Source organism: Notamacropus eugenii, chromosome Y (assembly GCF_028372415.1).
Source record: "Notamacropus eugenii isolate mMacEug1 chromosome Y, mMacEug1.pri_v2, whole genome shotgun sequence".
Lineage (NCBI taxonomy): Eukaryota > Metazoa > Chordata > Mammalia > Diprotodontia > Macropodidae > Notamacropus > Notamacropus eugenii.
Genome location: NC_092880.1, coordinates 1,252,112 through 1,324,200, shown reverse-complemented (window position 1 = coordinate 1,324,200; position 72,089 = coordinate 1,252,112). Strand labels below are relative to the sequence as shown.

The window sequence follows — 72,089 nt, the reverse complement described above, 5'->3', positions numbered from 1 at the left end:
CAGGATCCATTTTTCCCGGAGTCTTGGATCTTGACGGGGTCGGGGTAAGTGCTTCTATTTCCCAGCTTCCAGGGGACTCCCGTTATTTTGGTTGCAGTCCAAAATATTCTCTCTTAAAGATAACTCTGGGGGCGGAGACCAATTCGCGTTATGTCTCTCTGTACTAATTAGGTCTCCTCTGAGGATCGATCTAGGAAAGCTAGCTAGCCATGGGTCAGTCAAAAACTAAGATCAGAAATCCGGCCGACAAGACGCCTGCTTCTTATATGTCGAGTCGTTACCAATCTGATGATCACAAATATTGCCAGCGCTGGTATCAGTTAACTAAGGATAGCCCTAAATTATGTTGGCCACGATGGGGCTCTTTTGACCGGTCAAAGTTACTCTATCTTAAAACCCAATTGAGTTTAAAGGCCAACAAAACATCTAATCAGGAGTGGGAATGTTTTCATCGTTGGTTTGCTGAAATGGCTGAGCGAGAAAGGAAATCTGAGGCCTCTTCCTTTAAAGCTCGTAAAGCTGCTTCAGCACCACCCCCTCCTCCGTCAACCCCTGCTACCTCTCTCTATCCTTCTCTACCCTCTTCCCCGACAGCCCCAGTCTGTCCCTCTCCTCCCCCTGCCTCTCTTCCTTCCCTCCCGCCCCCTTATTCCCCGTCTCTTTCCCCTGAAAGCTCTGATTCTGGGAAAGACAAAAGCTCTTCGAGGTTGTTCTCTCTCTCCTCGCCTGCTCTTGCCTGCTCTAATCCCGAGGAAGGTGAGGGGGATAACTCTGCTCCACCATCGTTGCCCCCTTGCTCTCTCCCTCCCCTTAAAGACTCTAATCTTAGAGCGCAAGATTGTTCCGCGTCTGCAGGTCAGGAGTCTGTGTGTGACCCCGTTGGAGCCTATCCCCTTAAGGTGGTTACTAAGCAAAGCCCCCAAACTATGCCCATAACAGACAAAGAAGGCCAGGTGAAGCCAACTGTCACGCTCGTTTCCACCACTCAGTATAATTTTAAACCTTGGGAGCGGGACGAATTGCAGGCTATTAAGAAGGACTTCCCTGATCCTCGCCAGGACCCTATAGGTTTTGCTGATCGATTCGGGGTTACCCTCCAGTCTTATAGGCCGGGAATCCCTGACATTTGCCTTTTGGTAGTGATCCTGGTTGGGAAGGGTGAAGCCAGGAATTGGTGGAAAAAGGCAGAGATAAAGGCCACAATTGAGGAAATGCAAAAAACAGATTGGGTTGCTCATAAGAATCAGGAAGACCATTATCGGGAGGCTAAAGCCCTGGGTGAAGCCCTAATTGAAGCTATTCCAGCGGCCTTTCCCCGACTCGTAGACTTTTCTAAGATTAAGTGTGTTACGCAGAGATCTGATGAGACTGTGTTTCAATTTTATAATCGCCTAGCTGAAGTTTTTGATGCTAACTCTGGCTTAGTACATGATCGGGAAGGTGGGGGACAAACGCAGTTCCTCTCCTACTTTGTTAATAACCTGCAACCTTCCCTATCACGAAATATCAAAATCACCCAGCCGGAGTGGCAGTCTAAACATCCGCAGTTCATAGCTGAACTTGTCTCCCAGCTCGCTCAGACCTAAGCAACGCAGGCTGAGGAGGACTTAGAAGCAAAAAGGGAACTTCGAACTAAGAAGGATCAGGTTTATACAATGCAGCTTCAACAACTAACAGCTCCTGTTCCAACTTCACACTCTCCTCCCATTGCGACAACACGTCGCAAACGTGGCAATTGTCACTATTGTAAGAAACCAGGGCATTGGAAATCAGAATGCAGAACGCGTCTCAAGGTACTAGAACAACAGAAACGCCAGGGGCATTACAACCCCTCCCCCCAACGACCATAGGGTTGCTCCGAGCAAGGTATGCAGGGTCCAACTTTTATCTTCCCCTCTCTATCTCTTTCTCAACTGGGGGAACTGTCTGTAGTAGTACAAGGTCACCCCATTCTGGCCCTAGTTGACACCGGTGCTACTCTGTCAGTTTTGGATCCCTGCAAATTCCCCACTCCCCTTCCTCGGAGTAACGATAGTTTGTTGGTGGTGGGGGTTTCCAATAAGCCTCTTCGGGCTTTCCGAACTAATCCCCTCTCAGTCATTCTCGGCCAGGACCACTTCCAACACACCTTCCTCCTTGTCCCTGGGGCCCCTTGTCATCTCCTTGGTCGAGATATCCTATCTTTCCTTTCTGCTCTATTAAGCTTTACCCCAACGGGTTTTCAGCTAGAACACCGTTCCCCTTCCCCAGTGCTCGTCACAGCCCTATCCCTCCTACCTCAGTCTGATATACCTGCCCCCTCTGACGAGGAACTAGCTTTAGCCGAGGTTCCGCCCCAGTTATGGGCCACGGATCATACAGATATCGGGCGCATTTCCACCGCCGTCCCCATAGAGGTTCAGATTGACCGCTCTCGTCCTCTTCCGTGTCTCCGTCAGTATCCTCTCCCTCATGCCGCTATAGAAGGTGCTAGGCCTCTCCTCCAAGCGTTCCTTTCCAAAGGATTGATTGTCCCCTGTACATCTCCTTGCAACACTCCTATTTTCCCTATTAAGAAGCCTGGTAACCGAGGCTGGCGCCTCGTGCAGGACCTCCGTGCTGTTAATGCCATTGTTCTTCCTCGATCCCCGGTGGTTCCCAATCCCCATACTCTGTTGTCCCTTATTCCCCCGTCTGCTACTGTGTTCACTGCTGTGGATCTTTGTAGCGCCTTCTTTTCTATACCCGTGCACCCTTCCAGTCAATATCTTTTTGCTTTCACTTGGGAGGGACGGCAGTATACCTGGACAGTCCTTCCTCAGGGCTTCACTGAATCTCCCTCCTATTTCTGTCAAGCCCTGCATGACAATCTCGCCTCTCTGGTCCTACCCCACTGCTCTGTACTTCTCCAGTATGTTGAAGACCTATTATATTACTCTGCTCCCCTGACCTGACTTCAGGGAGAGATGATGCGATAACCCTTCTTACATTTCTGGCTTTAAATGGTCACAAGGCTTCCCGAGACAAGCTTCAGTTTTGCCGTGCCTCTGTAAAGTTCCTTGGTCATGTCATTTCTAAGGGCAGTGTTTCCCTAGATCCCTCCCGAATTCGGGCTATCCGTGATTTTCCTCTCCCAACATCCAAGAGGCAGCTTCGGGCCTTTTTGGGCCTGGCTGGATACTGCCGCTCTTGGATTCCCGAATTCTCTGTACTCTCCCGCCCTTTGTATGAAGCCCTGCGACACCAAAACCCTGATCCCCTTTGCTTATCCAAAGAACAGCACCTGGCTATTGAATCCATAAAAGCCTCCCTTTCTCAACCCCCAGCCTTGGGTCTTCCTAACTATTCCCTGCCTTTTGTACTTTTTGCTATGGACAAAGGAGGGAATGCAGTAGGAGTTTTAGCACAGAAACATGGGGAACGTTACAGACCAGTAGGATATTATAGCAAGCAACTGGATGCAGTAGCCAGGGCCCTACCACCCTGCCTGAGAAGTGTCATCGCTATAACTGAGATTTTTAAACAAAGTGAGGACATTATACTCGATTCGATTCGCGATTGGCCAGTGACGCTTTTTGTACCCCATGCGGTTGAGGCCCTCCTAAACTCACATCACACCCAACATCTATCAAGCAGCCGCCTGGCAAAAATCGAAACCCAGTTGATGACACGACCCCAGGTCACAATCAAAAGACTAAACATACTAAATCCTGCTGAGTTTCTAGAGACTATTCCCCGTTTTGAGATAGACCAGTTCGAGAATGATCATGAGCCTGACCCCTCCAATCACGACGGCATCACAATCCTGGATCACCTACTGACTCCAAGAGCCGACCTTCAGGAAACACCCATCCTAGATGCCGACCTCACAGTCTTTACTGATGGCTCCTGTCTGAGGAACTCCGAAGGGCAAGCAGTAGCCGGTTACGGTATCACTACGGTAACTGAGGTATTGGAGTTGGGCCCTCTCCCCTGGGCTAACTCTGTGCAGCAGGCAGAGTTAGAAGCTGTATCAAGGGCCTGTGAATTGGGGAGGGGGCTGAAGATTAACATCTATACAGATAGCAGATATGCTTTTGGGGTGCCTCATGATTTTGGAATGTTGTGGAAACAAAGGGGATTTTTAACCTCCACAGGACAGCCCATAAAGAACAGTAAGCAAGTCTCTAGGTTATTAGAATGCTTCCTACTCCCCAGGAAGGTGGCTGTTATCAAAACTACAGGCCATTCTAGTGAATCCACCCCTGAGGCTGAAGGGAATCAACTAGCTGATCAAGCAGCCAGGGAAGCAGCCCTCTTACCTCCGGTTCCTGTGATGATTTCCTGCACCCCCTTGCTTGCTCCCCCGCCTATTGATCTGGTAGCTTTAACTGAAGCCCAAGCTCTTATCTCTCCTGAAACAGCGCGTCAGTGGGAACTACAAGGATGCACTCGGGACTCTGAAACTGGACTTTGGAAACATGGACAGCAGGTTGTCCTACCTCCTCAACTGCATCGACCATTACTAAGTCACTTGCACCATCTGAGTCACTGGGGACCAGATAAACTTTATGAACTCGCCTCTCAGCACTGGTGGGGAATATCAAAGAAGGTGGTTGAAGAGGTGGTATCCGGATGCCAGTCTTGCCCTTTATATAATCCCTCCAAGTCCCTTAGACCTCCCCGGGGTTGCTTTCCTCTCCCCCTCTCACCCTTTGAGATCTGGCAAATTGACTTGATCCAGCTGCCTCCCTGCCGAGGATATAAGTTTGCCCTTGTTATGGTCTGTATGTTTTCCAGATGGGTAGAGGTTTTCCCATGTCAAGCAGCCACTTCAGGGATGGTAGGAAAAATCCTATGTGAACACATCATCCCTTATTGGGGAGTCCCCCGTGAAGTTCATAGTGATCGAGGAACTCATTTTACTGGCAAGGAACTCAGAACCATTCTGGAAGCTTGGGGAATTCATCAGCACTTGCATTGTGCTTATCACCCACAGTCTTCAGGGATAGTAGACAGAACCAATGGAGTATTGAAAGGGCTACTAGGAAAATTAACTTCAGATTTCCAGGCACCATGGATTAAGGTGCTACCTATTGCCCTCCTTGCCCTCCGGTCTCGACCTGTGGGCAAGACTAAACTCTCCCCCTATGAGATTGTCACTGGGAGACCAATGCCTCTCACCCCGGCAGACCTCTCCCCACTCGCTTCGCATTGTCTTCAGGAATATTGTGTCAAACTTGGTCAGCAGATTCATCAAGTTCAGGACCTTGTTTCTCAGTCTTATTCTTTAGGTCCACCGCCGGAAACCAGCTCCCTCATCTCCCCTGGAGACTGGGTATACTGGAAGCGCCATCTATGGAAACACTCTCTGGAACCACGGTGGAAGGGACCCTTTCAGGTGCTGCTCACAACCTCCACCGCTGCCAAGCTCCAAGGAATAGACTCCTGGATCCATTTGTCACATCTGAAATTAGCTCCTGCTCCTGCGTGGACATCTGAACCGATAGGAGACCTTGCCCTCCGACTTCGAAAGGGCCAGAAAAAGACGACATCTGGTGTAGACAGCTCTCCCAAGAGTCCAGACCAGGCCTGTGCGAAAAGCAACAGCTCCCTCCCCACTCTTGCTTAATCGATTTGTGTCCCACTATGTACCTCCCACTATCCACTTTGATTTCCTTTACAACTTACTCCTTCTGCTTAATTGTCATTGTCTTGCAATGGCTGCCTATCTCTGGGGATGATCAAGAATGGGGAGGAGGTGATTCCTTCTTCCCAATTTACCCCATGCGGAAGCTGAGCCAGGGGGCGGCCAGACTATTTAATCTGTCCAACTGTTGCTTGTGTCTTGACCCTCTAACACGCATTTCAGCACACCCTATATCAGCCTCTGATTGGGGGTCTGTCGAAGTGGAGTCCCAGGCTCACCCCATGGAGGGCATTAGGTTCTCGGAAGATGGGCATCCTGGAATGCCGATCTTGGTTCAAAAGGCAAATCAGGCACAGTCTACTGAGGAATATGACCTTCTCCTTAGTGCCCCCTATTTCCGAAAGCGTTTTAAGAAAACCAGAGTCCATTTAGCCTTAACTAGCCCTAAGGGTCCTGTCTTTTCAAAGGTAGCCTGGGCTTCCACGGCAGCCCCTGCTATTTTTTGCTACTTATCCAACCACACTTCTGGAACCCCTGTAGGGAACCTCGACCCTGCCCGGTGCAATCACATAATCTGGCTGCGCCCTGGTAGAATGCTCTCAACTACGGGAGAGAAATCAAGTGTTATCTTTGTAACCTTGCCCTCTGCCTGGATTCTAGGCACCAACACAACTCAAAAAGACTCTACTTCCACCTACTGTGCAGGGTGACCCAATGGTTATGTCTGTGGCAGTGACTGGTTTCTCCTCAATGCCACTTTCACCCCTGGATCCTGCCTAAAGCTGTGGCCTGATAAAACAGGAGATGAAACAGTTTACTGGGACCACTATCGGGGTTACTTGTGGGCAGAAAAAGGGTATGGCCCTGTTTCCAACGGAATGACCAACAACCCCTGCCTAAACCCTTCTATGGGCCTCATTCTTTCTCAGTCACGCTTTTTGTACAACGATACTAGAACTTACTTTTACCGAGGATCTAGAAATAGTATTAGACCGTTCCCGGGTTCCCTTACTATTTCCCTTACACTACCATCTTCCTTAGGAATGTTCTTCCTGTGTGGTACATCCCTTTATCAGACCCTTCCTCCTCAGTGGACAGGACTCTGTACCATTGTTCGAGTAGTGCCAGACCTCCGATATATCCCAGGCTCAACTCCGATACCCATGCCACTTCAAGACCTAATTATTGCTGACCCCAACTCCCCTGCCAAGCCTCTCCGCTTCAGGCGTGCCATCCAATTCCTGCCCCTCATCATAGGAGGTAGTATCCTGGCAACCACAGGAGTAGGAATAGTAGGGCTAGCCGCTACAAATGAAGTTTATAAGGATCTATCTCACGAAATTGCAGACCTGATTGACAATTTGACCCAGGTGGTGGGAGACTTGCAGACTGAACTTGGCTCTTTGGCCGGAGTGGTCTTACAAAATCGAAGAGCACTTAATGCCCTCCTTGCGGCTCAGGGGGGTGTCTGTGTCTTTCTCCGAGAAGAATGTTGCTTTTATGTTAACAAATCCCAACAGATACAGGATAGCATAGATGTGTTTCGTTCTCATGCCACTCAGCTACGGAAAAGGGCTGAAGCACCCCAGTGGTATGATATGTTTAGTTCCCTTTCCCCAAGAGTGGGTGGCTTACTCAGATCCATCCTCCTTTCTGCTGCGGGAGTACTTGCTATTCTGGTCCTTATTTTCCCAGGTATCCGAATAGGATTAGCCTTGGTCCACAAATGTTCCACCACTTTGGTGAACAAAATAATGCTGACCAAGATCATTTTCCCCCAACCTACTCCAGATGCACAGAATAGTGCATCTCCCTGTTCCATTAAGGAAGAATTTCTAGAACTCCCATTCCCATTTCCTGAAGAAATGTGAAGCTTTCCTTGGTCTACAGGCGAAGCCTTCGGCTTGCCTTTGACCAAAAGGAGGGAATGATAATGTTTGATATAAAATTTTGAAATAATCTCTTTGTTCTCTCTGAAGCAAACTCAGAGAATGCCTCCTCCTATGTCAGCAAAAGCCAACCAAAGCTGACTCTGCATTCCTTGGAGACCTTTAACCTATGACATATCTTGAATAATGGGTCTTTCCTTTGTATCTTATTATCTATAGACACATACTATGTTATGGCATATTAATGGTAAAAAAATATAAACGTCTTAGGTCATAATTTCTATTGAATATTGTTTGCCCCTTCCTGTGTCAATTATCTGTGGTGGGATTTCCTTCCTTGTCACCAAAACATATGTTTACCCAGCTTGGAATCTCAACATTTGATTGACATTGCTTTGTTAATTGTCTTGTCTTACTGAATTTCTGATTTGGGTAGTTAAGAGAGTTTCCTCCTCATGGCAAAATGTATTTAAGACAGATGATTTCTGTACTAGGTATCTTTAAGAGGGAATCAATTAATTAATAAATAACGCATGCCTTTAGTCTAATGTCTTTTCTTTAACCAAGTTTTCAGGTTAACACTATATACATACATAGTTACCTGAGAGAGAAGCATCAGCTTCTCAGTTTTAAAAGTGTGCATATGCATGGGGCTCCCTAGCAGCTACCCAGAGTCTTGTCTGGCCAAACACTTCCAGTGAGTAAGCCCCAAAACAAAGCCTCACCTCAGAGTATATATACATTTTGCAAAGCCAGAGGGCACAACCCTTGAGAACCAGTGCCTCGTTAGAAATTAACAAAAGGTGTGGGCCTTCCGATGAATTTCTCCTAATCAAGCTTCTCTTAATGTGTAGGGAAGATCTTTAACTCTCATTGACATAATTAACATGACAAGAGCTTATCATCAGTATAAATATTTTGGACGGACTTTGCAAAGGAATCATGAGATCGTCCCTAAGGTGAACTGGAGAAGGACGGCAGAATGGATTGCCTTCATGGTTCTTTTAATGACTTCAAATTTCTTGAAAGAAAGGCTTATCTTTTTAGCACCAATATTCTTCCAGTGATTCTACATAGCTGCAAGTCATGGAATGCCACTTTCTAAGAAGCTGAAGGTGGCAGATAGTGGGTGTGAGTTAGCAACATTATACATTACACATGAGGAACTTATAGGATAAAGGATGTAAAGGATTACATCAGAAAATTGTATGACCCCACAAAAAGTCTTGGATGAGAGTTAGAGATGTCTAATGGAAAGTCCATATACTCAACTGGCATTCCTGCAATATCTAGAAATCTAAAGGAAAAGCTTAATGGACAAAAGTTGCAGAGTATGAAAGGACATGGATGGGTTGAGACCTGCACCATTGCAGGGAATACCCACATGTGACAAATGAAAATATTCTTCAAAAAGTTTAAAAATTTCTGGTCAAACTAAAAAGGCTATAGAATTTAGGTGATCCATGTTGTTTGTGTACTATGATCTTAGTTCTTTCAACTGAAGCACTCTTACAAAATATCTTGATTATAATAGAGCTCTCACCAAATAAAAAGTGTGAAGACTATACAAATTTACTCTAATTCCATAACTGCTGGGATTTTTCTTTTAAAACTATTCATATCTGGTTATTTCAAAGGTTATAATGAAATTTGGGTTATCTTTGGAATTTTTATCTTTGATGACTATTGGAAAATGTATTGCAAAACATCTTGTCTCCCCCTCCCTCATTAACTTTGTTTCCTACCATTCTGTAAAGATTAGTCCAGTTATCACAAATTAAGCCAGATGGAAAGATGTCCTTGGACTGTGAGCAGCGTCCATTCGATGTGATTGAGGAGCTGAGTTAATGAGTATTATAAGAAAAAGTGAAGTTTGCTTTGCAGCAAAAGAATGTTTCTAGAGATTGTGCAATAAGTAAGAGAAGCTCATCTCAGAACAGTACTGACATTTTAAAGTGTGATAATGTTTAATATAAAATTTTGGAATAATCTCTTTGTTCTCTCTGAAGTAAACTCAGAGAGTGCCTCTTCCTATGTCAGCAAAAGCCAGCCAAGGCCGACTCTACACTCCTTAAGGAGACCTTTAACCTAAGACACTATATCTTGAATAATAAGACTTTCCTTTGATGAATAATGAGACTTTCCTTTGATGAATCTTATTATCTATAGACACATACTATGTTATGAATAATGGGACTTTCCTTTGATCTATAGACACATACTATGTTACGGCGTATTGGTGATAAAGAAAATATAGACATCTTAGATCATAATTTCTATTGAACATTGTTTACCCTTTCCTATGTCAATTATCTGTTTAAGGGAGGAAGCCTGCCACTTAGTAGTGGTGGGGTTTCTTTCCTTATCACCGAGACATATGCTTACCCAGCTTGGAATCTCAAGGCCTGACTAACATTGCTTTGTTAATTGTCCTGTCTTACTGAATTTATGATTTGCTTAATTAGGAGAGTTTCTTTCTCATGGCAAAATGTACTTAAGACAGATGATTTCTGTACTAGATAGTCAGAGTCACCTCTGACTCCATAGCGCTATGTAACTTTTCTTTATAGGGAATTGATCAATTAATTAATTAAATCATAAAATGTATGCATTCAGCCATGTTGCCTTTTCTCTAACCAAGTTTTCAGGTCAACAAGTGCAACTTTTGAGCACTGTTGCCTAATATACATAGCACAGCTGTGGAATGCTGGGGAACAACAGGAGTTGATAGATCAGCTAGAAATGTGACTGTCTTTTTTAGCAAGAAGAAAATTGATAGAGTTCTAATACCCAAACTGGCAGTAAACTGCAAAAATAAATTGTACCTTTCTCTCAGACAAACAAGATTATAGTTAATGAGATTGTCATTACAGATCAGGATTGGACGATACAAATGGATGAAATAACTCTGCTGGACAGTGACCAAAGCCCAGATAAGCAGACGGTGCTCTTGCTGCAGCTGGCTGTACCCTTCTTTCCAAATCACCCATACTGAACCGCTTTCTATTTCTTTGAACGTATTCGCTTCTGATTATTCTGTATATGCTTATATATGTACTTGCTGTCTTCTCCATTAAAATGGAAGCTCTTTTTGAATAGAGATGGTTTTTTGTACTTGGTACTTGTATCCCCAAAGCCTCGCAAGTGTGCCTGGAACACAGGTCCTTGACAAATGTCTGTCCATGAACTGTAATTGACTGAAAGAACTGTATGGGAAAGTTACTGTTGCAACTCCCTGACCAATGAAGGGTCAGGGTGGGAGAGATAATGGATGCTGTTGACCTGAAAACTTGGTTAGAGAAAAGGCAACAGGCTAAATGCACACATTTTAGGATTTAATTAATTCATCGATCAATTCCCCATAAAGAAAACGGTTACATAGCGCTATGGAGCCAGGATCAGAACTGGCTGACTTAGTACAGAAATCGACTGTCTGAAGTACATTTTGCCATGAGAAAGGCATTCTCTTAGATGGACACATTGTAAACAAAAGTGGCGTCAGTTGGGTTTTATGATCCCAAACTATGGGCATCTTCATTCTGTAGCATATCTCTGTGATTTAAGATAAGGAAAAGGTCCCATCACCCAGATAACAGGTATCCTGTCCTAAACAGGCCTTAACAGAGTTTGACAAAAGCTGAAGTTACAAGCCCAGGTATCTGTGTTTTCCTCTAAACAAAGGAGACTATTAGGTCCAGACTCTTCTTAATTCCAACTTTGGCCCTTATTAAAGTCTACAATTTATACTGAATATTAACAATGCCAATAGAAGGGACTCCTCCCTAACTCCCTAGTGGATTTTGGAGGGCATTCTTCCAGAAGAAAAGAGAATATTATTCCTTTCTTCCCCTATGGCTACGGTGCTAAAATGTCTGACCAAAGTCTATTCAATCAGCATTTCTGGAGTGCCTGTTTTGTACCAACTTCTGAGGACACACAAAAAGAAGTAAGACACGAACCTTGCCTCACGGAGTGTGCATGTTCAGAATTATGCAATAACGCAGAATACGCCCTAACAGAAGGACAAAGTCTTCCCTACGGTAGCTTAGAGAAGGGAGGGATTACTTCGGGCTCAGGGAATTCGGGAAGGTGTCTCACCCAGCCTTTTCCCTTGGTGCTGTTTTGTTACGGGTTGGTTTTTGCCATGTTCACTCCACCAGGCTCTTGTTGGGGAGGGGAGGGGAGGGAGAAGTCTCTCTCAGTGAGAGTGGCTGTTTGGTCGGGTCAGCCATCACACATTTATTAAGCACCTCTTGTATACCGGCGTCTAGGCTAAGCACCGCAGATACAAAGAAAGGAAAATAAAAGCTCCTGTCCTCAAGAAGCTCACCCTCCCATGGGGGAACAACTACGCTCCAAGAGCTAGGTACAAGCACGATGGAGACGGGATCAATTGGGGATCCCAGGGGCGCAGGGGGCCCCCCAAGTCCTCCACCACAGTCTCTGGGACCGAGCTCACACAGGTCTGAGAACCACGCCAGTAAATGCGGACGGACGCTGAGGCGGAAGGGTTACGCCTAGGTGTTGAGTCGCGACAGGCATCGTGAGAGGCGCCCCAGGTATCGTGACAGTCGCGATAGGAGGCCCGGCCAACCTTAATTTTGCCATCTCCAGGAGCTCGTTAAACTGTAGAAGCCCGAAAAGGTTTTGATTTCTGTACCTTTTAAAATAGCGTGCTAGTATTTTTTTTTGGTAAAAAGCTGACTGAAGAAGCCCATTTTGAGGGCCGCTCCTCACTTTATGACTAAATAAAGCTTCGGTCAGGAAACTGGGAACACTTTGGGGAACTCTGGAGTTTGCTCTCCGCTGTTTAAAAAATCGTTCTTACTGAGGGTCATGTTGTTTTTAATTCTTCACAAGCCGGAGCTGTTCGTTGCCCTGGCGCCCTACTGACGAGGTGAAGCAGCGTCAATAAAAACACGTGAAGGGCGAAAAGAAAGCTCGAGTGAGATTGGATCGGCTTCGAACGGCAGCCGCTGCGCAGGCGCGTAGAACGCTCGGCGGCGCGCGCAGAGGCCCGGATGGACCGCCGCGCTCGAGAAGGTAGCTTGGGGTTGAGGGAGGTGTGCGCACGCGCAGATATCCCTGCGGCTTCCGGCGCGGGCCCTTGGAGGGGGAGGGGTGCGTGCTCGCTCCCGAGGCCCGGCTGCGCACCCGAAGACCCCATGCGGTTTTCGGCGCGGGCCCGCTCTGGGCTTCCCTCGGGGGCCTTAGCGCGCCGAGGGCCTTCTCCCCTCCCCCCAGAGCCCGGCCAGGGTCCGCGAAGCGGGGTCTGGAGTCCGAAACCGCCCTTCCAGGGCGGTAGGGCCCCGTTCCGCCGGGGGCGCGGGCCGTGGCCAGCACGGCCAGAAGCGCCCCTCAGCTCTGGAGCCGGAGGTGAGGCCGGAGCCGCGGGGGGCCTCGCCTGGCCTGGGGGTCGAGGGGCGCCCTCCCGGCGGACCCTCTTTTCTGGGGCTCCGCCACGTCTCCCTCGGACCAGGAGGGAGGGGGGCGAACGAAGGGGCGGGTCGGCGGCCACCGGCGGGAAAGGGAAAGGAAGAAGCGGACGGTGTTGAGGAGGGGGTCTTCGCATCCGGGGACAAAGGTAGCCGGAAGTCGGGGCCGGCGGGCCCCCGTGGGGGTGGGGGGCAGAGCAGGCGAACCGGGGCCGGTTCTTCGGCAAGTCGTCGGGCGAGGTCGGGGCCAGCCCGCGGCTTGACCGAGCTTTTCCTCTTCGGGGTGGTCATGTTCGGCCCCGTCAGGCGGCGGCCGTGCTGGGGAGCTAAGGCCCGACTTGGCCGCGGGCCGCGGGTATGGAAGCCGCCACCTGCCGGCCTCTGGGTTTCAGGAGCTGTCCTCCGGCGGACCTCGGCGAGCTCTTCCCGTGCTGACCCAGGTGAGGGGCGCGGGCTTCTCTGATCGGGTCTCTCGCTTCTTCTCACGCCTCGTCCACTTTGGGGCCTCGGGTGCCATGGCGTCGGTTTTCTCACGCTTGTGTCGTCTGTGCTTCTTTTCCCGATTTTAGGCAAGTGTGCAATACCAGAATGTCTTCCGATGCAGACGGTGCCTTAAGCACCTCACACATGCCAGCTTCGGAACAAGAGACCCTGGTTAGTCTGCTTGTCCCCAGCGCTCTGCCTCCCTGCGCCCCGTCATCCGTGGGGGTTTCAGCTACAAGTGACGAAGCCCCGCTTTCCTAGGGTTTTCCTCTTGTAAAGTGGACCCCGATCCGATTGTCCCCCTCAGGCCGAAAAGAGAAGTTCCAATCCGACCGTGTAGGCTTGTTCCTAACGGGAGCATTAGCAGAGTGAGGTTCCCCCCCCCTAAATCTAGCGAAGGCGCTGAAAGTTAGGCTTTAAGTCTTATTCTTTCTCTTTCTGTCCTGTTCTGAGCTGTCCTGAGAAGTCTTGAAGTTTTCAGGTTAGGATGACTGGTCAAGATGTGGTTTATGGAGTCTTTAGAGGGAAATTAAGGACCTTTGGGAGCACTTTTTCTTTCTAAGTTTACATTTTGAATAAGAGAAGTCTTTGTCTCCTCCTTACCTGAGAAGTCGGTCCTTGAACCTAGGGTACAGGGCCTCTTGCACGTAGTAGACACGAGCTAAAATGCTAACTGGCCGCCTGGCATAAAAAGAGTTGATAGGAAATTTCAGAGGTTTATGATTCTATCATTATTATTATGTGCTTTGTTTCTGGTAAAAAAAAAAAAGGTATTACAGATATCTTTTTACGAAAGTTTGTACTTACTCTGTTTTTATATTTTATTTTAAAGTTGATTTTTTCGGAATGAACATTTGCCATTTAGTTGAACATGGAATAGATATTTCCATAAGTACAGGTTTTTCGGGTTGGATCTCAAGCTGTTACCTCATCGTAGCTGCATAAATTGAGCAGTGTAATTGTTAGTATTTGAGTGGAAAAACCCCAGAAGCTCTCTGTTTAGAAGAGTGTACCTTTGTTTAATCGTGAACCAAAGGGTTGGTAAGAATTAGAACAACTTTTTTTTTTTTTTAAATTAGAACTACTTTCTGGTGAAGTATGAAGTATATTTCTTCAACAGACGTGGAGTACGTTCTGTTTGCAAGAGTCTTAGGTGCTGTGGGGGATACAAAATAGAAAAGAGAAGGTCTCAGCCCTCATAATTCACAATCTAGTAGACATTGACATGCTGAATGTTTGAGATAGGGGAGTCCTGAAGAAGTAATTTGAGGCCTTGAAGAACAACGTGAAAGTTATGTTTTGGGGGTTATTACATTAGCTTAAAATAAATCCACAAGGCTGTTTTTTTGGCTAAGTTTTTGACTTGGCAGTGGCAGGAGTTTAAGTCACACCCTTATGTAATTTTTTACATAGACTGATATCTCTGTAGCTGGAAAGGACCTTATAGGTCATCTAGTCTAACGTTTTCATTTTGGAGAGGAAGAAACTGAGTCACGGAAGTTGTGACATGCCCAAGGTCTAAGCTGATAGCAACTTGTAAAGCAGGGACTTGAGCTTAAGTCCTGTATTTCCCAGGTGTGGTCCTCTATGAAGTCAAGTGCCCAGGCCCTAAGGAAGCATTGTAGCATAATGGAAAGACCATTGATCTGGAGGAGAAGAGCTAGGTTCTAGCTCCAACTCTTACAGGCTCATAACTATGAGGACTGATTGCTTTACTGCTCTGGACCTCCTTTTCCTCATCTGTAAAATTAAGAGGATTGTTTTGTAAGATCTTAGGATTCTGGATACTGTGATTCTTTCATTCCTGCCTATTTTAGACTTCCATGACAGTCCATGATGTGGCTTGATCAAACTTAAATGTAGGTAATCTATAGTCTTGTGTAGATAATAGATTAAGGACTGATAGGGACCTTAGAGGCCATCTAGTCCCTACTCCCTCATTTTACAGATGAAGAAGCTGAGACCCAGGAAGAGGTTTTGAACCTGAGCCCTATGATTCCAAATCTAGCACTGCCACACCACACTTTATGATTTCATGTATTTGATTATTTTAGGTGGTTACATACTAAGAAACTCTTGGTTGTAGAAAGATTTTCTAAGTGTTATAGATGATGTTTGTACTTTATAGGTTGGACCAAAACCATTGCTCTTGAAGTTGTTGAAGTTTGCTGGTGCACAGAAAGAAACATTCACATTGAAGGAGGTAAGGTATATTCGGAAATTATGAAAGAAATACATTGTATTTTGAGATGAAATACAATTAAATTTTTTTTGTTCAGCATAATATAACTTACAGTCATGGTGAAATAGTTACATTGTGGAGGAATTTGTTCAGCTGCTAGGGAGATGAGATACTAGAAGGAATTTGACTCTTTTTGTAGGTGCGTAACACTACTTTAATATACTGATGCTACTACTCAGTGGAAAATACTAGCATCAGGTTTCAAGTGGAAGAGACAGGGAGGTCACAGAGAAGATAATGTATGTACTTGGAGTACTATTGAGCTAGCTTACCTATAGGCACTTTGTATAATGTGAACTATGTTTTAACTCATGATTTATCCTTTATAAATAAAATAGAAAGCATTATATTGGAAGCATTTCAACTCTGCCTACAGTGGTATTATATGCAAAGTTGTGGCCTTACTTCTTCCCAAATCCTTCTCTGCTCTAGAATTCTTTTCCTTTTCCTAAGTCAGCATTTTTATTCTCATCATGTTATTTAAAGTAATTTGGCACTAATGTGATCATTACACTATTCTCCTTCCCAGAGTAATTTAATTTAAAAAAAAAAAGATCTTTTTAGTCCAAAAGGATGTCTTTTGGGATGTTGATGGGTAGAAGAGAGGGAATGAGACTTTTTTGCTGAGGCCCTTCCTTTTACTCTATGCCTATTATAGGTTTCACTATTCTCTGACAAAGAGAAAGGATGATCATATCAGTTGGTTGAGCGTGGGTTAGGGTGCTTCTTTTGCTTCAAGGCCAGTTTTGAAGTGAAGAGTTGCTTCTTAGCTTTTGTTCTCTAGGAAGAGGAAAGAAGAGGGTAGAAACTTAGAATATTTTTACCATTTTTACCTCCCCAACTAGGGGAATTGTTCAGCAGTGTGTACTTCCAGCCTGCGTGCTTCTTTTTAAGCTTCAAGTTAAATGGTATTGTTCGGGACCAATAATGTGAGTTTTACTTTTTTTTTCCCATTTCATATTCTGCCTCCAAGGGAATTTTAGTTTTCAGTTCATTGCACATTTCTTAAACATGCAAAGTTTTGAGGTTTCAGAGACAGTGAAAATAATCCTTGATGTTGAAGAAAGTGCTTTCTTTTGAGAGATTGGAAATACCCTATTTAATTAACTAATTGCAAAAGTAATTAGGAAAAGTGGAAAGGCTTTCAGAAAGAGGTGGCACTTAGGATGTACCTGGAAGGAGTCTAAGGCTTCTGGGCTTTAGCTAAGTTTAGAGAACCAGAATTAGACCAGTTTAACTGGAAGAGAGATGGGGAAGTAGGAACTGGAAAGGGTTTTGATTCCCAGGATTGAGGAGTTCATCTACCTGGAGGACTTAGCACAGGAATGATATGGCTAGACTTTTGCTGGAAGATTATTTTGGTAGTTACCTGGAGGATGGTTTGGAAAGGGGAGAAATTGGAATAAAGGAAACCATTTAGGAAGTTACTGGAATAGTCCAGGTAATAGGTGATAAGGGTCTGAAATAAGGTGCTGACTATGTGTGTCTGAAAGAAGGGAATGACATAAGAGACTTTATGGAGGTAGAATTGACAAAACTTGACAACTGATTGGATGTGGAATGTGATGAGAATCAAAGATATCTAAGATTGTGAATCTGGCTGACTGTAAGGAGGATGGAGCTCTCAACGGAAAGAGAAATTTGGATGAAGGACAGATTGGAGAGAAAAGATGAGTTTCTCTTCTGTATGTTTGGACATCATTCAGTTGGAAATGGTGTATGGAATCCAAGAGACTATTTCTGATGATGTTGATTTTGTAGTCATCTGCACAGAGATAACTGAATCCATGGGAGATTATGAGATGACTGAAAGAGGTCAAAGGGAGAAGAGAGGAGCACTCAGGACAGAATTTCGGGGACTTTATCATGTTAGTGGGTGATGATCCTGCAAAGAAAATTGAGGAAGATTATTTAGACTGGCAGGAGAACCGTAAAAGAGCAGGAACAGAAGGACAGAGAGGAGATTACATAAGAGGAGGGGGCATCAGCAGCTGTAAGTAAAAAACATGGAGGGAAGAAATGTAGCTGGGCTAGTGAGACTGTAGATCATAGGGTGTTTATTCACAGCTATAGCCTTGCAGGTGGAGAGGGAGAGCTCATACTTAGGAATTTAAGTAATTGTGGGAATCCAGGAAAGCAGTGAATTCTTTAGACATGTCTGTCCTGTGGTAACTGGAGTGAGAAGATAGGGACGTTAGAAGTCCGTGGTCAAGTTTTTAGTTTAGCCATCTTTGTCAGAACAAAATTCAATTCTCAGAACATGAATGTTTTGATGACTCATGAGAATATCAGTTTTTGTACTCTTAAGGCCCCCTTGGATGTGGGTAGAGTTTAACTTGCCCTGTCTCTGGGATCTCCTGGGGTTGTTCTCTGTTGTTGTTAGTGAGCAGATGATTTGTCTCGTGGTAGTGTGTTCGTAGGCTCTCGAGCTTTGTGATTGCAAAGGAACAGAAACTGACTACCACAGGAGAAAGATGCTAAGTCATCGTAGTTTAGAAAGCTCTTGTAATTTAGTTACTTTTGATGGCGGTATCACAGACATGAATCCAGAAGATCTATCAGCTTTAACTACACATCATTCTGGAACAGTTCTCTGAAAAACACGTTTTTATAGAAAGATTAAAATCTCACCACTCTTAACCTTGTCAGACCTTACTTAGTGAATTGGATTCTTAGTAATTTTTGAAGAAGGATGGTGATAAGCTTGAGAGTATTCAGGAGGAGGGCAGTCAGGAAGAAGAGTTTTGAGTCCATGACTGCTGAGGTTTGGTGGAAAGAACTGGATGTGTTTATCCAGAAGAAGCCACCTGAGGGATGTGACAGTGAAGTTCAAGCACTGTCACGTGGAGGAGGCACAGTCCTTAGTTTCATTGGACCACACAGGGCAGAACCAGGGACCGGCGGGCGGGGCGGGGGGAATTGCAAAGAGGCAAACTTAAGCTTTAAGAAAAAGTTTCTAACTGATCTCCCAGGGTGGAATGAGAGGTGGCAGACTCCCACTCCTAGGAGGTCTTCAGGCAGAGACTGAATGACTGCTTGTTGGGTATGTTACAGTTGGGATTCCTTTTGTCTCTAACTTGGACTAGAGAGCTGCCCTATTGCTCCCACTTCTCAAATTCTGTGTTAGGTGGCATCAAACCTATTCCTGAGAACTTCCTGGTAGATATGGTACAGAGGTTGATACTAATACTTTATAGCCTGTTTGCTATATACATATTTCAGATTGTGGCATTGATTTCTCTCTAGTCATAGATTTCATTTCTGTTTCAGGTTTTATTCTACCTTGGCCAGTATATTATGTCAAAACAATTATATGATAAAAAGCAACAGCACATTGTCTATTGTTCAGATGACCTTCTTGGAGATCTGTTTGGGGTACCAAGCTTTTCTGTGAAAGAGCATAGGTAAGCTGTTTCTGTTGACTTCGTTTAGAAATCCCGTTATGACTTCAGGTTTGTTTCTTTTTTTAACCTGTAGGATCATCTTTGTTTAGTGAAAGATTTTCTATAATTATATGTCATGCTAAACGTCATGAGATAGTCTTAGAAACTTGTATTCTTATGAAAACTCTTGAAATTTAATTCTTCAGCTCTGCATTTTTGTTTTCTCCAAATGCATTATCCTGTCTGTACCATAACAGGTTACTGATCACTAAGTCTGTAAATAGCTTACATCTCAACTACTTTTGAAAATGCCTATTTCCCGTTTTGACATGCTGCTGTGAAACTTTTGTTTTGACATCTAAATGTAACTTAGAGCCAGTGTTTTCTTGTAGAGTTGAAATTCATTATCTTGTTTGTACATGATTTCTGATATATTCATGTTAGGTAATGTTTGATGCTGTAGCTGCTGTTGTGTACAGTTCAATTTTTAAGTGATTTCTGACCAGAAGTTTCATATATAGAAGGAGGTTGAACATTCAAGAAAATTACTGATTAGGAAAATGGAAGTAAATAGAAACATTTTAGCAGGCAACTAGCTGGTAATGCTAATTTTCCTTCTCTTTTGGGAACTAGAAAATATGTAATAATGACATGCATGGTAGTCACCAACTGTTCTTTACATGTGCCTAGTTACTTAAGTGATCCTTGGTTCTTTTGTAGATGTTAAACTAATAAAACAAGAACATCAAGTGATTAGCCTAATGTGAATGATAAAATAGAAATGAATACAATTCCTTTGTAGGTTGGATTCTTCTCTGTGAGAAAGATTATGTTTTTTTCCTTGTTTTGACAAATCGAGAAGAAATAGTACTAAGAAGGATATAGTTCTCTAAATCCTTAGGACTCATAAAATTGTCTTCTTTGTTGGCTTACTTTAGTACTAATTAAGAGAGGTCAGTTCTTTATTAAGAGAGCATTGAACTCTGTCACTTGCGTGCTCTATCGGCCCTAATATGTTGATTCCGTTTGAAACTATTTAAATCTTGGATTATATTAATTTGAATTCAACCACTATGCAGATTTTTCATCACAGACATATTTTTTTATCTCTCTCCCACCCCCACCAGGAGATTGTATGCAATGATTTCTAGAAACTTGATAGTAGTCAATCAACAAGGTAAGTTGATTTTGAAAGAATTCCAAAGTATTTTTTGAATTGTTTACATTCTAGCATTTCATAACTAGTTTTCATTAAATGCAGAATTAATTATGTGGAGTAGTAGTTTTAATAATTTGATGGAATAATTTCATGGAACAGTACAAAGAAACTTTTTTTATGTAGTATTTTATAGCTTCCAAATCAGTTATGTGTAAATTTAAAATTAACCATGACCTTCTTTAAGTTGGAAATTATTGATTTATTTTGAAAGTTGAGTAATTTAGAAGTCCTTGGTTTGTAGAGGTAATCAATATAGCTAGAACTTAGAACACTGAAAAGTGGATTTTATGTCCTCATTAATAGTATAATAATCAGTGGTCCTGGATGAGACCATTGAATAAGTATGTATCTTTTTGGTATACTAACAGAGTACCACATAGATCATTGTGTCTGAGTAAATGATAACTTGCTTCTCTGTCCCCAGTGTGTGGTTCTATTTCAGCATAGCCTTGTTAATTCAGGATTTTCCTGGGAAATCAGATTGGTTTTTAGCACTGACTAGAAATTAGGAATCACTAAACCTGAATTTCTGCCTTATAGCTGCTCCCCAGCCTCTACCTGAAATTCCTATCTAGATGAAACCAAAGCTTCTTCCCAGGTCATCCCAAGACACAGCTGCAAGAGAAGACATATTCTATGTTCAATTAAAATGAACAAATATTAAGCACACTGTGTGAAAAAAAAAGGGCATTGGGAGAGGCTCTGAGAATACAAAGATGATAATAATAATTGAGATCTTTATATAATGCTTGAGATTAAAAAGCACTTTAAATATTGTTATCTCATTTAAACCTCACAGTAGCTCTGCATGTGCCTGGGTCTGTCTTTGGCCATGAAGTCTGACGGGTTAATGATTGCCCATGACCGCATTCTACTGAGTGGCAGAAACAGGATTTAAATTTAGGTCTTCCTGACTCCAGTTTCAGTGTACTTTCTGTTGTGCCATGCTGCCTGTGCCTTTGAAACTTATAAGTTGCTCAGGGATTACTTGTGACTGAATCTGCCCACTTCATTAGGGCTGGCCTGGAACTAGAGTTTTCCTGGGTTCGATTTTTGCATACATATTTGCCTGTGTGTTGTCCTTGCTCCCAGATTCTTTGTAGCTATAATATAGAAGCTACAGTGAACTCTCCAAATAGCTATTGGTGGCTTTATAACTATCAATTTCATTTTTCATCTCAGAAGGACATGTAGGTTAGAAGTGCTACCCTCGAGTGCTGTCATATTTGGCAGAAAAAGTTATGGAAGTTAAATAAAACCTTGGGCATATGGCATCTCTAGATGAGGGAATTTCCTGTTCCGTGAAACAAACAGAATTTAGACATAACTCCTTAAGTCTTGTATAAGGAGTGGAAATTACCTTGAAATCAATCTTAATTTGTAGGGCAAGGATGTTTTTTGGCCAGTGAAATTTGTGTGAGTCTCTTGTGTGTAAAATAGGGAGTTCCTAGGTACACAGCCAATCCAAAAACTAGGAGACAGGAATCTCTACATATACTCGAAGATCTCTATGAGGTATTTCCCTGACAAATCATCATGGCTCTCAAGAAGCAGGTTCATCAGCTTTTTCATTTGGAGAAATGCTGTCAGGGTCACTCTGGTTATATGCCAGTCCCAGTTAGGGTGGTAAAGATACCTTTTGTCTAAGAGGATCTTGTGAAAATAGTTATTATGCTGTAAGAGACCACTGAATAGTTTATCTCCAGCCTTCTCAGTGTCTGTCTTTAATCTACAGTGTATCCAACCTCCTTATAGAGTAGAGAGGAGGTAATAGTAACAATTTTACCTGAAGGACAAAATTGTATATTAATTTTTCCATTTAAATGTTCTTTTGACATCTCAAACTCAATATGCTCCAAACTAAACTCATATTCCTTTCTAAGTTCTGACTCCAAATTCTCCTATTTATGTTCAGGGTATGAACACAAGATTAAGAATATGAAATCTGACAGTTGCCTTCAGATTTCTGTACAATATCTTAAATAAGTGGGAATGAAATGCTGGCTGAAGATGGGAGTGCAATCTAAAAGGCTAGTCACACTGTATTTGCCTACTTTCATGCAAATCTAATAAAAAAGAATTCAAGTTTAAAAAAAAAAATAGGGAGTTCCTTTCAGTTTCAGATTCTTAAAAGCAGACTAGTTTTTAGGTCTAGACCTAGATTGTTTATGCAGTTCCATAGGGCTTAGAAATAGAGGAAGTAAGAAGACTACTTTCTTCTACGAGGATATAAGCTATCACCAAAAGCTCACTGAAGCTGTGATCATGGGATTGTATGCTTAGAACCAGAAGGGACCACAAAGGCATGGTAGATGCCTTTCATTTTACAGGAAACTCAGGCCCAAGGAAATGCAATAACTTACTTAGGGTCACAATAGCACAATCAGTATGTGTACCAAAGTCCTCTGACTTGAAACCTGGCCCTCTTCTCACTGTACCATACTACTTTATCTGTTAACCTCATTCCTTCCTTATAACACAGTCTTTTTACTTACATAGCTTTGAAAAACTTCAGTAAAATTGTCACTCAAAACAAACTTGATGGTTACATATGCTTGGGCCTAATCTTGTTTCTAAAATATCAGAAAATTTACTTTAAAATTAAAATTTGAGCTACTAAATTCATTTTGAATTTATATGAGTCTTAATCAGTGATTTCCTAAATGTTTACAGTTATATCTTCTCTTTGGTTTATTGTAAGTCAGAACCTGACTGTTACCTCCAAGTTCTTTCTGTGAAGCAACCTGGATCTCCAGCAGCCCCTATCTCCTTTTACCAGAGCTTCTACTGCTTTCCATCTTCCCAAACTTTTCTTCTTTGCAGCCTGAGCTTTCTCCCCATATCCTCTGATTACTGTCATGGCTGAGAGGTCCAGTATGGCCTGTATGTAGATAAAGTAGCCATCCATCTGTCCTCACGTTTCAATTATCTGAAAGAAAGTTACTCAGAATAGAGATTTGTGGTACTGTCTCCTAATACAGGAATTCAAAAATAATTATTACACTGTGTAATATAAATTTTAGAACTTTTCATCTGTCAAACCAAAATACATTTAATATGTTAATGCATTAAAAAACTTAGTATTTGGAATGATTTTTCTCTTGTTTTTATTTCTCTAATAATTTTTAAAGCCTTTGTAGGGAGCTATAGAGATTGTTGTCTTCAGATATTATTTTCTGAGTTCTTAAATATTCTTGTTTTCTCAAAGAAAAACATGTAAATTTATGCGAACATAGTGGGCTGTTTCACTTCATGTTTGTGTTAATAATAATAATGACTGACTCTTAAAATGTGTCTCATATTATCTCATTTAATCTTTCAACATTGTGAGGTAGGTACTTTACATCCTTTTATCCCCATTTAGTAGAAGAAACAAGTTTAGAGAGGTTAAATAACTTTTCCATGGTCATACAACCTCTGAAATTTAACTCAAAATCTTAATCGAATTTTTAATTTCTCAATTTTTAGGGGGGAAAATGCTATTTTAAAGAAATATATTTGTGCCAGCTCTTAGGAGCATATTTGACAAGAATTTCAACTTTGTAAGAGGTTCATGTTTTGCATTTCCCAATTCAATGTGTTTTCTAAACACCTAATTTATATATTTTTTCCTAAGAATTTGCTGGTCCAGATACATCAACAAATGAAGCCAGCTGTCAGCTTGAAATCGGAAGTGATCAAAAGGTGAGCTTTAACCTTTCATTTTCTACTACAGTAATTCATTTGCCCTGGAAATTGTTTGACTTCTAGCTGACTGGTATTCTTAAGCTTAGTATTTATTTTGCATCTGTGTTGAATACTTAGGAGTCTATTCAGGAGTTGCAGGAAGAGAAACCATCACCAAATCTGAATACTAGACCAACTACCTCATCCAGAAGGAGAACACATAGTGAAGCAGGTACATGGTGATATTTAACTTAGTTTCAAAATTTTGTTTCATTTCTCCCTTGAAATTAACTTTTGTATTGATGGTGGTTGCTTGAAGGATTTTTTTTCCTTTGTTAAGTGGATGGATCTCTGTTCTTTCTTTTCATTCTCTGTTGATATATGATATGGGCTCATTTATTTAAGGCTGGCTAATTATTTTCTTTACATTCTTTCTCATTTTTTTCTCATTAAAATGTTTTATTTTTACTGCAGTACATCTTAAGTATAGTTTTTCCCAGTGGCAGGTAACTTTTCATTTGAGAAAATGAAAAATGAAGATATCTTTGAGTAGAAAATGTAAAAGGAGAAAATTAGAAATGTGTTGAATCACAAATATGCTTATACAACACTTATGCTTTATTGATTTTGTACTTCTGTTATTGTACTTCTGTAAAAACATTTGAGTATATACCCTCAGTGTAGTACACTGTCATATAAATTGCTTACATGAAACTATTGCACTGATATGTTACATACGTTATAAAAACACAAAAATAGAAGTTAAAGTATGACAGGTAAAGGACAGTAGTTAAACTTTTTTTATTAATGGTACATAAAATTGCAATACTTAGAGTGAGAGCAGTTGAATATGTGCTTTATTATCTTTGAAAATCTTGATAATTCAAGGTAAAATATGAATGATAATGGATTGAGATCCATCTTTCAAAGATTACGAATAATTTCAAAGGATTTTGATTGATTTTCTGTCTTATTTAATTACAGTTCATTGTACTCTCATTTTTATTTTGTAATTTGGCTGATGAAGGAGTAAGAGAAATGACATCCCTGCCATATTCATGTTCATTTGTGCTCGCGCATTATTAATGTTATCCTCAATCCATAGTTTCTTTGCAGAAATCTTTTTAAATCACTTGTCTATTTTGCAAAGGTTAGTGTAGATAAACCTAGATAATACTGTAAATCCACTCAGCCAGGAAAACAAACTGCAATTTGTTGTAATAATGGGGAAAGCAAATCAGTGAATGAGGGCACTAATCTCAACCCTTCTGTGTGGTATATCTCTCACTGTTCCCTTAGAACACTTCACATATCGTGATATGTGACCCATCTGAGTGAGGATATTGGTACTAAGTTGTTTATTAAATGTTAATAAAGCTTAATTTTGCTTTTTTAAGGTATAAATAAATGTTAGTAATTTTAACATTTTTACATCTCAATGGTTTGTCTTGTGCGCACAAGTCATTGCAGTCATTGGCAACTCTCTTGGCCTGTTTTAAATCATGGAGGTAATCTTTTGTTTAAAAGTAGCTCTCACTTATATTGATATATCCTGCTGAAGAAATAGGATTCTGAAGAAGTTGAAATGATGAAAGCCACCTTAGCAATAATTTTTTTTTATTTTTTGAGATGCCAGTGATAAAAGTTCATATTCTAGAATACAATATTTATCAACATACAGAGGAGTTGAAAGAAGAAAATCTCTTTAGTGAATTTTATAAATCATTACTTGTGGAGATACAAGTCTGCAAAAATGATATGTTTGATAACCTTTTATAAGACTCATTTGGAGGTGTTTTGGTAGATGTTTCTTTTCAGACGTGTTTGTATGTTACTGTTACCTTTTAGTCCATATGTCTATAATTTTAACTTTTTGGTGAAAAAATTGTCAATGTAAAGGTACACAGAACACTTTCTAGAATTATTATAATTGTATAAATTAACAGTTTTTTCTTTTTTTCACCAAAAGAAGAAAATTCTGAAGAGTTGCCTGGTGAAAGACACAGAAAACGACATAAGTCAGATAGTATTTCCCTTACATTTGATGAAAGCTGTGCCCTGTGTGTCATAAGTGAGATATGCTGTGAACGAAGGGGTAGCAGTGACTCAACAGAAATCCCTTCAAGTCCGGTAATCATTACTTGTTAAAATAGATTAGCTATCTTGTCAGCAGAAATGTAGGTAAAGGGGGTTTGAAAGAAGCTCTTTTTCAAAGGACAGGAGTATGGGCTTCTGAATTTGTGATAAGATTTTCCCTTTAAGGGGAGCGACTGTGTAATAACATCCACTTAGATGTAGTCTGGGGATGGAGAGTTAGAGATTTGATGATAAAATTAATATTAAATGTGATGAAAGATACTTAAGAGAATCAAGATTATATGGTTTTAGAAACTTGTAGCAATTCTACTTTAGTGATTGTAAAAGTTAAAAAAGCCAGGGCAGAACCCCCCAAATTTCATTAACCTAGATATTTGTAGCTCTTCATATGAGTCTGAGCACCATGACTGGTATATTTCCTGGTTTCTTCAGTTACTAGAATTTGCATATTTTCTTGGAAAGCTTAATCATAATTTAAGGCAATGCCTATACGTTTCAGCCACCAGCAAGTATGTCATTGTCCATTATTTTCAACACCTACCACATAGGTGACGTGGTAGGTTTGGAAGTAAAAAAGGGCAGATTTAACTGGAAGGAAGGAAATACGGATGTGACATTATGTATGGTAGGACAGTATCAGTGTTGGTTTTTATTGAAATCTATCACATTTCATTAAGTACCTACTGTGTGTTGAGCATGGTGGGAGATATCAATCATGGCTTTGGTTTCCACTTTATCCAATTTATCCATCTAGCTGAAGGCCAGTGTCTTTTATCTTTGAAATTAGCTGTATTATTTTAACTGTTTTCCTGGCTATCTCAATGCGTAACTATAATAAATATCCTTGACACAGTCTTTTATACTATTTATCAGAGGACCATAGGCTGAGAGTTAAAAAATAATTTAGAGATCCTCTAATCTAACTCCTTTCCAAATCATGAATCCTGTTTCCAGTATGCCTAATCATTGATCATTTAGCCTAAGTGAAGATTTCCTCTGATAGAAAATCCATTAGTTTTTACGTTGGCCCATTTCACTTTTAAATATTCTCATTTTTAGGAGATTTTTTTTCCCTTAGTTTGTACTGAAATGACCTCTCTGTAATTTTTTATCAATTTGTCTTAGGTGGTCAAGCAAAACAATTATGATCTTGCATTCACATAACAATGCTTCATGTGTTTGAAGATTATCATATCCCCTATAAAATGTTATCTTTTCTAGGCTAAACATTCCTATTTCCTTTAATGAAAAATACAGTGATTTAGAGTACTCCTCCTGTTACAGTTCTACTCCTGGTTGAATATTAACTTTTCACCATTTCTTCAAAAAATGTCATACCCAGAGCTAGATATAGTAGTTCCAATATAGTCTGACATGTCTGTCATAGTATAGTGTAATTATCATCTCCTTGTGCCAGGACACTTGGGTCTTTTTTTTCTTTTTTGTAGACTTACCCTGTGATCTTATTGATGTAAAGTCCCAGGTGAGGAGGCTTCCTCTATTAATACAGATTAGCAACTGTTCTATAACTTAAAATCATATGGAATTGCTTGGGACACTGAGTTCTGAGACCAACTCTGTCTACTACTGATTCTTAAGCTGGTATTCATGGATAAATTTCAGGTTGTCCATGAGCTTAGATGGGGGAAGAATTACATATTTATTTTCACTAATTTCCAAATGAAATTTAGCATTTTCCTTAATTACTTAAAAACATTCTTTTGAGAAGGGGTCCATGGGTTTCAGTAGACTGCCAGGGTTTGGAGGGCATGATACAAAAAGGTTAAGAAGTTCCATGCTACCTCTCCTTGGATACTTTTCCTTTCACTGATAGTAGGAAGTTTTTATGACTTATTTTTCTGTTCTTCAACTGGTCTATTGGAACTCAGAGCCTTGATCAATCTGTTGGAATTTGGAGCCCTCATTGCTCCGTTCAAACTCAGGCTACCTTCATTGAACTATTAGAAGCTGGGCTCAAAATTTACCCATTCCGACTTGGATCCCAAAATTCTACCCTCGCTTCAAGAGGCAGGCCTTGTGAGAAAAAGGAAAGGGTTGTAGATTATTGGTGTATGCTGAGCCTGTCAAAGGTCCTTTTTACTCCTAGATTTAGGGGTTGGAGAGAATAAAGACAGGAGGAGTAGGGCAGCCTTCCTGGGTCAGAACTGAGAGAAGGGGGGGGGCTGATTTTTAGGGCAAATAGGGATTTAATCTAGGTATCTTCAAAACATTATTGGGGGAAAGAGACATGGGGGCTGTTTGGAGAAGGGGGATGGCAACTGAGGGAAGAATCCATTTTCACTAGTAAAGGGATAAACCAAATAAACCTTGACTTGAAGTACAGCTGAATTGTTTTGAATAATGACTTTTATGGATTTTTTATGTTTTTACATTGCCACCATTTCAGTTTATAGCTCCTCTTCCCTCCCAACATATATACAATGAGCCCTGCCTTGTAACAAAGAAAAATGGGTAAAGAAAACTACTGTCAGCAACTTTTTGACAGTAGTCTACATCATTCCAAACCCACAGTTCCTTATCTTCTCAGAGAAAGAAGAGAAATATATTTATTTTCTCCTTGGGAAGGGGAGGAGCCCATACTGATCATTAAATTTTTTGTGTTTGGCTTTATTTTAGTGTAGTTTCAATTTACGTTTTTTATCATTTTTATATATATTGCTTTTTGGGCAGCTAGGTGGCACAGTGGGTAGGGTGCCAGGCCTGGAGTTAGGAAGATTCGTCTTCCTGAGTTCAAATCTGACCCCAGACACTTACTAGGTGTGTGACCCTGGGCAAGTCATTTTAACCCTACTTGCCTCAGTTTCTTCCTGAACTGTAAAATGAGCTAGAGAAGAAAATGGCAAACCACTTCAGTATCTTTGCCAAGAAAACCCCAAATGGAGTCAGGAAGAAGAATAGGACACAACTGGACCACAGCAATTTATTATTCTCCTGTTTCTACTTATTTCATACTCTGCATTTCTTCATTATCTAGTGTTTTTTCTCTAAATTTCTCATATTTATTGTTTTTTATGCTACAATAATATATTATATGTTCATGCACCACAGTTTGTTCAACTGTTTCCTCAGCTAAATGGGTCCAGTTTTTGAAACCACAAAAAGTGTTGCTATGATTGTTTTTGTGTATGTGAGAGCTGTTTGTCTCCCTCTCCACCCCCCAGGACTATACTCTTAAGCATTGGGATCTCTGAATCAGAGATTATGAACAATTTAGGAGAATTTTTCTCCTACATTTTATTCCACATTGTTTTCCAGAATGGTTGGACCAGTTTGCAGGTCCATCAGCAGTGCTGTCTTCCTCATAGATCCTCCAGCATTGACTATTTTCATCTTTTGTTATGATGATTTGCTGAGTATGAGATGAAACTGCAGAATAGTTTTCTTTGCATTTCTGTTATTAATAGTGATTTGGAACATGTTTTTGTATGCTTGTTCACAGTTTGTAATTCTTTTGAAAACTTGATATTGACTGCTTAACTATTGGGTAACAGCTCTTTAGATAATTTGTGATTATGATGATAATAGCAGCTAGCATTTACATGGTGTTTTAAGTTTTGCAAAGCATCTTACAGACATCTCGTTTTTATGAACTATTGAATACAATGAATTTTCCCATTGATAACTTCCCTTCTTATGCATGATCATTGTTTTATGATTCAGAACCATTTGGTATCTGTGATTGATTGGTGTTAAAACAGGCTTTTGCATCATCAGGTAATTTAGAACTAATGAATACATGCTGTTGATTTCCAAATGTAACCCATCCCAGTCTCATCCCTACCCAATTCATGCCCAAGCTCATTCTCCATCTGGTACACCTATCCTACAAACATTGGCAAACTTATTTGATTTGCCGTCGGGCGTTATCTAGGCAATATTTTAATGCACTATTTTTTTCCAATTGTGGATTTTGAGACCAGCCTCACCATGCTGTGAGTTTATTTGAAGTTTTGTGTAGTGTTACAGGGGATGATGCAAAAAGTACAGTCATCTGATTAGAAGCATTTGGATAGGCTTGTAATTGATAAGGAATCCTTCATTCAGACTTGATGTAAAGTATATTTTTCATGATGTCTTGTTTGCTGTGAGTCTTATGTGATTTTGATATGTGCCTCCCAGATGCACATCTGAGGAGACTTCAAGTCTCCATTGTTTTGTTTTGTTTTTTGAGTCATATTCTTTTAAATCACTGAATAATAGCCAGGCATGATGATGCACATCTATAATCCTTGCTACTGGGGTAGGTTGATGGATCCCCTTGATTTCGGGAGTGCTGAGCTGCAGTGTGGCTGAAGCTAATGGTGTGTGCTAAGTGCAGCACCAACGTGGTCAGCCTTTGGGAGTGGAAGACCACCAGGCTGCCTAAGGAGGAGCAAAGTGGCGCAGGTCGTAGACGGAGCAGAGTGAAGCTTCCATAACAGTCGGTTTTGGATCAGGCTTGTTTAGTGGCTGCTGTATGTTCTCCGTCTTGGACTGGTTGAGGAGACCCATTCTCCAAAGAAGAAAATCAGTGAAAAATAAATAGTGGTGTATTGTGTTCTCTGTATCTTTGAGTCAATAGAGTTGACTGTAAAGTTGTGGTCTTTTGTAGAAAATTGTCTAAGAAAATAACGCTTAAATGGTTTTTGTTGAGGTTACTGTTGATGTGAGCATGGACTGTTGTGACCATTTGAATAAATGGGGTGCTAGTTGCTGCTGTTTTCTCAATTCCCTCCTTTCCTTTCTCCCCTACCCATTTTTGCTTTTTGTTTTTTGGGAGCAGGGTAAGAGCAAAATCCGTGACTTTTTCAGTTTTTAGGAATCTTCACCTCTTTTGATTATCTGCTAATTGATCCTTGAGTGCTTCAGGAATTGTTTCCTGTAGCATGGATTTTTTCTGTGTCTAATTGGCCATTTCTAATGGCTCCCAACTTGTGGCTTAAGTACAATTGTCACTTCTTCACAAAGCCTGAATTGAATATGATGATTTCATATCTTTTTCATGGGAATGATATACTACCATAAAAAATCCTCACAATTCTGCTATTTTACTTGTGTTTGATTCCATCTGGTTTTATCTGCAAATTCATTCAGGATGAACTGGCTTAATCTGGATCTCACAACATCTTTGTTGGATTGTTTTCTTAACAACTTTTCATTGTTTTGAGGTAATACTGCTTGTAGTTTTCCAACATTTTTCTGTAGTTTTACAGTTGAGTTTGTATTCAACTTGTATTGCCCTTGGCTGCCATTTGAGGTAGTATATACCTGCCAATGAGGTAGTATTTGCTGGTTGAAATACTTTATGGGCTTTTTTTCCCCACTCTTTTGTTGTGATGACTGTTGTACAGGAGTTGAAATTTTAAGAAATGTGATTAATGAACTTCTGTGAAGATGGAGGAGTAAAAGATCCATGGAGAACCTTCTCAGTATCCCAAATGAGCCAAAAATTGTGTCAATAAATGCCTGAAAGAGTGAAAAACACTATCATTTTTCAAGAGAAAAATTTTGGGGGGAAAAATTCAAGGCTTAATAAACATGAGAAAAGGTTCTGATACAATCAAAATGAATATAAGAGTAGAGACATAAACACCAGACAAATAGAATGTATAAAATACAAAACAGAAGCATTAATCTTTTTAGGACACAATGGATATTGGAACAGTGGATGTAGTAAAGGAATTTAAGGACGAAATGAATTTAAGAAAAATGCCATGGAGGAGCTGAAATAAAATGAAAAGAAACTGAATGAGAACTTTCCTGAGATTTCTGAAACAACAGCTTAGAAGTATCTGAAGAAAAAGGTAACATGTTTAAAATAGAATTATTTCCCTGGAGGACAAAATTGAAGAAACCAAGAAAGGGAAACATGCTCAAAAAATTTCACAACTGGACAAAGATTTAGAACAGTTGGATAAATTGTATCTGGAAGCCAGAACAAGGCAAAAGAATATCAGAATTCTCAGTTTCTGGAAGCTGAAGAAAACAAGATGACGTTCTGGGAAACTATATAGGGAAATCTGAGAATATATTGAAAATGAGGGACAGATTATAAGTTAATGGAACAATTAATCCTAAGGTAATCTTGCCTAGATACATCATTGTTAGACTTCACGACTGCCCTGATAAAGAGATGATTTTGCAAGTCACTGAGAAAAGCATCTCATACCAGAAAACATCAGTTTGAATTATATAACATTTCTAGCAAAACAAGAAAAAGGACAGAATCTGAAATAGTTTAGTTCTAAAAAATTAAAGCTATAAAATTTCATCCCAAATCCAGTTTAGTTTTCCATTTGTGCTAAGTTTCTAATAGAATCTTTTTGAAGACAAAAAAGGTGGTCATTTTGAGTCTACGGGGATTTCAAGGATTTGTGGAGGAGAGAGCCAGTCTTAAGGCAGCTTTGCAACAAGAAGGCAGATCATCGTCAAGGTATGAAAACCAAAGTGAGTTTTACAGTTTAACTCAATGTAATCACTCTAGGGAGATCATTTTAGGGGTGAGGGGTGAGGAGGAGGGAAGAAGAGAAATTGAGTATAAGCATCAAAGGTGAAGAAAATGGAGAACAAACAACAAAGAATAGGAAGAGAGGAGAAAGGGTAAGCACTCTTAATACTGATCTCAAAGGGGAGGAAGAGGGAACTGGAATTTTTAGAAAACTAATAGAACTTAAAGAGAGCCTGTTTGTTCAGTGCGATTGTTGTGTGTTAAGGTTGGAATAGGATTAAAATGAAATAAGGGCAATTTTATCCCTTTTACCTAAATGCTAATAAAATATAATTAAGGACAGACCAGAATTGAGATGAGAGATTGGGCTAGAAATGGTGATATCCAATTTCTTAAGTCTACTTTATATGTTCTGAATTTGTAGGAGCTACTGTAATTGTATGCCGTGTCTATACCTTTATCCTTTTTGGATGCTTACTTCAGCCTCTGCTCTATCTGGTCAACTGATTCCACAGACAGCTGATTTGATGTGATTTGTTTCCTGTCTGTTGAAAAATGGCAAATTTAAATTTTTAATGTTTCTTGCCCTGTTTAGTGCCTTTCCAGCTCTTCTAAACGACTGTACTTAAGATTTGTATGAGAATTTTTAGGAGTCTACTTTCACTTTGGCTTTTAAGTTTTTTGATCATAAGCCATATTTGCCAGTGTAGTTTTCACTTTCTACCCGTGTTCACTTGTGTATTGAAGTTGTTGAATTTCAAAGTCTATATTGATTTATCTTGAAGAACGTTGTCAAGTTCTTCAGTAGAATTTCTCTACTACTCTCTGTAGTAGATATTGCGACATGAGCTAGTTATCTTCATGGTGGTATATTTGCTTATGTTGATTTTGAGAATCTTTTGAAATAATTTGAGTATACAATGAAACCAAACACAGCCAGCGTTTTTATTCATAAGCTGCTCATCCATGTAGTTGTGACCTCTTTTATGTATTCTAGTCATATTTCATAGTTAGAATGTCAAAGTGGATGTTTTCAGTTTCTCCCACTGATGTCAATTTGTTGGGCATTAGACATAAAGCATAATTTTTTTCTTGCCAGATTGAGAGTCTGCCCTTTATGTCCTATGCCAAAAAAAGTCACATAGGCAGCATACTTCATTAGGAATAGGAAATGCCTACCAGCTTGCAAATAGATAGTGAATTGAATGCATGTCGTTTTGAATCTTTCCCTTTTAAAATGCTTTATAAATTCTAAAAGCTGAGTTGCAAAAGAATATTTGAGAAATAATACTCAGCTCAGTTATAAAACTGCAGAGATTAAAAAGGTATACACAGTTCTTCAGTGAACCATTGTTATCTTTTTAAAATCTCTGAATAAAAAGATATAAGGATGTTCTTTCCTTCTGGTTCTTTGTTACTAACTAAAAGCACTGTTGTCAATATTTTTGTATATATGAGACATTTGGAAACTGTTGATTCCTTTTAGTATGATTGACATATGTAGCACCCACCTTGTAGCTGAGATACAGCATTTCAGATAGCGTAGAAAATAATATATGGTTTTAAATTGACATCTAAGAATCACCTTACGATTCTGGCAATAATTGAAGTACAGTAATCCAGTTTCTAGCTTAACACATTTATGTATTACTTAAATGTTTTTCTTCCATTCCTTGGTAAGGTAGGTATCTAATTAGGCTGATCTATTAAGGTGGATGTTAGCTGGGGAGAATCAGCAAACTCATCCTACCTTGAGTTTGGTTACTCCTTTTTTCCTTTCACATGCGATCAGCTGTAAGTCCAATATGCAGGCCAGTCTCCTGAGAAGCACTTCTTTAACATTTCTTAATTCCTGCTTTTTCTTAAAGAACTTAGGAAATAATAGCAAATGTTTTGCTGCCCATCTTCACCTTTACCCTCCAGTAAAATAATGAGATTAGAGCATAGCAGCATTCTTTCCTTGTTATGCATTTAAACCTTCATTTCTACTTCCAAAATTTGTAGTGTAGAAAAGGGGCTAGGATTAAATTGCCTAAAATATTTTATTCTCTTAACTAAGGGCTAAAATTCTCTCAATATGCAAGAAGTTTAAAAAGATTATTTCCTCAAACTCTCTTTATATGGCTACACACTCAAAATTTGTAACCTGGCTGGAATCCTTTTTGTCAGGGAAAAATTAGAAGTGAATTCTAACTCATCTGTATAACAGACAAATCATAGTGATTCAAAAGGGCAGGGGAGGGGAGAAGAGACAAGAAGGAAAGGCTTTCTTTGAGGGAGGGTTGGTAAATTCATTGGTTGGAATTCTCCCCCAAGCTAGGGAAATGTGACATCAGTCATGCTGGCTACTGAACTGGCTGTCCTCACCTGCTGCACTTAGGACTGGAGCTGTACAAACTTGGTACTATTTTCATAAGTGCCAGTGCTATATTATTGAATTGTATAGCTGCTGGTGCCATAATCAGACTGTGTTACAAATGAAGAATGTGGACTTCTAATAGCATATGGCCATGTAATTATAATCAAGCTTCTAGAGTCTCTCCGGCCACATCTGGATGATTGATTAAAGAAGTGGTATGCTGAAAACAATTACCCATTCCACCTCTGCCTTCTCTGGGATATGGCAGCATCTGCTAGGGACTGGCTGATCATCTCATTAAAGTATTTTCTTTAAGTGTGATCCTTGCATTTTCTGTGCAAAGATTCAAATTCCGTGGAAGCTGTGGTGGTTAATGAGTGTCATATAGTTTCCATTGATTTCTTCAAGAAGATGTTACTTGCATTTTTCATAGTTGATAGAATTGAGAAGCAAGAAGGGACCTTAGAAATATTTTAGTAGACCTCATAATCCAGATGAGGAGACTGAAACCTAAGCAGTTAAGTGATTGGCCTACAGTCACTCGGTTGTTAATGACTGACCTAAGATTCAAACTCAGTTTTTCTGACTTCCAATTCTTCACACTCAGCTATGTGACTAGATCTCATTCCACAGTAAGGGTCTTTGTCACACCTGCCTTGGTTAACAAATTTAATAGCTCTTTGGCTCAGAGTCCAAAAACTCATCTTTAAGCTGTACCTTGTATAAGGCACATAATACTGATGAACATTAGTTTCTCCTGATTTCTGAAATGTTCAGAGATAGCTGGGAAAGGCAGTTGTCTCAAAATTGAGAACCTTTAGCAGGATATTTTATAAATAGTCTCAAATTTAGACTATTTTACATAGCCAGTTATTTGTATTTTCTGGGCAAGCCCTCTGGTAAGTGCTAGAATTATGTGAATTGGACCATTCTTTTACCTCTCCAAATTCAACCTGTAATCCTATTTATTAAACTGTATAAAGTTTATGTTTCTAAGTCAACAGATTAAAGACCCAAGTGTGCACAAGTCATGTGCTAGTTCTGTGGGGGAGGCAAGAAAGTATAGAGGACAGTCTTTGTCCTCAAATACATAATCTTTTGGGACAATTAGATAGTACATCTGTAATTCAGTAATTCAAAGGAGACAAATAATTTTCAGATGTGTGATTGGGAAGGTTTTCCAGGAATATGGAACTTGAGCTGACCCTCAAGGACTGTGGAGGAGTGGGATGTGGTTGGGGAGGAGAAGAAGGAAACATTTCAAATAGGAGGAAAGGTTAAAGCAAAGGCTTGGAGGTAGGGACAGTCTGCCTGGAGAGGATGGTTCATTTTGAGGTTATCAAGTGTAAGAAGAGCTTTAAATATTAGCGTTTTTGAAGGCCTGGAATGTCAGGATAAGGAGTCTAGGTTTTGTCCAATTTTGTGTAAGGAAATGACAAAGTCTTTTTGGAAGAATTAGTTTGATGTGCTGATTGGATTTTAAGGTGGGGGCGGGATTGGACAAGTAAGGGAGAGCAGTTAGGAAATTGTGGATCGTTTTTTTTTTGCTTGAGTTAAAATTCCTTTTCTTTTGTTTAGGATATTGATACTGGTGTATTAAGTGAAAATTCAGATGATTCAGTTTCAGACCAATTCAGTGTTGAGTTTGAAGTTGAGTCTATTGATTCAGAAGATTATAGCCACAATGAAGAAGGACAAGAACTCACAGATGAAGATGATGAGGTGGGTTTTTTTTTTTTTAACATACCTGCTTAAGAAATAAGTGAAGTGTTTTCCTTGTTTTTAGTGCATTCTGTACAGCAAATTGAAATGTTAATCCCGATTTTTGAATGTATTGGTTCATTTAAAATTCCAGAAATTTCTTTATCTTTGTCTTCATCACCCTTCACGCATGAAAGAAAAGTCTGTTTACCTTGTAATTCTGAGAGGTAGCTAACACAAGCAGTATCATTCTCATTTTGTAGATAGAAGTTTAGAAAGGTGAAGTTACTTGCCCTTGGCAAGTTGCGGAGCCTGTCTGGGCTCTGCTCAGCTCCAGTGCTGTGCTTCTGTTTGCTTGTGGGTCAGCTCTTCATTTTCGAAACTCCACTTCTAGTAAATCTAGGGAACTTGTTTAGATAAAATGAAGTAATAGATTGGTATTAATGGAGTTGTTGGGCCTTGTTTTAGATATCCCAGGTAACCTTATATCAGGCAGAGGATAGTGACACTGACTCGTTTGATGAAGATCCTGAAATATCCTTAGCTGTAAGTATAAAATTCTGATTTCCTGCGATACAAAAGCAAATGACAGTGAGATGTGAATTTAGAGTAGGGTTAGAAAAGTATATCCACTTTGTAAGAAGTAAAAAAATTTGTGGAATTTACTTTATTTTTAACATTACAATATACATTAATGACTTAAGGCAGTCATCTTTTGCTACATATTTGTTTATTGGAATGTGATTAATATTTTTTTGTTAAATGCTCACATTTATGCCACACACTTAGGATTTCCTGTTCATTAATTAACTGATGTTGAGAAAGATTTTGTTAAACTATTCTTTTAGCTTCTTATTTGGTTAATATTGCTAGTTATTCTTTCCTTCTAAGAATAGATTAGTAGTAAAGTGTATTTTCGTATGCTAAAGAAGAGAAAAGATTATAAAATCAGGTATACACCATAGGGATATCTGTGTTTACCTGACTTTAAATACTCTCTTTGTATGTAGAATAAGAAAAAAGGTTAAAAAAAGTGGCCTGGGTGCTACATTTTGAGGACAGAGGATGGCAGGGGGATGACACAGCACTCAGTATCCTTGTGCCAAACAACTTCTAAGGAAGATTGTCCCCCCATGGTGAACTTAGGGAAGGATGTGGTGCAAGGCCTGGATGAGTTGTGATGTGCATTTCTGTTAGAGGGAATGTCCAAATCCTTGAGATCAAAGGTATTTGAGAATTGTAAGAACACCATAATACTGTGTGACTTGAAAAGAAAACTTTAAATTTCATTGTAATGTTGGAAGACAAAAGCTAGAAAATTAAAATGACTTCATAATATTGATATAGTTGAGGTCAAGTTGAGTAAGCTGTTTCATATAACATACTGTATATAAAAATTTTGAAGTACATAGTCACATAGTAGATCTAGCAATAGTTTTATCTCATCCTAACAGAAAGAGTAACATATACCGTTATGATTTTAAAAGAACTTAGTGAAAACTATTTTCTAACATTCTTTTATGACTTCCATTTTAATATTATAAGATAGCATTGTAGACACTGGGCATGCTTGGTTTTGTGAGATGATGTGCTTTAAAGTCCATTGGTGTCAGACTAAATATAGGGGCCACCGATTTCTTCATCAAGATCCCTGTGGGCTACTTATTGACTTATGTTACCTCTGTTTTATTGTATTTGTTTATTTTGTAACATTTCCCAGGCACATTTTATTCTGGTTCCAGGGAGTGCTTGGAAGTGTTGTGGTGCATCAGTGAACTCTGTGTTTGATGCCTCTCCTCTGGTCTTTAAGCCTGACTGGTCAAGAATTTTGCTTTCACCCATCAGTTATAACTGCATTTGACATTGTTTGCATCATTCTGCCCTTATCTCCAGCTTCTCTTCAGACTGAGCCTTATTGGTTTGTTAGTGACTCAGGGTTCAGGTTTTTTTTTTCTTTTAATTTACATTGTTGTAGTTGTATGTATGGTTCTACTTATCTGTTTGTATCATTTTATGCAGTTGTTCCTAAGTTATTCTCATAGTTACTATTTCTTATTGTGTAACACTATACTATTACATTCATGTACTGCAATTTAGTCATTGTCCGTTTGATGGACACTCTGCTTTACCATCACAAAAAGTGCTGAATATGAATCTATATGCTGATCACCCTACTTTTCTACCTGTACCTCATACTGTTTCCCTTCATGGACTCAATGCTCCAGCTAAACTGGATTATTTTGTATCTCTTGAATGTGTCTTGTACCTCATTGCCTTTGTTCAAGCCATTTTCTCTACCTAGCATGTCTATCTAGCTAAGTGACTCAGTGAATAGAGGGTTTACTAGAGTCAGGAGGAACTGAGTTCAAATCCATTCTCAAACACTTATTAGGTTTGTGTCCCTGGGTAAATCACCTAATCTTTGCTTGCCTCAGTCTTCCCCTACTCTAAAATAGGGATAACAAATAGCACCTACCTTGCAGAGTTGTTGTGAAGATCAAGTGAGATAATATTTGTAAAGTGCTTAGCACAGCCCCTGGCGTATTGTAGGTGCTGTATAAATGCTTATTCTCTTCCCTTCCCTTCCTCCTCACTTTTGACTTTCTACCTATCCTTTCCAATTCAGTTTAGAATGCTCATCATTCATAAAGATTTTTCTAATTTCCCCTCAATGACTTTCTCCCCTCAAATTTTACATAGCACTTGGTTATGAAATCTTTCCTTAATACACAAGTGTTTTATGTACTTTTTTGCATTCTAGTAGTATGTATGTCTTATGCCTCTACTAGAATAGCTCTGTGAGGGCTATGTTTTCTCTCAACTTCATACCTTCCTCAGGATCTTGCACAATGCTGTGTTCACTGTTAATACTTCACTTCTTAAATATTGTCTGTTGTGGAGGCCTTGGAATGGTGGGCTGAGGAGTCTGGACTTTTATGTTGTAGGTAGTGAAAACCATTGGATGCTTTTGAATAGGGAAATGACATGAGAAACACTGGCTCTAATGTGCAGGATGGATTGGTGGAAAGCTCGTTTAAATCATTTCATTACTCTAGATAATAAAGATCCTGAATGGCAATAAGAATGGGAAGAATTTTTGGATGTTGTGTTTCAGAGGAAGTATGAGGAGACTATAATGACTGAATTTGGGGGTAGAAGGAAATGGGGGGAGTCAGAGGTGGTTCCACTCCTTTGAGAGTTTGGTATTATTAGCAGAAACAAAAGAGTCAGGAGGGAAGGTTGATTTTTGTTTCTCTCTTGCTTCTCTCTTTGACCCCATCTCAACAAACACCAAACCTGCAGACAAAGCCTTTTACTGAAACTTGTTTTCTGTATTGTTTCTCATAAGATGGTAGTGAGGGACCTTCACTAAAATCCTAGCTTAATGTCTTGTTATATAATTCAGGTAATCCTGAATTTTCAAGTTATTCCAGTGAGACTCAGACTTTTTAGCAAATTTAGTAAATTCCTACCAAGGTGAGAAGTCTAGGCCAAGTGAAGCACTATTAGTCTGTTCTCTCAAGATCAACCCAAGATCTCTCAAGATCAGAGAAGTTTATCACCAGAAGTGATAAGTCGGAAACCCTGTGCTAAGGTGCAGCATATGTACGTCAATACAGTGAGAATATGCTCACATGAGTGAAATCATAGATCTTCGAGGCATAAGAAACAAGTAAAAGTTAGGCTTAGTGTTAAGAAGAGAGACTGCTGAATTACTATGGCTTCTTTCTCTAGTTTAGCTCTCTAGAGCTAAGCAGTTGACAAACTTAAAGATAACAGACTGTTTAGTAACCTCTGTACCCATTCCAAAATATTTTCTCTTCCAAACGTATGCTTACTAAATATTTTCATTTCACTTTGTCCCTGAAATGACTACCAGGGATTCGTTTGAATTTGCAAGCGTTTAGAAAAAACATGGAGCTATCACTCCTGGGAGGTTTGCTGAGGCTCAGAATTAATTTCTTTTAATTTAGGTTTTCTTCCTAACACAGCTTGATATTTGAAAGAAGAATTTTGTTTAGAGTGAAAGGATTATAGGTAATTTGGGGACATGAAGAACATTGGCGGGCACATATGAGTTGAGGATAATATAAGGAAATGCTAAGGGGGAATCACATTAGGATACATAGAGGGAGAAATGAGAGAAAGTACAATGGTAATGAAGATGTCAAAGACAGGTTTCATCTAGGGTTAACCTTCTCCACAGGGCAAGAGAACTAGAGGGGGATCCATTAGATGATTTTCATTCATAATTCCAGCCATCCTCTCAGCCTTTTCCACCTCTCCATTGTTCAGTGTTCTCAATATCTAGTATTATTAATTAGGCTGTATTATAAAGTAGACTTTTCTGAGTTTGGCCTGGGAACCTAACTTCTGTTTCTAGCAATATTTCTATGAAGACATTCATTTTCACTTTCAAGAAAACCTGATTTGTAAAATAACAAAAATCATTTGTAAGGTGGGAACTGGCTACAAATGTAAGTTGGCTAGTTTCCTATAAATTGCATTACTCTCTATTTTACAAAAAGGGGGAGGGGGGGGGCAATAGTTAAAACAGATTCTTCTGAATACTACCCAATCAAAATAGACATGGTAGCAGATGGTTCCTGACAGATACGGATAAGGATGGATTCCTATTAAAAAAAGGTCTACAACTAAGAGAAATAGAATGCCTCACGTCAGAATCTCCAAAAGGTGAAAAGACCACTTACCCACAATTTCAGGTTTCAGGAGAAGTTGCTAAGAGTTAAAGATGGGGTAGAATTTGAAATGTTTTACAAAATAAGCTACCAAATCTTTTTATTGCAAAACCTGATTTTTAACAAACAAGCTGAATATATTGGCATGACTAGCATTGTTATTTCTGGTTATTTAAGAACTATTGAAACTAGTTCTACTTCTTTTTTCATTGCAGGACTATTGGAAGTGTACTTCCTGTGATAAAATGAACCCTCCACTTCCACCACATTGCCATAGATGCTGGGCTTTGCGAGAGAATTGGCTTTCTGAGGGGAAAGGTGACGTGTCAGATAAAGGCAGACTAGAACGCCCCACGCAAGGGGAGGAAGAGGGCTTTGATGTTCCAGATTGTAAGAAAAATAAAATGAATGACTCTCAAGATTCATGTGTTGAGGAAAGTGATGAAAAAATAGTACAGATGTCAGACTCCCAAGAAAGTGAGGATTATTCTCAGCCATCGACATCTAAAAGTATCATCTGTAGTAGTCAGGAAGATGCTGGAGAATTTGAGAGGGAAGAAGTGCAAGACAAAGAAGCAAGTGTGGAATCCATTCTTCCCCCTAGTACAGTAGAGCCCTGTGTCATCTGTCAGAGCCGACCTAAAAATGCATGCATTGTTCATGGAAGGACAGGACATCTTATGGCATGTTTTACATGTGCTAAGAAGCTGAAAAAGAGAAATAAGCCTTGTCCAGTGTGTAGGCAGCCAATTCAGATGATTGTGTTAACTTATTTTCTCTAAATGTGATGTACTAAAAATGGAACCATATGTGAACCTTGTGTATGAAACTCTTAAAGAATGTTCACACGACTTGTGAACTTTATTTAAAATTTTATTTTTGTACGTTTTTTTCTGGGATGACTTCTAATCCATATTAGTTAAATCTCATGCAATTTACTTTTTGGAAGAATTTTTTTGTTCTCTTCCTTTGGGAAAAAACATTTTAATTACTATTTTTTCCATTTTTGCATTTTTATTAGTTTTCATTTGTATTATTTATAGAGGCAGCCAGGTATAGTGGATAGAGTGTGGGTGAGATACTGCATGGGACACTTACAGCTCGTTTGACCCCGGATGAATCATTGAACCTCTTTGTGCTTTAGTTGGTTCCCAAAACTTATGTGCCAAGTCAGATCATTTGAGAGTAAGTCATAAACACTCATACTGGGTTATATTGAAACTATAGATCCTTTACTGTTTGCATCTGTTAAGAATCACTAGTTATTTTGAAGATTGACTTTCTTTTTGTTAAGTAATTTCCTTATCTAGTTTGAGAGTGTGAAATTTTTTGAAAAAATTGTGTAAATAGTAAATTTAATAAATATTATTTAAGTTGAATACTGTTGGTGAAATGTGATGATGATTCATGAAAATGATTGTTTTTGAGTTGCAAATAAGTTCAGGTTTCTGATTCTTTGAAGTTTTATCTGTCCTTACTTCCAAGAATCTTAGGAAAAATCTCCTAGGAAAAACCTGATAGTTTTCATTTGTTATTTAGAGATCTTTTTATATTGCATAGATAAATACAAAAGAAAGGGTGGCTTTATCTTTTTTAGAGCCCATCATAGTTCTTTTATAAATTTTTAAAATTTATTTGTAGTTTACAACATTCAGTTCGACAAGCTTTTGAGTTTTAAATTTTCCCCTCTCCCCCAAGATGGCATGCAATCTGATATAAGTTATATATACATTCATATTAAACATTTTCACATTAGTCATGTGGTAAAGAAGAATTAGAATGAATGGAATGAGCCACGAGAAAGAAGAAACAAAACAGAACAAATACTATGCATTCAGACTCTAATTCCATCTCTGGATGTGGAGAGCATTTACCATCATGAGCCTTTTGGAGTTGTCTTAGAACCTTGCATTGCTGAGACTAGCCAAGTCTATCAAAGTTAGTCAAAATACAATATGACTGTAACTGTACATAGCATATTCTCCTGGTTCTGCTCCCTTCACTTAGCATCAGTTCATTTAAGTCCAGGTTTTCCTGAAGTTCCTGTGCTCATTTTTTTATAGCACAATAGTATTCCATTACTTTCATATACCACAGCTTGTTCAGCTGTTCCCCAATTGATGACAATCCCCTCAATTTCCAATTCTTTGCCACCACAAGAAGTTGCTGTAAATGTTTTTGTACATGTGGGTCCTTTTTCCATTTGTATGATCCCTTTGGCATACAGCCCTAAAAATGGTATCGTTGGGGCCATCATAATTCTTTCTATACTCCTTTGCCACCAGGACCATACCAGGCAGGTCTTTTTAAGGGCCTCAAGTACAATGTAGCAATGCCCCTTTGGATGAATGATAGCTTACCCCAGACCTTTTTCACACTTCAAATTAGGATTAGAATTGGGAAAATCTGTTTCTACCAAGTTGAACATAATTCAGATGTAACTCATTATGTTATCTTAACCTGGACATATGGCCCCAGGTAGGTGTCTTGGTTTCAACAACCAGGTCCACTTTTTTAAAAAATTCAGGAATTACACAAATGAAAGCATGTTCTTAAAGAATCTTTTGGTTTCTTTAGGCTGTCAAAATATTTACTAGATGTAGTTAAACCATTGGTACATGCTTGAATTTAATGTTTTAAAAGTTGGGGACATCAGTCACAATTACATAAAACTGATATTAACATGAATTTCTGCTCTTCCATGCAAATGAAGGTGATCCATTTTTAAGATTTTGCATAGGGGCACCTCCAAAGCAAATAGATTATGATTTGGTTTTTTTGGAAGCAGATTTACCTTCATAACTATTGTTGCTTAGTTTGTGAATTCTTCGAACTGCAGATTATTTGCTGACTGGAAAGCTAATTTAAATTTGAAATTTTATTGCACCAATTTAGGTGACTAATGTGTTTGTGCAAGTTAAGATAAGGAAATAAAATAAACTGGAGTCCATTTCTGTTTGTATTGAAGACTGGTAGTGAACCAGATAGCTGTACATCTGCATCATTTCCCTAGAATGTCTGCTCCAACTCTTGCTCAGACTGGGCCTACTCAACCCCCGTGGCTGCCCAGCCTGGTGTGTGTGACAATGCTGTTGAGTACAACTTGGACTGGAATCAAAGTGTTGCAGCTTGTACCACTCAGTGGTGCTGCCCCATGCTGGGCTCACTGTTGGTGATCACTTGCTGTGGTGCTAAAAGTGGCAGTTGTGTGTGTATGTGTTCATCCTTTGTTACTGAAGAAGACCATGTCATCAGAGAAATGATGACATGACTTGCACTTGACTTTGTTTTGCGTGAGGGAGGGCTGTGCACATCACCAGCTTCACTGCCCCTCCAGAGCCATCTGAATCTAGTGACTAGATATTCATCAGGATGATTGGAGATGACCCAGGATGAGGCAATTGGGGTTAAGTGACTTGCCCAAGGTCACAGAGCTAGTGAGTGTCAAGTGTCTGAGGTGAGATTTGAACTCCAATCCTCCTGACTCCTGCGTTGGTACTCTATCCATTGCACCACCTAGCTGCCCCAGGATGGGATCAAGAGAGTAAATAAAGGAGTTGTTCCAAGCAGGAAGTATCAACTCATGTTTTGAAACCAGAAGAAAGTCAATTACAGGTCAACAAGCATTTATTAGAAATGCCTAGAACAATTCTAAGTGCTGGGGATACACAGAAAGGCAAAAACAACAATCTTTGCCCTCAAGGAGCCAGCAGTTTAATGGGAGAAAACATGCAAATAAGAAATGTACATAGAAAGCAGAAAGAAGAAAATCATGGTGTTGTGCCCTCATCTAGGAAAACTAGAACCACTTGCAGAAGGTAACATCTGAATTGAGTCCTGTGCCAGACAGGCAGCTACTCTAAGTGATGTTGGGCAGCAGTCGGGCTGCTGGGATCAGGGTGGCGAAGCAGGCAAGGACTGGATAGGAGTGGGAACTGTATTTAAAGGATCTTGGCCAGGGTAGCATTCAATTCGGTATTCATTTGCTAAATATTTTGATTTGCACAGCACTTTTTTAGACAGTGAGAAGATATGTTGAAAAATAAAAGTTTCTCTCTTTAACGGACTCTACAGTCTAGTCCAGTGGATGAGACAGGTACACTATAAGTTTTAGTGCAAATTAGCATGAGAGATTGGACGTGATAAGGGTGTCTGAAGTGCATTGAGGATTCTAAGAGGTATAAAATTGTGAGAGCATGGGTGGGTGGGTATTGGGGTGGGGATGTAGTCTGATGTAGAACCGAGCATTGAATGGATTAAGGAGAGAACTGTGAAATAAAGCTGGAAAGTTGGAGCTTACGCTTCATTTAATCTTTGATTTAGAAGATGTATTTCCAGACTTTATGGAATGGCCTAGGAGCATTATTATAAATGTCTGTCACCACTGTTGGTACTGTGAAATAATTCTAAACTCCTAGGACTTACTAGAATTAGTGGGGGTGGGGTTGGATGCTGAAGACATGGGAGTTTGCTCTATTTTGTTTGATGCATCATGCCTCTCAGCTTTCCCTGACAGCTTTAGATTGCTCGTACAAAGGAGTATTCAGTGATAATATCTCCAGATTCTTTTCAGGGTAATTTTTAAACATGAGAAGTTCTTATTGATACAAAAGCTAAGCTGTAAGCATCAAATGGTACTACTATGGTTTTTTTTAAATGCCTGCATAAATTTTTGAATTTGAAATTTTGGTACAGGAGACTGTTGGAAAAGATGGAAGTGAAATTCACATTTAAAAAAAAAAAACTTGTTACTACAGGTATTACTTGATGAAGATTCAGTTATCTCTGCATGCCAGTAGATAGTGGTTAAACCACAGAGGGCAGAACTAAGGCAGGACTAGGGATGCCTTAAAGGATGGCAGATTTCTATTTAACAGAAAGGAAAATGTCTTGATAACTAGAGTAGTCTAAAAGTCAGACTTGACTACCTGGAGTTGTAGTGAGTTCTTCATGGCTGGAGATGATGCTTGAGCTTTGTAATTCCATGACTGCAATATAAAATGGTCAAAAAGACGTGTGTGTATACATACGTGTGTATGCATGTACATGGTATGATATGTATGTATGAATACAAACATATGCACATACACAGTTTAGGCACAGTTTTTGTGTTTTTTAGAGTCATTTATTAAATATTTACCAGCTTCTCTCTCTAGACATAGCATGATATGAATTGGGCTAAAATGGGATTGTAATTGACTTGAAGCTAAATACAGTATGCTTTAAGAAAATTAGGAAAAAATTTTTTCCATTAAAGTTATCTTTCCTCCCACTTTCCCCCTTGAGAAAAAAAAGAAAAGCAAACCTTTTATGCATAGTCAAGCAGAACTGATCTTGCATTGGTCAAGTCCAATAAATAGGTCTCAGTCTGCACCCTAAGTCCATCACCTTTCTGCCAGGAGTTAGGTAGCAGTTTCATCATAAAGTCCTCTGGAAGTGGGTTTAGTCATTATGTTGATAGGAGCGCTTTAAGTCTTTCAGACTTGTCTTTACAATGTTGTGAATATATAATTTTTTCTCCTGGTTCTAGTCACTTAACTTTGCATTATTTCATAGAAGTCTTCCTAGGTTTCTCTGCAATCATTTCTTTTATTATCCTTTTAATATTTCTTATAGCACAATTGCAATTCCATTATGCACTCATATACCATAATTTGTTCAGCCACTCCTCAGTTGGTGAATATTTCCTTAGTTCTTAACACAAAAAGGATTGTTGTATTTTTGAACATTTGGGTCCTTATTTCTTTTATCTCTTTGGTATATGGACTTAGTGGTCATATTGCTGGATCAAAGAGGATGCACAGTTTAGTAACTTTTGGGACTTAGTTCCAAAATACTTTCCATTATGACTGATCTGGAAAAAGTTCTACCAATAGTACATTAATGAACTTGTTAACCTCTCCAACATTTGTCATTTTCTTCTATATTTATATTCTTTTTAAATTTGGAAAAATGAACACTGCTTTCCTTAAAAAGCTATTTTTAATGCTTCATCTTTAACTGTGGATTGGACTGTATGATTTCGGGGATGCCTTCCAACTCTGATTTTTTGTGATTGCAAAAGAAATTTAAGATCTTTGCTTACAGGAAGAACATATTTTCAGTGGTGTCTTGGACTTATCCATTGGAGTATTCTACCGGCCCCTGAAACTTATAAGGTCCATCTTGACTTAGATTCACTGCCCTAGCCAAGCTGAGAAGCCTGTCAAAATTTGAGTAAGGATTGAACTAAATCTTGTTTGAGAGTCTGTGATTCCACACCATGCATATGCCTAGATTATTCTTACCTTTGCACCTGTCTTTGTGGAATTTCCTTTCTCTTTGTCAAATCATCCACACTGTTCACTCCTTTCAGTCTTGTCTGACTCTTTGTAACTTGTGGACTGTAGCACACCAAAATTGTCCATGGTGTTTTCTTGGCAAAGATACTGGAGTGCTTTGCCATTTTCTTCTCCCGTGGATTAAGGCCAACAGATTAAGTGACTTGCCCAGGGTCACACAGTTATGTCTACACACAGCTGAGTATGCACTGAGCCACCTAGCTCTAACATTAAATTCATCTATATACCTACTTCCAAACTAGGTTGAAAATTACTTCAGAAATCTTCTGTATATATTTGTATTTCTCCAACTAGATTCTTGGGGCCTAGATTGTCTTCTCTTTTATCTCCATTCCAATACTCTCTATATAGTAAAGACTAAATAAAGGACAGAGTAACAGTATAATTTCTGACCTCAGATATTTGAAGCATGCTAACTCAATAGCACTGTGCACTTTTCTCAGAATGATAATTAAAATTATCTTACAATAATTAAAAACAAAACTTGTAGAAGTAGTCTTTCAACAGCACTATAAATAAAGTCCAAAAATAAATAAATAGAACAGAATAGAGATTCCAGGTGCCCCACCCAATACACTTTAGGATAAGGGGAAAAAATCCATTATTTCACAGATTATTTGGGAAGGCTGTTTTCATGATGGGTGGGAAATGAATTTAGACCTATATCTCCTAGATATCTACCTTGATGATCTCCAACTGGATAATATAAAACATGTAAAAAAGAAATAAACAGGAAATATTAGCAACATCATAAATGTTGGATTATTTTGAGCATTTTTTTAACAAGAAAAACATGAAAGTACCACTGGGGAAAGTATGTAAAATTTGTGATACAACTTTCATCTTAACTATATCAGGAACTGGTAAAAATTTTCAAAAGCAATTCCTAGCCTCTAATGGATAAATAAATGGTCACAGATTTTGAACAAATAATTCTTAAAAGTAAAAAAATGGTAATCTTTGAAGAATTTAAGAATTTTAAGAAAGATGCAAATTGAAACAAATTTGAGTCATCATCTCACATTTTCCAATAGGCCCCCCAAAATAAAAGCAATGAAATTACTAGTCAGACTTACTTCTTCATTGCTGGTGGAAAACTGAAAATAGAGAATTTTGAAGGGCAGTATGCTGTACTAGCTTAAAAGCAATTGTACTTCTTGACCCATTCTTTTGTTGACAATATACAACTTGAAAGTATTTTTTTATAACTATCCAAAGATCTACAGTTTTGCAAAAAAAAAAAAATAATGAAACTGGTAAGAGTCTAAATGTTTAACAGATAGTGAATGAAACACCACATTGCAATTAGGATGACACAAATACGCAAACTATATAGGAATCTGGAAGGACTCTTATGAAGTCATGCAAAATAAAAAAATCAGAGGGAAGCAGAAAAGTGGGGATTTTTGCAACTGGTGTCTGTGATAAAGGCCTCATTTCTAAAATATATAGAGCACTGAGTCAAATGTTCAAGAATACAAGTCATTCCCCAGTTGATAAATGGTCAAAGGATATGGACAGTTTTCAGAGGAAGAAATTAAAGCTGTCTATAGTCATATGAAAAAATGTTCTAAATCACTATTGATTAGAGAGATGCAATCAAAAAACTCTGAGGTACCACATCACACCTGTCAGCTTGGCTAACATGACAAAACAGGAAGATGACAAATGTTGGAGAAAATGTGGGACAGTTGGAACACTAACTCATTGGTGGAGCTGTGAGCTGATCCAACCACTCTGGAGAGCAATTTGGAACTATGCTCAAAGGGCTACAAAAATGTGCATACCCTTTGACCCATCAATATTGCTTCTAGGACTGTATCCCAAAGAGATCATAAAAATGGGAAAGGGTCCCACCTGTACAAAAATATTTATAGTAGCTCCCTTGGTGTTGGCCAAGAACTGGAAATCAAGGAGATGCCCATCAGTTGGGGAATGATTGACCAAGCTGTGAAATATGAATCTAATGGAATACTATTGTGCTATAAGAAATGATGAACAGGAAGACTTCAGAGAGGCCTAGAAGGACTTATATGAACTGATGCTGAGTGAAAGCAGAACCAGGAGATCACTGTACACAGTAACAACCACAGTGTGCAAGGAATTTTTCTGGTAGACTTAGCCCTTCACAGCAATGCAAGATCCTAAAAAATTTCCAATAGACTCTTGAGGCAAAAAGCCTTCCTCATCCAGAGAAAGAACTATGGAATTGGATTGCAGAATGAAGCAAACTCTTGTGTTATATTTTGTTTTGTTTTCATGGTTTCTCCCATTCATTTTAATTCTTCTATGCAACATGACGAAGGTGAAAATGTATTTAGCAAGAATGTATATGTAGAACCCATATCAAATTACATGCTGCTTCAGGGAGGGGAGATGGAAGAGGGAAGGGAGCAGAGAAGGAAAAGAAGAAAAATCTAAGATTTATGGAAGTGATTGGAGAAAACTGAACACATAAATCAATTTTTAAAAAAATCAGAACCGATAGAATTTTGACCTTTGACTGTATAAAAAGAAAGCTGTCCAAGATAGGAAATGGCTGGAAAGTTATGCTATGTTGTCTGCTGAAATTCATGAAATTCATTTATTTAAAATGTAAATAGGTGCAAAACAAGTTTGATTGATGGAATGTAAATGTCTTGAGAGTAGAAGTTGTTCCATGTCTGTATCCTCTGAACCCAGCACAGAGCCTGGTAGGTACTCGATAAATAGCTTGTTGATGGCTTGGATTGGTTGTATGGATGTTTACCATGTTTATAATAAGTTATTTTTTAGATTGCTTTACAGTCAAGTGTCCCAGTACATGTCTGAATTCATTGCTACCAGAGGAAAATGAGCCTGGTGGATTCAACTTGAGTTCAGATATTTTGAACTAAAGCCCACCTGGTGTCCCAAGAGTCTAGCATCAATACGATGATCCCCCAGGAGGGGTTAGGGTGGGCTGCCTAAAGAGGGGCAAACTGACCCAGGCTGGAGGCAGCATAGCTTAAAACTTCCATGCCTGTTGGCAGTGGAGTAGGACTTTTTGCACTTTCAGCCTTGGAAAGAGACAAATCCAAGCTCAAAAATTTAAAACAATCCCACTCCCCACCCCAAATAACCTTCACAATGTTAAAGTTTTTTCCAAAATATCACAGCAAAAAAAGGGTTTAAATGGGGGTCAAAGGCACCCACATAAAACCTAATAAAGTGATCTTTAGAAATTGATCTTTGTGTGTACTTAAACAAATTATTTTGAATATTAGGATTGCCAGAGGATGTAGAAGCAGAAAAGTTTGCTTCTCTTCAAGCACACACACACAACCCCCCTCCACCCCACTGCCAAGCCTCATAATACATGTTTCTATATATACACATTTAGATAAAACACTTTATTATTTTTGGAAAGCAAAAAAGCTTTTAATGAAATAACAAGTCAGGAAAAATGACAAAGTTTCCCCCATGGACACAAGGGTAAACTCACCTACAATTTACTACTCTACAAAGATGGGGATGATGCATACATAGGAAACACATATAACAACTCAAACATCAGTATGTAGATGCTGCAGAGTTATTGATGTCCTCTACTGATGTCAATAGAATTGACTGATCGGAGGAACAGTTTTCTTGGCTACATTTTTACAATTTATTTAATATTTAATTTTTTCTGAATTACATATAAAAAGAATTTTTAACATTCTTTTTAAAAAAATTTTTTTGAGTTCCAAATTCTCTCCCTTCCTCTCCCTTCTCATTGAGAAGGCAAGCAATTTGATACAGATTGTACTAGTGCAGTCATGCAACATGTATTTTCATATTAGTCATATTGTGAAAGAAAATAGACCCCCCCCAAAAGCAAAAAAAAAAAATATGCTTTGTGGAGTTCAGAATCCAATTCTTTCTCTACAGATGGATAGCATATTTTTTTCATTCTTTTTTATTTAATTAGTTTATTTGTTTTCAGATTTCAACAATCACTTCCATAAGTTTTAAATTTTCTCCTCCTCCCTTCCCCCTCCCTCCCCAAGATGGCATGCAATCTTATATGGTTCTACACATACATTCTTATTCAACACATTTTCATATTAGTCATGTTGCATAGAAAAAATAAAACTAATGGGAAAAACTATGAGAAAAACCAAACCAAAACACAATATAACACGAGAAAATAGTCTGCTTCATTCTGAATTCTGATTCAATAGTCCTTTCTCTGGATGTGGATGGCATTTTACCTCAAGTCCTTAGGGAATGTTTTAGGTCCTTGCATTGCTGTGAAGGGCCAAGAAGCAGGAACATGTGACCAGTGCATGGAAAGTACATTTTCAAACAAACAAATTTTCAAAAATGGAATGGGTTACCTCAGGGGAGTGGTAACTTCCCATGCACTGGTCATATGTTCCTGCTTCTTGGGCCTAGTTAAAAGTCTCTCTTCCCAGAAACAGAATTTCAGATATTTGAAGATTATTATGATCCCTCTCCTCATGGAATCCCTAGTTTCCCTGTTTTTATTGTTTTTCAGTCATGTCCAACTCTTCATGATCCAGAGGACCATACTGTCCGTGGATTTTTCTTGTCAAAGATAGTTGAGTGTTTTGGCATTTCCTTCTCCAGCTCACATTACAGAAGAGGAAACTGAGGCAAACAGGGTTAAGTGATTTGCTCAGGGTCACAAAGCTCGGGGGCTGAGGCTGGATTTGAACTCATGTCTTCCTGAATCCTGACCCAGGGTTTGATTTATTGAGCCCCCTAGCTGCCTAATTCCCTCAGATAGTCATAAAATCTTAGCATTAAAAGGGATTGTGGAGGTCGTCCATTTTGGTATTCTCCCAACTTTTTTGATCAAGCACACCCAATCAGTAGAAAATTTTTTGCATGTACCCTAATATGTTTGTATAACAAATTATATAATATACCACTATCCTAATAATTGTGTGTATTATAAAGCTTCTTCAAAATAGATATTTTTATATGGATGAGATGGAGATTAATAGTTGATCTTAGGGCCAGGAGGTGGTGCTGGAATTTATAGAGCAGATGGTCAGGACTGTGCTGTCGGAAAATCTCTTTGAAAGCTATGTGGATGATAGATTGGAGAGAGGGAAGACTGAAGCAGAGAGACTAATTGAGGGACTGTCACAATAGCTTCAGTGAGAAGTGATGGGGGCCTGAAGCTAAGATGGGTTGTGTTATGAGAGAAGGTAGAAGCATTTGAAAGAGGTGGAGGTAGAAGTAACAGGACTTGGAAGCTAGATATCAGGAGTAGAGAATGACTCTGAGGTTGTATACCTGGGTGGCTGAACTTATAGTCCCCCAAAACTCCTGGATTGTTTTACATAAACCATTATCTATCTGACATCCCATGAGATACCGCTAGTCTGTATTAATTCCATGAACTAAAGTATAAAAACTTGAATTTATACCAAGCAAAATTTCATCTTACAAGATTTGGGCCATTGTCTTAGCTTGTTGAGATCTTCTTGGATCTTGACTAATCATTCAAAATATTAGCCATTGCTTCATATTGCCTTCTTTGATATCTTCATACTTTGATGAGCATATCATCACTCAAGCAATGCCTTTATTCAAGTGAGTGGGCGCTGAACAGCTTAAGACCATGGATAGTTCCTTGGAGAGCTATGATAATCTCTCTCCCAGTTTATTTTTTTTATTTTTAATTTAGCTTTCTTTTTTCTTCTTTAATGTTTATTTATTTATTTTTACTTTGCAACATTCATATCCACAAAATTTTGAGGCCCAAATTTCCTCCCCATCTCTTCCCTCCTCCCACCCCGAAAGGCGGTGCATTCTGATTACCCCTTCCCTCAATATGCCCTCCCTTCTATCACACCCCTCCCTTCCCTTATCCTATCTTCTCTCTTTTCTTGTAGGGCAAGATAGATTTCTATACCCCGTTACCTGTATTTCTTATTTCCCAGTTGCATGCAAAAACAATTCTCAACATTCATTCCTAAAACCTGGAGTTCCAACTTCTCTCCCTTCCTCCCTCTCCACCCATTTCCACTGAGAAGACAAGCAATTCGATATAGGCTATCTATAGATAGTTTTGCAAAACACTTCCATAATAGTCATGTTGTGTAAGACTAACTATATTTCCTTCCATCCTATCCTGTTCCTCATTTATTCTATTATCTCTTTTGACCTTGTCCCTCCCCAAAAGAGTTTACTTCTAATTACTCCCTGCTCCCACTTGCTGTCCCTTCTATCATCCTCCCTCACACCACTTCTCCTCTTCTCCCCTACTTTCCTGTAGTGTAAGGCAGATTTTCATACCAAATTGAGTGTGCATGTTATTCCCTCCTTAAGCCAAACGTGATGAGAGTAAACTTCACTTTTTCCCTCTCACCTCCCTCCTTTTCTCTTCCATTAAAAAAAGCTTTTTCTTGTCTCTTTTATGAGAGATAATTTGCCCCATTCCATTTCTGCCTTTCTCTTCCCAATATATTCCTCTCACCCCTTAATTTTATTTTTTTAGATATTATCCCCATCTATTCAACTCGCCCTGTGCTCTCTGTCTATATATATATATGTGTGTGTATAATCCCTTCAACTACCCAAATACTAAGAAAAGTTTCAAGAGTTAAAAATATTATCTTTCCATGTAGGAAGGTAAACAGTTCATCTTTAGTAAGTCCCTTAGGATTTCTCTTTCCTGTTTACCTTTTTGTGCTTCTCTTCATTCTTGTGTTTGAAAGTCAGATTTTCTTTTCATCTCTGGTCTTTTCATCAAAAATGCTTGAAAGTCCTCTATTTCATTGAATGACCATTTTTTCCCCTGAAGTATTATACTCAGTTTTGCTGGATAGGTGATTCTTGGTTTTAATCCTAGTTCTTTTGACTTCTGGAATATCCTATGCCATGCCCTTTGATCCCTTAATATAGAAGCTGCTTGATCTTGTGTTATCCTGATTGTATTTCCACAATACTTGAATTGTTTCTTTCTAACTGCTTGCAATATTTTCTCCTTGACCTGGGAACTCTGGAATTTGGCTACAATATTCCTAGGAGTTCCTCTTTTTGGATGTCTTTCAGGAGGTAATCAGTGAATTCTTTCAATATTTATTTTACCCTCTCATTCTAGAATATTAGGGCAGTTTTCCTTGATAATTTCATGAAAGATAATGTCTAGGCTCCTTTTTTGATCATAGCTTTCAGGTAGTCCCATAATTTTAAAATTGTCTCTGTAGGATTTATTTTCCAGGTCATTTATTTTTCCAATGAGATATTTCACATTATCTTCCATTTTTCATTTTTTGGTTTTGTTTTGTAATTTTTTGGTTTCTCATAAAGTCATTCGCTTCCATCTGTTCCATTCTAGTTTTTAAAAAAACTATTTTCTTCAATGAGCTTTTGAACCTCCTTTTCCACTTGGCTAATTCTGCTTTTTAAACCATTCTTCTCCTCATTGGTTTTTTGGACCTCTTTTGCCATTTGGGTTAGTTTATTTTTTAAAAGGTGTTATTTTCTTCCACATTTTTTGGGTCTCCTTTAGAAAGCTGTTGACTAGCTTTTCATGATTTTCTTGCATCACTGTCATTTCTCTTCCTAGTTTTTCCTCCACCTCTCTTACTTGATTTTCAAAATCCTTTTTGAGCTCTTCCATGGCCTGAGATCATTGCATATTTATTTTGGAGGTTTTGGATGCAGAAGGCTTGACTTTTATGTCTTTCTCTGATGATAGGCATTGTTCTTCCTCATCTGAAAGGATGGAAGAAAATACCTGTTCACCAAGAAAGTAGTCTTCTATAGTCTTATTTTTTTCCCCCTTTATTGGGCATTTTCCTAGCCAGTTACTTGACTTCTGAGTCCTTTGTCAAGAGGAAGGTATACTCTGGGGACCTGTAAGTTCTCAGTTCCTCCAAGGTGGCACAATTAAGGGAGAGGAGTTTACTCCTCTCCTGGCCTGTGCTGTGGTATGGGAGCAACCACAAGCACTCTTCTGTCCAGGATCTGCGAGTAGGAATCCCTGTCCAGAACCTCCACCGCCAGCGCTCCTCCTCACCCCAGGACCTCCACTCAGGGCTGAAACCCAGATCAACTGCTCAGTTCCCCCAGGGTCTTTAAGCCAAGGGCTCCAAAAATGGCTGCTGCTGGTGGGGCCAGGCCACATTCCCTTTTCCCCGAGATGAAAGAGTTTTCTCACTGACCTCTGAAGCTGTCTGTGGCGTTTGTGGGTTGAATAACATGGGAACCACAGCTGCTGCTGGGGATTCCACCCCTTGAGGCCTGCTCCAATCCTATTCCTGTTGGTGCCCTGCGGCCAAGGCTGGGCTGTGCCTGGTGCGATAGACCTTTCCTGGCAGCCTTCCAGGCTACCTTGGGCTGGAAATCTCTTTCGCTGTGTCATTTTGTGGCTTCTGCTGCTCTAGAATTTGTTTAGAATAATTTTTTACAGATATTTTATGGGCAATGGGGGGGAGCTTCTACAGGTTTGTTCTTCTACTGCACCATCTTGGCTCTTCCTCCTCTCTCCCATTTTGACACCAACCCATACACTACTTTTTGGGTCCAGCCATTCAGTTCGTTCTGAAAATCCACCTTTTCTCTTCTAGACCACATATCTCTTCACTTTATAATAGGTAGCATATATATATACATATATATATATATATACCTATATAGGTAGCTTATATATACCTATATAGGTAGCTTATATATACCTCTAGTATATATAAGGATATTGTCAAATATTTTTCTGGGTCTCTACTGTATTCTGATTTATTAGACTAGTAACCATGTTTTTTAAAAATTTTGTTAAATTTGTGTGTGCCCAAGCTTTAATTTCTCCCAAGCTGGCTTGACATGTATTGCATGGCAGTTACAGTGCACAACTGGGCCCCTCTAAGGGGACCAGTTCAGAATTGGCTCAATTTGGGATTTAGGGATACAGATTGTATGCCCTTTGAGTAACCCTGTTTTTCAAAAAAGCAATATTGGCTTAGCATTACTGATTTATCGGTGAAGCCGCAGTGGCTCAGAGATCACTGCTTCTGTCACTAATATTTTAATAGTTCCAGCATCTCACAGATGAAAGTACTCACTCTTATCAATATAATGTGCAGCCTGCTCATTGTCCTTTTCCTTCCCCCATGGATACCCTACAAAAGATCCACCCCAACATGCCAAAGGTTCCCCTCCTAGGTTTTTTCACATTGTGTAAGGACCACTGTAGCACCTGGGCTGTTGATCTGCTCTCTTTGCATTCCAGGATCTCCCTCCCCTTTCTTTGCCCACCTCTTTCCTGGACATAGATTTCATGGGTATAGTTGTTGCCACCTATTTCACATAGGTCCATCAATGGATATGTACTACAGCCTACTTTCACCCATTATATTTCTCTCCAATGCTTTTTTGGATTACCTGCAATTTTTCCTTTTATATATGGTGGTCCAAGGTGTATATCCACAAAACATCTCCAGGAAAATACCACTTAAAAAAGATTGTTCCTTGTGTCAGGTTATATGCTTGGGATCATTAAAAGCACTGCATTCATCTCCCAAATTTGATTTAACCTGCTCTTTTTCAATTTAATTCTGGGCATACAGTAGCTTATTATCTTGGGCTGTATATAATACAATGGTACCCTCAAGGGCTAAGGTAAATATTTCCAACTCATTGGCTTTTATACTTCATTGAATATAGATTTAGAGCTTGAAAATGCCTTTGAGGCCATCTCCTCAAGCTTCTAAAGTTACAGAGAGAGCAAATAGCAGGATGGGATTTGGTCCAAAGTCCTCTCACTCCAAATCCAGCGTCTTTCCAAAACACACTTCTGTTGTCCTTTTCTAATTCTTTTCCTTTTGGTATCTGTTTTACCTTCTAGATGCTAGGATGACTGTTATAACTTTTCTAATCTACTGTCTTCTTTTATTATTGTTCAGTCATATTTGTCTCTTCATGACCCCATTTGAGGTTTTCTTGGCAAAGATACTAGAGTGGTTTGACATTTCCTTTTCCAGATGAGGAAACTGAGACAAAGAGGGTTAAATGACTTGCCCAGGGTCATATAGCTATAGTGTCTGAGACTGTATTTGAACATGGGAAGATGGGTCTTTTTGACTCCAGGTCCAGCACTCCATCCACCATCCCTACCTTCCTGTCCTTTATACGTAAGTCTAAATCGATGAGCTTGGAAGTGAGGCCTTGACTCAGCTTACATAAAATGCATTGGCTTTGTGAAAGTCATGTTCCTTATAGCTGTGGGCTTCCCCCCCACTCCTAACTCTGTTCATGTCTATATTGTAGATAGTTAAGGTGACCAGAAATTAAAAACATTCAAATGAAAATTTAGTGATACATATGTTATATAATTACAAGGCCAATTTAATTTAATCACCATGGACTTTCTTCTGCAATGTGCTTTCAAGATACATGTAAAAACACAAAATAGCAAAACATTTAGTGAATTTAACCAGAGCATATAAGAATACTTTATAAACTGTGTACATTGACACTTAACATTATATTGTAAATACAGATATGAAGCTTTAAGAATTTTTGCTACATGTATTTCCATTCTATTGCTTTAAATGAAAGGGAGGAAAATGGAGACATTAACAGGTGCCCCTCCATGCCAATTAACTACCATAGAGTACCCTCAAATCAAGTGCTAACAGCAGTAGGAAAAGCTGGGGAAAATCAGCCCTGTTGGACAAAACTTGAATCTTCACGAGTTATCTCCTAGTGAACCATGATAACTCATTTATCTTTACAGTGTAGTGATATAGAATACAGTTATGCAGAAAAAGCAAATTGCTTCTCTTAGGAGATTAGATCATTTGGTTCCTTTCTACATGGCCCCCTTTTTTGTTTTTCTTTTTCTGTGCTTTTAAGCACTCACCAGTTTCAAGGCACAATCGTATAGACTCAACATGGTCTCCATGCCTTGTGAGCATTTTTCAATGTGACAAGAACAGTTAAAGAAATGAATTCACTTCTGTGTTGAGTTTCTCAGAGATGTTTGGCTCACCAGAAGTAGGTGGTATTTTTCTCATTTGTTACAGAGATCAAATTCCATTATGGTGGTAACCCTAGGGAACTTGATCCGAACACCCTGGCCACACCTCTGAAATGAGATTTCTTTGAAAATACACTGGTGTGCAATGAAAAGCCACAATCCATTAGGGGCCACACCCAAGTCTGATACAAACCTGGATTCAGAACAATACTTTTCTGGTGCTTAATATTGTGTTGTGTTTTGAGTATTGCTTGAAATATTACAACAGAGATTTCCCTTATTGTAAAGCTATCCTTTACGATAAAGTCAGCTGCAATGGTACTTACGGTTAACATACTATTTTCCAAGCACCAATAATAACAACACAGCAGTAAGAACGTTTGGCTCAGTAAAGCCATTGCTTTTAGATTTATTTACTGACTTAAATATGAACACTCTACAACTGAGTTGCTTGTGAATGGAGATGGCATGGCTCCAGGATCCTACATAGCTTCGCAGTAGGGGCCTACAGTAGTATTGTGCTCCTAAAATCCTACCCCTATGGCTCCATTTGGTACTGTAGGCCCTTTGTCAATTCATTGGTGAATCTACCACATTCCTCATAGCACCACTAATGGCATTAATTCATAGACAGCTTGCCCTTGGTATTTTTCTACAGTCTGCACCCTTCATATGACCTCTCCATCTTCTGCCAGAATTCCTGAACTCTGTAATTTTAGCACGCCAAACAGTGAGAAGCAGGTCCAAACTGGGAGGACAGACGAAGACTCTACTGTAAGCACTAAGGAAAGCTAAAGGAGAAAAGACTGGCTAGTCATTGAAAAGAAAAGAAAAGAAAAACAAAAACCGATCCATTATTCTGAGTTCGGTGAGACAGCATCTAACCTTACCTTGACGTAGTGACTAGTAATCGTGCCAAAACCTGTTTCTGTATTTTACCCTGGCCCTGTCAGCCAATGTAACTTTAGATTTTGACCAATAACTCTAGCATTGATTTCTCTAAACCCTAAAAACAATCTTTGTAGTCTCTGTACCACCAGCCTCTACCACTTGAGCCAAGGCCTTACAGGCAACCTTAAATGTTAATTGATTGATTTTGATCTCATTCTTATGAATTCACTTAGGAATTTCCATTTTATTGGGCAAAGTGGGTTCCATTTTTTTCCTTAGAGGAACTACTTTGTATTCATTTTTATGTTACATAATGATATCTATAGACCCCATCTCAGAATAATATATTTTTAAAACTAATTGAAGTAAATGTTAAATTTCAGTTAGAGTTCAGTGAAAATATTTAATCCTTTCCCCACCCCCCATCTCAAGTTTATGACCTCCTGAAATCTAAACATGCAAGTGTGTCAACCCTAAGTTAAGACGTTCTGTTCTAAAGGCTGAAGAATGAGAAGTCATTCAGAGGTCAGAGCTCCCAAGTGACAAGATGGAAATACACTTTGCTGGACCAGATGACAAATGGTCAAGACCTCATTTGGCAGGTTTGTTAGACCAGGAGATGATTCTTGTCTCCTCCAAACCCTGCTTAGCTGTGATGAAGCCATCAGGTTCTGTTGGTGAAAGTTGAGGAAAGACCTAGAGTTTTCTGATCCACCTTAACAGGTAATTGAAATTCCATTTTGGAATTTCTGAGCAGCATCATTATTGGCATGATTCTGGCATGATTTTATGGGTATCTTAAATATTATTGAGGCTTTTCCAGATACTTTGAGTGATTCAGGAATATCCAGTTCTGTAGGAAAGAGATGCCCCCATCTTAGGGAAAAGTCCATGGAGACCAGGCAGCTGACAAGACAGAGTGGGCAAAGTGGAACTGGCCTGGCTTGTTCATTACACATCCTGGAATGGGGGTGGAGGGTGGGGAGCGAAGTTCTGATGGTTTACTTTACATGAAGGATAGATACAAAAGTCAATAAAAATAAGGGGATAAAATGTGATGTTAGTCTATCAGAATGGCTTCTAAGATGCATGTAAAGAGGAACCTCAGAACATGAAACCCGGGTGATCACATTATAATCTGATTTCACTTGGAATGGAAAATGAAAGTCCACCCTGAGTGCACTGAAGTTTTGCGTGTTCTCTGGTATGGTCACTTGCTTTAGGATTGTTTTATGTCCAGGGACTGTAGCCTAAGGAGAAAAAAGAAACGTCATTTGACTCAGTTCAGATGTCCCACCTTGTCAACATGTTCTACATCAAGAGATAAAAATATTATTTTTTTGTAGTTTCCACAAAGCTTTGCTTGGGCTCCTCCTTAGTCAAGGTCAGAATCCTTCCTGAGAACTCAATGAGCTTTCCAGGGATCCTGGATAGGAATTGATAGTGTTTAATATAAAATTTTGGAATAATCTCTTTGTTCTCTCTGAAGCAAACTCAGAGAGTTTCTTCCTATGTCAGCAAAAGCCAGCCAAAGCTGACTCTGCATTCCTTGGAGACCGTTAACCTATGACATATCTTGAATAATGGGTCTTTCCTTTGTATCTTATTATCTATAGACACATACTATGTTATGGCATATTAATGGTAAAGAAAATATAGACATCTTAGGTCATAATTTCTATTGAACATTGTTTGCCCCTTCCTGTGTCAGTTATCTGTGGTGGGATTTCCTTCCTTGTCACCGAGACATATGTTTACCCAGCTTGGAATCTCAACATTTGATTGACATTGCTTTCTTAATTGTCTTGTCCTACTAAATTTATGATTTGTTCAACTAGGAGAGTTCCTTTCTCACGGCAAAATGTATATAAGCCAGAAGATTTCTGCACTGGGTAGCCAGAACATTTCTGGCTCCATAATGCATTATGTTACCGTTATCTTTAATGGGGAATTGATTAATTAATTAAATCATAAAATGTATGTGAGTGGGATAGACTTGGTGAAGACTCCTCAGATTGTGGTTTTCTCCCAAGGGTGAGGTGGGGCCTGGAGGCTCGGGGCTGCAGTGTTTTTGGAATAGAATAGTTCCATATAAGGTATAAAACTGTGTGGTGTACTGGGGTCTCAATGATTGGACAAAACTTGCGTAATTCCTCGATGTCTTCATTTCAAAGGGATTGGTTAGATTTCGTGTCTAGAATGTAAGACCATATCCTCAGCTAATGAGGATAATGGTCAGTGGGGGGAGGAGGGACTTGCGTTAGGGTTTTTAAATCACTGTCCTGATTTTTGTCTTCGGCTTTCCTACTCCTACAGGTGGGCCCCGCTTCTCGAGAATCGAATAAATCACTTTTCTGTTATCACTTTGAGAGGCCTCTGAGTAATTGATTTATGTAGGGACCTGAGTGGGACCATCCCACACAGTTTGGGGGCTCGTCCGGGATCTGTGACCTTTCTGAGAGACGGCTGACAGCTCAGTCCAAGGACTTGGGCGCCCGTGGGGAGATTTCCCCATTGTCCTTGAAAGGAGCTGCCGGGCCTCCCTCTCTGCAAGGTAACGACCCGAAGCAGAGGAACTCAGTGAAGACAGAAAAGAATAGAGATAAGGACTCCAAAGACCCTGAAGCTGTGAAGTGTGTAAAAATGCCAACCGGTTGGTGTTGAAGTTTGCAGTCAGGCAACTTGTACGGGTATACGACCCAGCGGTAAGCGCGGGGCGGGGGGATCTGGGGGTCAATTCGTTGAGTCTTAGACTCGGGGAGAAGGTGACAACTCCCAACCAAATTAGTGGACTGCGGGACCCCAGGGTGAAGGGCCCCCCAAAAAACGTTTGTTGGGTGACTGCTGGTGACGGGCGACCCTCACCTGAGAGCTGGCAAGAGAAGCTAGCAAGGGAGCTAGCATAATTCGTTGAGTCTCAGACTCGGAGGTGTTGGCGACAACCCTCGACCAAAATGGGACAAAAGCAGTCCAGGAATAGAGCTTCGGAGTGGAGTCAGGAAGAAATACCGGCAAATAGTCCCTTGGGAAACTGATTACAAAATTGGCATGAATTACCAAAATTATAGAGAAAATAATGTAGAAGAAGATGATTAAGTACTGTTGTTTCATATGGGGTGAAAAGACATTGGAAGAGGAGGCACAATCTGGCCCAAATATGGTTCCTCCGAGGACTGGGTGTGACAAAAATTTAAACCTATATGTACTATTCTATTCTGTTAAATGTTTTGTCTGTATATGTTGTGTTGGTATTTCTGTGTGAATGAAAGTCTGTGTGTCTCTGTTTTTACCTGATAAGGTTGTAAATTTAGCCAGCCAGCCAGCCAGCAAGAGCAGAAAGGCTGAGCTGAACTGTCCTTGAAATTCCTGTTACTCCCTTTCTTCAACCCCTCCAGACTAGTTTCAGAGGGGCGGAGGGACAAGGAGGGAGAGAAAGGAAAAAAAAAAATTCTTTTTCCCTCAGACCTAAGAGGCATGCTAGCAACCAATTAACCATTTCCTGCCTCACCCAAAGAAGAAATTTTAGTGTAATGGGAAATAACAGAAAGTTAAGTGAATTCATTCTGGTCGTATTTGGAATTGGGAATAGGTGAAATGTGTCATTCTTAATTGAATGCTTCAGATAGGTTAGAATTTATTAAAGTTTGGTGGAAGTAAGTAGAAGATTAGAAAGTAAAAAAAAAAACTCGGAAGTAAGCAACTTAGAGCTGAGAGTTTTGGATTTAGGTTTAATTAGATCAATATATTGGATGCCAGACAATGTATTTAAAGTAAAAAGATAATAAGTTTAGGTTTTTCTTTTTCTTTGCAGAGTGGGAGGGCCAGAAAGGGGTGGCCTTGGGAATCATGGCACAAATAAGAGGAGGGCAGAGACACCCAGCAGCATTTCTGCCAAAAATGTTAGCTCCATTAACAAAAGGATAGGTATTTGTTAGATGCAACATTAATCTAATGTAACTGTTACACGATTTTAAATTTTGTAATTTATTACATATAGATTGGGGTTTTAAAAAGATGTAATAGAAATTTGATAATTTGAAACTTACATTTGGTTATAAAAAGAGCTGAATAGGTTAATGGCTTCTTTTAAGTTTTAAGTAAACTTAAATAAGTTTAAATTTTTAGGTAATCCATCTAAATATTGTATTAGAAAAAGAGTTGTTATGAATTGTTTTTTTGTAAGAGTTTTCTTGTTGTAGCATTCTTATTAAGAAAATGAGAATGCTTTTAAAATGTACGGGTATATATATATAGGTGTGATTTTCAAGCCTGTTTCATCTGAGCATGTATTATGTTAAAAGTTTATTTCTGCTGTTGAAAAGGAAATTTTAGCTAAAATTGTTTTTGCCATGAATCAAGCATTTACTCTAAAGTTATTTTTGTGTAAAAGAAAGTTTATGGGCAAATGTGAAAAGGCTGTGGGTTTAGGTCTTGTGATTTCTGTCAATTAGTTTCAAGGGGATTGTGATAAATTGTAAAAATATTTGCTGTATTAAGAAATACTTTGTAAAATCCTTCATATGGGTTTTTGAAAGGCCTACCTATCCAATTCGTATTTGTAAGTTACAAAAGTGGGAAGAATTTAGTTTCTCTAATAGGATATGAAAATACAATTGATGTCATCTGAAATTTATTGTTCAGGTTCAGAGCTAAAAAAAATTTTGTTACCACTTATAAAAAATTATGTTTGCCATTTGTAATTCTAATGCTAAAACCTAAAGCTGGTACACTGTGTGAATATGTGGGGGAAAGAAGCAGTCCTCAGGCTAGTAACAAGTACGGCCCCAGCAGCTGAGGAGATTGTGTATAGAACTTGCTTTGGTGAGAATTTGAAAATGTACAAGAAATGATCTTCAGTGATTGGCTTTTTAGGGCAAATTTAAGATCTAAGAGGTAAATAAAATCCCTGGGAACATTCTTTCTAAATCTAATGGGAATAAATAGATATTGTATCATTGTTACATAGAACAAGATTGGGATTTAAAGTGAACTGTAATTGTATTTTATTTACAGAAGGATTCAGGGAAAGGAATCCCTTACAAAAAAAGGGGGGGGGGTGGCCCCAGGTGGTCTGGGAGCTCCAGGAATGGTCTTGATGGGAGTGGCCAGTAAACTGGAGATTTGGACTGATAGAATTAAGAGTGGGAAGTAGAATAGACTTGGGTATAGTGATAGAGTGGACCTTAGGAGAGTCGGTTCACGTGGAAAAAAAACCAAGGAGTTTTCAAGGTGAGGTTTTTCAAGGCCTTTAGACAAATGGGACTAAAACTTTTTTGGGGTAATGGACAAAGGTCCCAACTTGGAGTGAGATCTTTACAGGTTACAAAATGATGTAAAAGCAATTAGTATTAAAGCAATTAACTGAATTAATTACTGAGACTAAATCAGAGGCATCTTCAGTTTGGGGAAAGAATTTCAGTCTAATTTTCTTAGAGGTAGGTAGCCTCTGGTAATATTTGGCATTGAAAGTTAAATGATTGTTTTGATTTGAATTCATTACATGAACATAAAAATTCAAGTTAGTGTTTGAACTTATCACATGTGTAGCTCATTCTTTTAGATTGAGCAGGGTTAGAAAGGGATAAAGTAGTTTGGGAAACAGATATAAATCTATTAGAGCAATGACTTATGATTGTTATTCAATCAGGAACTAGAACATGTATAGAAAGGCATGTAGGCTACTTAGACCTGCTTCAAAGATGTTCCTTGGCCAATGTGAAATTAGTCATGTCTGAAACTGATCATTGGAGCTTGCTATTTTAAGATTTTTGTGGGACTATTAACTGACTGTTCTTCTGAGTCTAACTCCAGGTGTGGATAGCAAGAGAGGTGGTCTGAGCCACTGATCCATGATGCCAATAAGCCTGTGAGATGCTGGTATGAACTGCAAAAAGGTGATCTCATGGGAAGGTCGGGAGAGCGACTGTTCAGTCTGGGCTGAGGTAGGATTCTCCTGACTCAATTTCCCCACTGACACCTGGCAGACTTAAAGCCTGGCTGAACGCCAGTTGACAACCTACTCCTGCCTGGAACTGACATGAAGTAAGGGAGATGTTTCCCTGCAATGTCCCTACTCTTAGTGGCAAATTCCTAAAATCAGAAGTTTTTTAAGTAATAATACCAGATCTGTTGAATAATAGATTGTTGGTAGAGGAGCATCTGAGGTTAAGTCTAACATTGAGCTAACAGGTTTAGGACTTTAGAACAACAACAATAAGTTAGGGTCCTCTAATTCTTAGTAATGGTGTGGAGATGATTAGGTTAAGGGCTTGTGAGGCTAGCATGCATAGTTATTATTTTGTCCTAGTTGGTTAATGCTAAACGAAAAATGGTTTGTAGACTATATTGTAAATGCTTTAAAAGAAGCATCACATGATCAGAAGTTGGAATTGTTCTATGATGTGATGTGCACTGTGTTAAAAATGATTATTTATTGTATTTATGTAAGTACTGGAGCCTGGTGTTGACTCCTTAGTGAAATCTCATCTTCCTAATGAGGGAATTAATAATGACTTACTGTGAAATGTAGAAGCTGCATTTTAATGTGAATTTTCTTTTTTAAAAAAAAAATGACAATTTGTCAAAGTTTCAATTTTGATTTTTGTAAGAGTGATAGGAATGGTAATCTAAGATGGTATTAAGTTCAGTTTTGCAGGAGAGTGGACATCTGGATTTCTACAAGAAGATAAAGAAAAGAAGATGCTGAGATGCTATGCTGACGACTGTTTGAAGGAGCATCCAGATCAGAAAATTGCATAAGATGATATTTCTCCCCAGACTGCTGTATGAGATGGAACCTCTAAATGGACAGTTCATTAATTTAAATCTCTGTATCTGTACTTATGACAAGGGGACTGCCCCCCCTGTAATTTGCTAATGTGTCAGTCAACTTTGCTTTCTTCCCATATTCATATAAAAGGAAGATAGATGAAGGGAAGGATTCATAAGGGAAAGAATGTGAAGAGGTATTTATTGATTGGATTTAGGTATGGAAAAAGGAAAAATAAGAGGAGGGGAGGAATATGGGTAAGTTGAACCTTGAACTATCTATTCCCCCATACCAATTCAGAAAATGTTTAGCATGATTGGGAAGCCAGTAGACAAAGTTATGGAAGGTTATTGCATTTAAAATTTTAAAGTTGTTTACTTTCATTTATAATTATTGCTATTAGTTAATAACTCTCAAGCTTCATGCTTGGAGACACACTTTGTCAGTATTAAAGCTCCATTTGAAGCGTGTGTGAGAACACACAGAATTTGGAAAAAGATGGCCAACTTGCATACAGGCTGTGGCAGCCACTGCCCTCCTAGTAGAAGAAAGTAGAAAAATCACTTTTGGAGGCTGTTTGATTGTGAGTGTACCTCATCAGGTGCGATGTATCTTAAATCAGAGAGCTGGGAGATGGCTGACAGATTCAAGAATTTTAAAGTATGAGGCCATATTATTTAATACTGTCCCAAGACCATAACCTTAATCCAGCTAGTTTTCTGTCAGCCTCACCCGAGGAGCCTGTAAATTTGGAACACTGCTGTTTGGATATAATTGATTATCAGACAAAAGTGCGGGAGGATTTACAAGAATCCCCTTTGTTTGAGGGAGTGAATTGGTTTATAGATGGGTCCTCTCGGGTGATAGAAGGAAAGAGACAGAATGGGTATGCCATAATAGATGGAGATAGAAGTTCTCTAGTACAAGCTAGTAGCTTACCTAAGACTTGGTCAGCACAAACTTGTGAACTGTATGCTTTGCATCAAGCTTTAAAATTATTAGAAGGGAAAGAAGGATCTATATATACGGACTCTAAGTATGTTTGGGGAGTAGCACATGTTTTTGGAAAAATTTGGGAAGAAAGAGGAATGGTAAATAGTAAGGGAAAGGAACTAGCTCATACCACCCTACTGACTAAAGTATTGAGTAGTTTACTGTTGCCCAAAGCAATTGCTATTGTGCATGTGAAAGGACATCCAATAGGGAACACCTTTGAGGCTAGAGGTAATCGCCTTGCTGATGAGGAAGCGAGGAAGGCTGGGGAAAAGGAACCTGGACAGACTGCAATGTTGGTATTAATTCCTACTTTGCCTCCCAATCTCCCCTCCCCATCCTATACTCAGGAAGAGAAGAAAAAGGCTCAAGACTTGGGAGCCAAGGAGACAGAAGGAGGGCGCTGGTTTCTCCCGGATGGCCGTGAGGTACTGACCAAGGCAGGGATGAGACGAGTCTTGCAATACCTACATCAAGGTAGTCATTGGGATGTCCAAAACCTGTGTGATGCTGTATTGACCAAGTTTGTGTCACCGGGCTTATACACACTGGCCAGACAATTGGTGGAGGGTTGTCTGATTTGTCGAAGGACGAATAAGACTGCTCAACGCCACCCCCCCAAAGGGGGCAGGCCCCCGGGATACAGACCCTTCCAAAGCATTCAGGTGGACTTCACCGAACTACCATCAGTGGGCAGTCTCAAATACCTGCTGCTAGTCATAGTAGATCACCTGACCTCATGGGTAGAAGCCTTTCCCTTATCACGAGCTACTGCCTCCTCAGTTAGTAAGATATTATTGGAACAGATAATTCCACGGTATGGCATGGTGGAGAGGATAGATTCGGACCAAGGCACTCACTTTACTGCCAAGGTTTTGCAGTCCTTAATAAAAGCACTGGAGATTACTTGGGAGTTTCACACTCCCTGGCATCCTCCTTCCTCAGGCAAAGTAGAAAGAATGAATCAGGAAATTAAGAGACAACTAACTAGACTAGCCTTAGAAACACAATTACCATGGACTAAATGCTTACCATTAGCTCTCTTAAGGATTAGAACAAAACCTCGCAGAGATGTAGGCCTATCTCCTTATGAGCTTCTATATGGGCATCCCTACCCGGGAATACAGGAAGGAAACTGGGATCCAATTGTTGATAACAAGGATAGATTTGTAAGGGAACATGTATTTGCTTTGATGAAACATTTGCATGAATTACGACGTAAGGGACTTATTGCTCAGACTCCCCCGTGAGGTTTTGTGGTGCACAAGTTTAACCCTGGCGACTGGGTCCTGATCCGGGTGTGGAAGGAGGAGAAGTTGACTCCGAGCTGGGAAGGTCCCTACCAGGTTCTCCTGACTTCAGACACAGCTGTAAGAACCCAGGAACGAGGTTGGACTCACCATACCAGGGTAAAAGGACCCGTGGATGCCCCGAAGGAGTGGATTGCAGATCCTGACCCATCAAATGAACTAAAGATCCGTCTAAAATATAAGTGAACAGGGATAGTCAATGAGGCCTCTGTATAAATTCATTATAAGCTTTGTTATTTGGGGAACTATACTAGGATTACTATTGTTTGTTATTAACAGGATTCTCTGTTCAGCAATCGTCCTGAGGCAACTACCACAATATCTAAACAGCACTCTTTTATTAAGGCTGTGTGGACTCGACAAACCATGGGAACAATGCAACCAAAATGTAATACCCTGGGACACCAGGCCCCAGTTATCAACCGCCCCTCTTGAAGATAGTTTCCTGGCCCTAATTCAGACCATTGCGGACACCTTTGAGGTATCTGACTGTTGGATTTGTGGGGGACCTCAGCGGTTAAGCCAATGGCCATGGGTAGCAGTACCGCTGAGTCCAGTCTGGATCTTAAGTAATAGATGCATAGTACATGATGGAACAAGATTCTGGACAAGCCAAGAGAAACACCAATGGTCTTTGTCCGAATCAGTTCCAGGTGAACATTGTTTAAACCAAACAGGACCTGAGTTGCAAGAGACATGGTTGGGAGAAAGTAATTGTAAATGGACATTCACACGAAGGCCAGAAACCCTGGCTCGTATTGATTGTGCCCAGTATGCAGATAGATGGGATCAGAACAGTATTACCTGTTCAGATGGTAGTGTGACTCCCTGTACCCATTCATTTTTCCCATCCTCTTCATACGAAGAGAGAACAAAAGGGGAATATCATGAAAGTTGTGGGTATAAGTTTTACAACCCCTCTGATCCCAGAAAACCATGTGAAGGGGGTCACGACCATGACAATTTGTGGAGTTGTATATATATGAATAGTACAAAGAATAACACAGAATATAAAGAATGGGTATGGAAGTGGGAGAATGGAACACATAGGATGATGTTTGATACTTTCTGGAGTGTAATCAATAGAACTGGGGAGAATTATCAACATTGTACATGGAAGAAGAAACAACAACTTTGGAGGTGTAAGTCAGAAATCATGAAAGGGGGACCATTAGGCCCGGATGATGTGAAATACTTTCCGGCTGTGGATTATAGAGTAAGACTGTTTCTAGAGGAAAATCCTGCTTTGAGAGGGCATTATTGGATATGTGGACAGACAGCCTATACTCACCTTCCGCTAAACTGGAGAGGTGTTTGTTACATTGAATTGGTGAGACCTAAATTCTTTTTCTTGCCTGAATCAGGGAAACAGCATCTAGGGGTTCCTCTATATGATGATCTAGCAAAAAGAAAGAGGAACATCGACACCTCCCTCACTCAGACTGGAAATGCAAATGGGTGGGGCGATACTTGGCCTCCTGAGAGGATAATCAGAGAGTATGGGCCTGCAACTTGGGCTCAAGATGGAAGCTGGGGTTATAGAACCCCTATATATCTATTAAACAGACTAATCAGACTTCAAGCAGTAGTTGAAATTATAACCAATCAAACAGCAAAGGCTTTGGACTTACTGGCTGATCAAGCCACACAAACTAGGGAAGCAGTACTGCAACATAGATTAATCTTAGATTATTTACTTGCAGAAGAAGGAGGAGTTTGTGGGAAACTCAATTTATCTACATGTTGCTTATAGTGAAAGAGATCACCAAGAATAAAATAGTTAGAAATTCTTTATTAAAACTTGCTAGAGTAGAAGAAAGGACTGAAGGAGCCATTCGACTGATGATATTAAAAAAGGAAGGTTGGGCACCTGTGGAGAACAAGAGACATGAATGATCCTGATTGGGATGAGGAGATTAATAGACAGTGTGAGATTATGTTACAGAACTTTGGTTGAAACATCCGTGAGAAGTCTTCAGGCTGATAAAATAAGAGGAGGGATTGAGTGGGATAGACTTGGTGAAGACTCCTCAGATTGTGGTTTTCTCCCAAGGGTGAGGTGGGGCCTGGAGGCTCGGGGCTGCAGTGTTTTTGGAATAGAATAGTTCCATATAAGGTATAAAACTGTGTGGTGTACTGGGGTCTCAATGATTGGACAAAACTTGCGTAATTCCTCGATGTCTTCATTTCAAAGGGATTGGTTAGATTTCGTGTCTAGAATGTAAGACCATATCCTCAGCTAATGAGGATAATGGTCAGTGGGGGGAGGAGGGACTTGCGTTAGGGTTTATAAATCACTGTCCTGATTTTTGTCTTCGGCTTTCCTACTCCTACAGGTGAGCCCCGCTTCTCGAGAATCGAATAAATCACTTTTCTGTCATCACTTTGAGAGGCCTCTGAGTAACTGATTTATGTAGGGACCTGAGCCATCCCACACATATGCATTCAGCCTGTTGCCTTTCTTTTTAAGTTTTTAGGTCAACAGAATCAAGGCTGATAAAGATGTAGCCAAGAACTATAAAATGAAAAAAAAAAAAAAGGTCAGGCATGCAGCTGAGAAGTAGAAAGCAAAATTATCATTCTACTCTGGTCTTCTTCTGGGTGACCAAGAGTCCTCAGTGAAGGCAAAATTTGCACCAAAGGAAACGTGTTCCTGGCTCCCTCCCAGGAAATGTCGCAATATTTGTAAACAAAATAAGCAGACAAAGTCAGCTCCCTAGCAATTTATTTTCCCTCCAGAGTTAATTTAAGCTTGAATGCCTTCCAAAAGAACTTGAAATAGGGCCCTCTGTCTATCTTGGGATATTGCAATCAAAGTTTGAGTTTTGTCTCTGTAGGTTGTCAGTCAGGGGTGTCACCCATCCTGGCATGTGGGGGTACTGACTCTGGCATCCCAGAATTGTTCCTTCCTCCAGCTTCATGGGGGAGATACTAGGCAGCAATCTCTAGAATCAACAAAATACACCACCTCGTAATCAAGAGGGTGGTCCTTGTTGAATTAGCAGAGGGAATAAAGGAGGACTCTTAGCCTGGAGCCCTGTCACTAGCTGGCTGAACCAGCGATCACCTCAGATCAGGCAGAGTGAAATGACAACCAATTGAAATGGTCCTTAGCTGTACTATTGCTGATTGATAGCTCATTCAATCAGTGATTGGTCAAAAGCGGGGGAGGGAATCAGAAATCTTGGTTGATTGACAATTGCATTCAGCCAGTGACAATGATGAAAAGACAAAGGGAGGAGGGTGAGAATCAGATCTCCACCCCCCTGCACTTGTATGGGTCTCATTCTGCTCTTTTGGGCTCTGTAATAGATAAGGTCCCTATTGTTGTCTCTGCCAGACTGACTGCCGTTCTTTCTTTCCTTCTTCATTTATTTATCTAAACATTTTCTTTTTGTTGATCATTTCTAGATTTATCCCTTCCTTATCTAACAAACAATGGCTTGTAACAGACTGAAAAAAAAAAGACAGGAAAAAAAGCAGTTTAGCAAAACCAAAGGTTAACCCACAGAAGAACTGCCTCTGATAATATACACGATTTCATACTTTCATCAGTCCTCAACCTCTGCAAAGAAAAGAGAGAAGCAGCACATTTTTT

General features: G+C 39.5%; 2 protein-coding genes across 5 annotated transcripts; both read left to right on the top strand.

Annotated features, from left to right (window-relative positions):
• Window positions 1-12,453: 12,453 nt before the first annotated feature.
• On the top strand, window positions 12,454-13,521 carry LOC140516599 (uncharacterized). Its single transcript, XM_072627583.1, has 2 exons — window positions 12,454-12,873; window positions 13,239-13,521. Exons 1-2 carry the CDS (start codon window positions 12,519-12,521, stop codon window positions 13,499-13,501), a joined length of 618 nt encoding a protein of 205 aa, XP_072483684.1. The 5' UTR covers window positions 12,454-12,518; the 3' UTR covers window positions 13,502-13,521.
• On the top strand, window positions 13,288-42,609 carry LOC140516595 (E3 ubiquitin-protein ligase Mdm2-like). Of its 4 annotated transcripts, XM_072627559.1 has the most exons (11): window positions 13,325-13,372; window positions 13,502-13,586; window positions 15,544-15,618; window positions 18,928-19,061; window positions 20,168-20,217; window positions 23,876-23,943; window positions 24,064-24,157; window positions 25,895-26,055; window positions 36,408-36,551; window positions 36,999-37,076; window positions 41,446-42,609. In XM_072627559.1, exons 2-11 carry the CDS (start codon window positions 13,521-13,523, stop codon window positions 42,010-42,012), a joined length of 1,437 nt encoding a protein of 478 aa, XP_072483660.1. In that variant the 5' UTR covers window positions 13,325-13,372; window positions 13,502-13,520; the 3' UTR covers window positions 42,013-42,609. The 4 variants fall into 4 exon arrangements, with proteins under 4 accessions (XP_072483661.1, XP_072483660.1, XP_072483662.1 ...); XM_072627561.1 differs by lacking the exon at window positions 13,325-13,372 and having other exon boundaries at window positions 13,389-13,586; XM_072627560.1 differs by lacking the exons at window positions 13,502-13,586; window positions 15,544-15,618 and having other exon boundaries at window positions 13,288-13,372.
• The last annotated feature ends 29,480 nt before the right edge of the window (window positions 42,610-72,089 follow it).

Bases quoted from the DNA above. Each gene is read 5' to 3' on its own strand.
- LOC140516599 (XM_072627583.1), top strand. From the start codon at position 12,519: ATGGACCGCCGCGCTCGAGAAGGTAGCTTGGGGTTGAGGGAGGTGTGC. The intron at 12,874-13,238 runs GTGAGGCCGGAG...CGGCCCCGTCAG, and splicing joins CCTCAGCTCTGGAGCCGGAG to GCGGCGGCCGTGCTGGGGAG.
- LOC140516595 (XM_072627559.1), top strand. From the start codon at position 13,521: ATGTCTTCCGATGCAGACGGTGCCTTAAGCACCTCACACATGCCAGCT. The intron at 15,619-18,927 runs GTAAGGTATATT...TTTCTGTTTCAG, and splicing joins AAACATTCACATTGAAGGAG to GTTTTATTCTACCTTGGCCA. The intron at 36,552-36,998 runs GTGGGTTTTTTT...GCCTTGTTTTAG, and splicing joins TCACAGATGAAGATGATGAG to ATATCCCAGGTAACCTTATA.